Raw genomic sequence first — 60,948 nt, 5'->3', positions numbered from 1 at the left:
TGAAAAAACAGTGTGTGGTTTGTCATGTGGATTTCAGACGAAAATCTGCTTCAAAATCCACATGAATAAACTGTAGTCACAAATCCAACTTGAAGCCGCAGAACAAACGCATTTCCATTGATACACCAGGGTGTGATCACACGGGGATTGCATGCGGATATATAAACATCGAAACCCGCTACAAAAGCGGAATATATAAGCCAAAAATCTCTACAAAGCAAGACTGGAAACCGCCAGAAGAAACGCAACAGACGTAAGAATTGCGGCTATAAAGCGAACAGTACAGTGCGGCCAATGTGCATGAGGTTATTACTACCACAGCACACAAAGCCCACACCTGCTGCACACCGGTGGTCGCCAACCTGTCACACTAGCTGTGCTAAACTACTACTCCTAGCACACCTGCACAGAGGCTGGGCGTTATATTACTTCACTACAGCACGCATGCGCGCCTCTAGCTGCTGACCAGGAGGTCCCTGGGAGAACCTTCTATCCAGCGTCGCTACTCGATGGTTCTCCCCACTGCAGGAAGTAGAGATGTGCGACCCCGGAAAGAAATGGAAAGCTGGGAAAGTAGCAGAAGAGAGGCCTGGATGCTCGGTGCGGCGGGAACGGCACAAGTTTCACTACTGAGGGTGAGAACTGGGCGGAGACTAATGTGGAGGGGTCAGAAGCAGGTCCTCCCCCTGCACTCACTGTGCTAGTCTGGGCACTACAGAGCACGCTAGGGGGGAGTTATCAGAAGGAGGTCCTCCTGTCCTGGAGTCTGAGACTCTGCGGAGTTGTCAGCAGCAGGTCCTCCTCCCCTGTACTCAGGATTATAGATAGTCTGAACAGTGCAGAGAACTCTAGTTCTGATGACTCCATGCCAGACTCCTCTGTGCTGGTGGAGACTGAGAGGAGTTGTCAGTTGTCAGAAGGAAATCCCCTACAGTCAGTATTATAGTCTGGACCTATATTGTAGTGTATGGAGGTTGTCATAAGCAGGTCCTCCTCCTCCTCTCACTATTCTAGCCCGTACACTACAGAGCAGGCTAGGGTGGAGTGATAAGGAGATCCTCCTCCTCTCACTATTCTAGCCCGTACACTACAGAGCAGGCTAGGGTGGAGTGATTATAAGGAGATCCTCCTCCTCCTCCTCCTCCTCCTCCTCCTCCTCCTCCTCCTCCTCCTCCTCCTCCTCTCACTATTCCAGCCCGTACACTACAGAGCAGGCTAGGGTGGAGTGATTATAAGGAGATCCTCCTCCTCTCACTATTCCAGCCCATACACTACAGAGCAGGCTAGGGTGGAGTGATTATAAGGAGATCCTCCTCCTCTCACTATTCCAGCCCATACACTACAGAGCAGGCTAGGGTGGAGTGATTATAAGGAGATCCTCCTCCTCTCACTATTCCAGCCCATACACTACAGAGCAGGCTAGGGTGGAGTGATTATAAGGAGATCCTCCTCCTCTCACTATTCCAGCCCATACACTACAGAGCAGGCTAGGGTGGAGTGATTATAAGGAGATCCTCCTCCTCCTCTCACTATTCCAACCCGTACACTACAGAGCAGGCTAGGGTGGAGCGATTATAAGGAGATCCTCCTCCTCTCACTATTCCAACCCGTACACTACAGAGCAGGCTAGGGTGGAGTGATTATAAGGAGATCCTCCTCCTCTCACTATTCCAACCCGTACACTACAGAGCAGGCTAGGGTGGAGTGATTATAAGGAGATCCTCCTCCTCTCACTATTCCAGCCCATACACTACAGAGCAGGCTAGGGTGGAGTGATTATAAGGAGATCCTCCTCCTCTCACTATTCCAGCCCATACACTACAGAGCAGGCTAGGGTGGAGTGATAAGGAGATCCTCCTCCTCCTCTCACTATTCCAGCCCATACACTACAGAGCAGGCTAGGGTGGAGTGATAAGGAGATCCTCCTCCTCCTCTCACTATTCCAGCCCGTACACTACAGAGCAGGCTAGGGTGGAGTGATTATAAGGAGATCCTCCTCCTCTCATTATTCCAGCCCGTACACTACAGAGCAGGCTAGGGTGGAGCGATTAGAATGACTTGTGCCTGATTTTGAGTTGATTTATGAAATTAATGCTATAAAAATGTTGCTAATAAAAATATAAATTTATAATAAACATTTATAAAAATGAAATCTATTTGAAGTGTTCCAAGTTTTAATCCCGGCCAGTGTTGTAGACTACTGGTGTCAAAGGGAGGACCCCCTAACAACTCCTGTCTAGTGGGCAGTGCAGAGCAGACTAGAATGGATGGGGGGGGGGGGGGTAGAGTGTGATATTGGTATTTATAGAATTATTACAAAAAAATTAAACATTGATGTGTTAGAAGCTTGTCACCAGGTTTTTGCTCTCCTCCATCTGAGAGCAGCATGATGTAGGGGCAGAGACCATGATTCCAGTAATGTTACTTACTGGGCTGCTTCTTTTAGTTTTTATTTAAAGGGAATCTGTCACCCCCTGGGACATTTCAGACCGCTAATATGGGCATACAGGTGATAGAAATGTGAATATATACTTACCTGAATGGCCCATATTAGCGGTCTGGTTGCTGTGTAATAGCTTTTTTATTAAATTATTACTGCTAAGCTTCACGTCACCGGGGCACCAAGAAATGCCCGCCTACTAGCCCTATTTCCATACTCACCCCACCTCCCCTGCACAGGGTCCTGTGACGTGCAGTTCCCGGCCTGTGCTGTTTCCTCTGTACGGACGGTGCTCTTCTCCCTGCCGTCAGTGTAGTGTAGTGTTGTGGAGCTATAAACATTTAGAAATAATATTTGAGGCGTTGAAAGCTTAAATGGAGCCCGTCTTTGGTTCATGCAGTCTGATCTGTGGACAGCACGGTGTAGATTTAGGAGAAGCTAAGCGGAATAATACATAGCTTTGTTGGAAAAGATTCAGTGAACCTTGCATTTTAAACATTGAAATCTGTGGTGTTCATACGCATACGTGTCCAGTGGGCGGCCCTACTATTGATTGACAGTGATCTCTGTGTATACAGTTGTACAGAGAAGACCGTCAATCAGGTGTTTTACAGCTGTACATTTCAGAATATCAGTGTGCCCGAGCTAAAAATAATAAACCCACCTGTTTCTCACCCTCCCCAGGTCCAGTGCTGTCTCCTCTCTGCGTCACTGCTCCAGTGATTGTTTACAGAGTGCAGTGTTCTTGTCATGATCACAGAACACATGACCGCTGCGGTTGTTGGGCTCAAGGGCCGCGTCAAGGTAAATGGCTCGAGCCGCTAAGCCTAGTGATTAGCTGCAGTAGTAGTTGTGATGTCACCACTGCAGCCTATAAACTATAACTGGAGTAATGATGGAGACACAGTCCTGGGGGAATTGAGTAACAGCTGATTTTATTCACTTTAGCATGGGTACACTGGTAAAGTGGAAAAAGAAAAAAAATAGGTGGAAACGCCTTTTTGAAGTGGTCTAATTTTGTAAGAGACTTTACAATGAGCCGGCAATTTCTAGCTGAACAAGGTTAGTGTACTGGTCACTTCTCCTAAGGCGCTCTTGTACAAGTACGCACTAAAAGCATCTATAAGGCTTCACCTGTCTCAGGCCAAGAGTGTCCATTTGGACTCAGTCTTGCTGGTATGCGTCAGAATATCTTGCAGAAAAAAAAGTTATGGAAAAGTGTAGTAGCGTATATCAGCTTCTTACTGTGAAAGGAGAGGTCTTTAGTGGCAGTGAGTGACAACAGCACCACCCCCTGATGACTGTTCATTCAAGGGTAGTAATAAAAGTTGTGGGTCGGCACAGGTGTCACTCACCCTGCTTCTATTGCCGCACCCTGATGACTGAACTATTTTTATTCAATTACTCTTAACATTGTATCAGTTAAAAACAAATGGATCTCTGAAATAAAGTCTGTCTTCTGTGTGTCATCTGTTTTATGCGGATCCTCATAGATTTTAATGGCAGAGTCTGATCCACTAAAGGGATGAGCATAGACATTCTCTGAGTCTCATGGACCAGAGACAGTCATTTTTAAAATGAATGCATGCATGGCTCAATGAAAGTCTATGTGTCAGTGTGCTGTCTGCGAAAACAATGGACAGCACTAGAACATGTCACACGGATGTGTTAATGTAGCATTAAAGTGGTATTCCAGGTTTGTAACATTGATAATCAAACCTTAGGATAAGGCCTCTTGCAGTTGTTCGTGAAATTCAGACCGAACATGGACTGTTAGTGGGTCTCTTGACCAAAACACCACAGCCTTATAGGTCTATATTAGGCTGTCAAGGTCTGGAGAGCCTTTGCCAGGCCGTGCATTGCAGTTCGTTCTTGGACCGAGTTTCATAGACGTCTGCATAAGCTCTGAACCTTTTTCAGATTGGCCTGCTCCAGTGGTGTCGCCATGGCCCCTTGAACTGTACTGCTTTGTACAGTGTGTAGTGACCATGTGGGGTTATTACAGCTCCGCTCGGCACTGTGTGTAGTGGCCCTGCAGCGATATTACAGTTCAGCACAATGTTCCCCAGCTCCTGTAGATTGGTGGTGAAGATCCTCCGCACGGATAGTAAAAGCTCCTGCTTGGCTTCAGATGCAGGCAAAGCTGATCTATGTGATTCGGATGTAGAACTGTCCGTAGTCATGTATGTGTAGTGACCGCATTAGCTCCTTTTCATGCCCACTGGCACCCTGGGGCATCCGGCTATGAGGCACTCGGGTAAGGTTGTATTGCAGTTATGACTATGATTACTGGAGGTGTGCGCAGGGTAATACATTTGTCACATTTTCATCTTGAGACTTATGAAGGACTAACCGTTATGGTTATAGTAGTAACTAGCTATTACGTCCGTTCTACGCCCGGGTGGCGAGCATTTTTATTGGTATATGGTCCCCCATCCTGTTATGTGCTTACCTCACACCCAATCCTGATATGCATGGAACCCCTCACCCCCAATCCTGGTACGCATGGCACCTCTCACCACCAATCCTGGTATGCATGGTATCCCCCTCATCCCTCATTCCTGGTATGCATGGTATCCCCCCTCATTCCTGGTATCCATGGTATCCCCCTCATCCCCAATTCCTGGTATGCATGGTATCCCCCTCATCCCCCATTCCTGGTATGCATGGTATCCCCCTCATCCCCCATTCCTGGTATGCATGGTATCCCCCTCATCCCCCAATCCTGGTATGCATGGTATCCCCCATTCCTGGTATGCATGGTATCCCCCTCATCCCCCATTCCTGGTATGCATGGTATCCCCCTAATCCCCCCATTCCTGGTATGCATGGTATCCCACCTCATACCCCAATCCCGGTATGCATGGTACCCCCCATTTCTGGTATGCATGGTATCCCCCTCATCCCCCATTCCTGGTATGCATGCTATCCCCTCTCATCCCCCATTCCTGGTATGCATGGTACCTCTCATCCCCCAATCCTGGTATGCATGGTACTCCTCTGCACACATACAAAAAAAAATAAAAACTTATACTCCCCTTTCTTCCCTGTGCTCCAGCGCTGCTGTGTCCTGTTCTGCCGGAGGCCGGGGGAGGAATACGGCGCCGGAATACGGCGCGTTGTCCAGCTCCATTTTGCTGAAGACACACTGCAAATGTGTCTTCAGTAAAATGGCGCCGGATAGCGCTATGCGCATGCGCCGATTCCGACGCCTTCACTCCGCCCCCGATCTCCGGCCAGAAGAGAGGCGCCGCGGCAACTCTCTTCCCGGTCAGGTAACTATATAAGTATGTCGCCGGAGATCGCGGTATGAACGCATACCGTGATCTCCGGTGCCATACACTCCTCTTACCTGTAACGGCTCCATGCGTTCTTCTGTCTGGAGCCAGACTGCGCGTTGCGCATGCGCAGTCCATAGAGGCTTCAGACAGAGGGACGCTTGGCCGGTTATATTATAGATACCTTAATTGACTAACCAGAAAAATAATTGAAAGTAATGTTCTCTAGTTAGCCTGTTGGTATCATTGTGGCAATAATTTTGTATTTTTTTGAGAGTAAAGTATTTAAAGGAGACTTTCTCTCTATGCAATTGCACATTGTGACGTGAGTGGGGCAGGTGACATCATGTCTACCTATACCGCCGAAAGTGGCATGATATCGCCTGCTCTACTCGTGTCACAGTGCAGAGATGTGCCGAGGGACAAATCCTCTGGCAGCACTTGAGTCAGATTCATCATTTACAGGTGTCTTGTGGTGTTTGATGTTTTTGCGTCCGCTTCTTCAAATTGGTGCACATGGTTCATGAATTTGGCACAAAATAAAAAAAAAAATTGCTCTTCATTTTTGTATTTTCTGTCATGTAAATATGGGGTTAATCTGCAGTGTAATAGCGTTCCCACACAGTGCGGCGGCCGCATATTGATGAGCGGGTTGTCAGTCAGTGCCGGTATGTGGTTACAGCCGCCACTCCCTGTGCAGTGAGCGGTGACTGAAGCCGTGTTGGCCGCACCCCTATGAGTGAGAGCGAGGCAGCCGGGGAAATAAAGTTCATTTCTTCCCGGCAATGGGACTCTGTGTGGCAGCTGCAGTTTGTCAGAACGCTATTAACCTGCAGATTAACCCCATATCTGCAGGTTAATAACATTTTTTACATGACAGGTTCACTTTAATCTATTTTGTGACTATTGGTAAAAGCTGCACATTTTCATAAAGGTCTCAAAAATTGCATTAAAATAACTGTTGTACATACAATCGCTCTGGGGGGTTGGGAGAGGGGAAATGTGCCAAGTTTTGTGACTTTTTTAAAAAGTCGCATTTGGTGAATGCATCTGGAAATTCTAAACACCACAAGGGCAAACATAAGTTCTTAGCTTCACTGTGACTTTTTGTAGCACTACTGATTTGATTTTAACTATTAAATGGCAAATGTAGTCCACCCAATTACCGTATTTTTCAGATTATAAGACGCACGTAGGTTTTAGAGGAGGAAAATAGAATAAAAATTTAAGCAAAAAAATGTGGTCATGATGCACTGTTAAGGGGGAGGGGGTCTGCTGTCTGCTACTGACAATGTTATAGGGGTAATGACCCTCATCCTGGTATGCATGGCACCCTTCAGCCCTCAATCCTGGTATGCATGGCACCCTTCGGCCCTCAATCCTGGTATGCATGGCACCCTTCGGCCCTCAATCCTGGTATGCATGGCACCCCTCGGCCCTCAATCCTGGTATGCATGGCACCCCTCGGCCCTCAATGCATAATACATACCACGATTCATGATGCACAGATACCGCAGAGAAATATATAGTACAATGCAAAGATTTCACTTCTTACATTACATGAGTGATATCTATTGTAAATTCCACAATAGCTCAGAAACCAGCGAATCGCTCCACACAGAATACTGGCCCCCATATAAGGCCCCCATACGGAATACTGGCCCCCATACGGAATACTGGCCCCCATATAAGGCCCCATACGGAATACTGGCCCCCATATAAGGCCCCATAAGGAATACTGGCCCCCATATAAGGCCCCATAAGGAATACTGGCCCCCATATAAGGCCCCATAAGGAATACTGGCCCCCATATAAGGCCCCATAAGGAATACTGGCCCCCATATAAGGCCCCATACGGAATACTGGCCCCCATATAAGGCTCCATACGGAATACTTGGCCCCCATATAAGGCTCCATAGGGAATACTGGCCTCCTTATAAGGCTCCATAGGGAATACTGGCCCCCATATAAGGCTCCATACAGAATACTGGTCCCCTTATAAAGCTCCATACAGGATACTGGCCCACATATAACGTTCTATACAGGATACTGGTCCCCTTATAAAGCTCCATACAGGATACTGGCCCCCATATAACGCTCCATACAGGATACTGGCCCCCATATAACGCTCCATATAGGATATTGGTCCCCTTATAACGCTCCATACAAGCTACTGGCCCCCATATAATGCTGCATGCAGGCTGTTACCCCCCACATAATGCCCCATACAGGCTGCCCCCCCCCCTTATAATGCTCCATGCAGGCTGTTCCCCCCACATAATGCACTATGCAGGCTGTCCCCCCCCCCCCCCTTATAATGCCCCATGCAGGCTGTTCTCCACCTTTATAATGCCCCATGCAGGCTGTTCTCCACCTTATAATGCCCCATGCAGGATGCCACCCCCCTCTCTTTATAATGCCCCATGCAGGATGTCACCCCTCTCTCTTTATAATGCCCCATGCAGGATCTCACCCCTCTCTCTTTATAATGCCCTATGCAGGATGTCACCCCTCTCTCTTTATAATGCCCCATGCAGGATGTCACCCCTCTCTCTTTATAATGCCCCATGCAGGATGTCACCCCCCTCTCTTTATAATGCCCCATGCAGGATGTCACCCCCCCTCTCTTTATAATGCCCCATGCAGGATGTCACCCCCCCTCTCTTTATAATGCCCCATGCAGGATGTCACCCCCCCCTCTTTATAATGCCCCATGCAGGATGTCACCCCCCCTCTCTTTATAATGCCCCATGCAGGATGTCACCCCCCCTCTCTTTATAATGCCCCATGCAGGATGTCACCCCCCCCCCTCTCTTTATAATGCCCCATGCAGGATGTCCCCCCCCCCCCCTCTCTTTATAATGCCCCATGCATGATGTCACCCCCCCCCTCTCTTTATAATGCCCCATGCAGGATGTCACCCCCCCCCTCTCTTTATAATGCCCCATGCAGGATGTCATCCTCCCCTCTCTTTATAATGCCCCATGCAGGATGTCACCCCCCCTCTCTTTATAATGCCCCATGCAGGATGTCACCCCCCTCTATTTATAATGCCCCATGCAGGATGTACCCCCCCTCTTTATAAGGCCCCATGCAGGATGTCACCCCCTCTCTCTATAATGCCCCATGCAGGATGTCACCCCCCATATTATGCCCCATGCCTGCATACATTAAAGAAAAAAAAATCAAATACTCACCTCCCTCCTCCTCACCTGCTGCTCGGGTCCGGACTCCAGCGTTGCCGGCTTCGTCCCGCTCTGCGCTTCCTGTGACGGCTCAGGGGAGCGCGCGGTGGAAAGACGTCACCGCGCCCTCTGACCTGAGACGTCACAGGGAGCGCAGAGCAGGAAGACAGCGGATCTGCGGAGGCACGGGGAGAGGTAAGTATCCGGCTGCTGGGGCCCTGAGCAAGCGGTGGAGAAGGGTGGGCGCTGGCACCGCTCTCCTCCGCCCACAGCCCAGCGGGGTGCGCGACCGCCAGTGGGCCCCCCTGCCTGCTCAGGGCCCCGGCACTTGCCCGGGTGCTGACACCGGCCCTGCATAGTATACATGTATATTCAGACTATAAGACGCACCCCCCGCTTTCCTCCCAAATTTTGGAGGAAAAAAGTGTGTCTTATAGTCCAAAAAATACGGTACATACAACTCAATGTATTGCTTTAGAATGCCGCTGTAGCTAAATAGTTAAAATTAATCCGTGACACTACAAAAAGTTGCAGTGTAGCCTAGGCCTAACAAACCAAAAGGGCAAACAAATAACACCGGCTTTAAAAAAGACACAAAATAACAATTATGCACAAATGAGAAACAGGTGAAAAACACACAACTGGATAAAAAAAGCCGCAAATTCAGTAATGAATCAGGCTTGTAGTTTTTTGGCTAACATAGTACCAGAAAACTTTTTTGTGGTGGCTTCCAAAATGCAGCTGAACGGCCACCTCTGATTGTAGGGGCAGCAGGCATAGAGAGGGGATGGGTAAGGCGCAGCCATTTCTCATGAAAATAATGAAGCCGCATATATTTATATCTCGCTGGCAGTGGTTCTATTTTAAGGCTCAAGTTCTTTAATTGTATGGTATTTTTATGCTCCTGTATTTCTAGTGTTTCTTTCTGGCAGTTTCTAACTTTATGCTCAAAATAAAAAATAAAACCAAAATAAATTATACCAATAGTGTGTTGTTTGTTTATTTTCCAGAAAAAAAAAATGAAATAGTCTTTTCTTACATGGCTGTCGGCCAAGAAACACAGCTGTTTAATGTCTTGGTTCCTGTGTCAGGAGATGTGCAATGAGACACTTGATCCAACAGGAGTAGTAACTGCGCATACAATGGTGGTTGCTCCGGATGTAGAGAGCGGTGGGAGGAGAGGCACCTTCTGGGCATGTGTATTGAAGTAGAGGCCAGCAGGGTTATTTTATTGAGGCGTGCTTGATGATAAATGCTTTCTTTTGTAGGACTATTCTTCCAGCTGTGATCTTCCCGATTCATTTTTTGTACGAGTTATCAAGGGATTATGAGTGACTTTTAGGCATGACATTCTATAGCAATCCAAATCCTGAACACATCTTTGGGGTTCTCGTACACATTGAAGGGAATCTGTCAGTAGGATCATCCCTCCAAAGCCCTCTATATGGGCATGCAGATCATAGGAAGCTGAATAAAATTATACCTTAATATTTGTGATCCAATGTCTTATTCCAGAGAAATCCACATTTTCCGTATATATAAATAACCTTGTCCAGGCTCTGCCTAGTATGTTGTCGGAAGATAACTCTGCCCCCAGAGAGTATTATACATGAAGGGAGAGTTACCAGTGTGAGACAAGTAACTAACACCTAACAGGAGAAATGAAATTTGTCTTCATGCAAGCATATTTTTTGCTTCTCTCTGATCTATTGTAACAATATTACACCATCTGCCTGTGAGATTGAAGCTGAGAGGAATCTGCAGATGTGTCAGGTATAATCACACACAGCTCTGCAGTGAGATCAGGAGAGAAGAGAGCGGCCATTACACATCACACTGGTAACTCCCCCTTCATGTATAATAATCTCTATAGGAGGAGTTATCTTCCAGGCAGCGTCCTCCCCAGAGCCTGGAAGAGGTCATTTATATAAAGTGATAAAAGATGATTTCTCAGCAACAAGACATCCGATATCAGACATACAGGGAGGACTTTTTTCGGCAGTCTATAACCTGTACTCCCATATTAATAGTTTTGATAGGTCAAATATGGTGACAGATTCCCTTTTAAAGGTATTCTCCAGTTGTATGAAAGCTTGTCTATAATAATTATAAACCGTGATTTGAAGGGTTAGTCCCATTTCATAAAACAGGAAAAGACAGGTAAACCTTATTAAAATAAGCAAGTTTACAATTGACTTTCTTTTTTTATTGCTCCGTCCCCTTGCCATCTGATGTATTCAGTTTTATTGTTTACAGCTTGTTGCCAGGGAGATCTTAGATCGGTGGCCGAACGTGCTCTGTCTACATTCAGTTTGGCCAGGATCTCAGGAGCATTAGCTCCTCACTCCAGCTTCCTCTCCATTGCCCGTTTCTTTCTACAATGATGTTGCAGTAGACCAGAAAGAGGTCTTCATACATTTCTCTGTACAACTTGCTTCCCAAGTCTTCGCCAGCTCCCACTGCCACCACCTTCCAACTCTGTCAGTGAGTCTGCAGAGCTCTTGTAAGGCTATGTTCACATGTCCAGTAATTATTTCCATTTTAGGATAATAAAAACGGAAATAAATTGATTACAGGATTCATTCAATTAAATGGGGACGGAAATGTTCTAAAATATCTTGACTGTGTTGTCATGATCCCAATGTATCTGATGCTACAGAAGCAGACGAGGCTATCTCATTTAGCAACATTGAAGCACACACCAGAGAATCTGGTACTGGGTTAATAGTGGCCAAGTTTTGCGTTTACTTTATTCCTGCTGCTCCACTGAGTATTGTAAGTCTATGTTTTTCACACTAGGCATTTTTTCATTGTTTTTTTTTCTGCAGCAAAACCTGATCTCTTGGCAGGAAAGAAGCTGTGTCAAAAATGCAGGTTTTGGTGCGTTTTTCAGCACAGAAGCATGAACACATGTCACCAATGCAAGACATATGTGAAACCATATTAACGAGAATTACAAATGTAACAATGGGGGGAGGGGAATTATTCAGGAATAGTTTACCTAAGACACTGGCAGTCCATTGAGTTTGTAGGAAACTATTTATATTCACACTATGGTCTGCCATTGAGTTGCTCAGAGATTCTTCAATTTCACACTTCACACCTCCGTGGGCCACAGGTATTGTTCAATCTCACACCAAGGTGATGAGCAAATGTTTACACTTCTACACATAACTAATTTAATTAAATTGTCTTAATCCAAACTACCATCTCAGGTGACAGACGAGATTGTAAAATCACAGAAATAAATGAGTTTCATATAGTGCTTTTTTTTTTACAAAAAATGCAGCAAAACCTGATAGCTATGTTCACACTATGCGTTTTCAGCATTTTTTCACCACCCATTACTTTCAGTGTGTGAAAAACCCAGAAAAAAAACGCTGAAAGAAGTGACATGCTCTATTGTGCAAAAAAACATGCAAAGCACAAAATACTGATGACACAAAAACCAAGGTGAGTGCATGAGATGTCTGAAATCTCAGACTTTGCTGGTACTGTAAAACGCAGCTGAAAATTTGCATATAAAAACGCTGAAAAAACCCCCCACTAAAAACTCCTAGTGTGAACATTGCCTAATTAAAAAAAAATTGCATACAGTGCCAGAGTCCTTTTTATTTAGTGCTACTATTTATGGCTGTTACCAAGGGGGGGGGGGGGTTGTTATTCACAGGATCAAAATGCAGCCCAGCCTAAAGCCAGGCCCCACCAAGTTCCTTTGAACTACACCCCGTTGGTGATCAATCTTCTAGAATGATGCACCTGTCCTGTTCTAGTGACCAGGACAGATGTGTGATACCTGCTGCTCTTGCATGCATCTTGCCAGGTGTGTGAGATTGTAACATTGCACCTCTCCCTTCTGATGCAAAAGTGAGTGGCTCTAGAAAACCACTTTAAATATTACATTGTTGATATCCTCCCATAAGAAATCTCCATGTCTGCAGGTAACTTGTGTGCTTGAGTAGTAAACGAACAGTGATCACGTGGTCACTCGCCCTAAGCCATAGGTAGTCAGGTGAACATTTATGTGACCCAGAAGGTGTTTCAGTTTCTCAAGGGATCACCGATCTATCAGGCCAGCACCGCAACTGTCCATAAAAAGGAGCCTCATTTATATTCAGTTAAAAACGTATGCTGAAAATTGGTTTCAAGCAATTCACCCTTATTAGTTACAATGAACATTATATGTTAAAGGGAACCTGTCGTTAGATTCATGCTGTCCCAATCACTGGCGGTATAAATCAGAGCCTGGTTGTGCGATTGCAGCCACGTATGTTTTGACTCTGTTATGCCGCGTACAATAAACATTTGAAAAGCCGTCCTGTGGGCTATAGGGAGAGATTAGACTAGTCCAGAACTATCCTCTGCCAAATTCTACCCACCCCTCTGCTGTTAATTAGAAATTTCTGGCTATTTACATATGGGAGAAACCAGCGAGGCCCGCACAAGACTAGTCAAATCTCGCACTATTGTCCCCGGACGGCTTTTCCTACAGTGTTTTAACTGAAACTCCTCAGCATTACAGAAAGGATTGTATATGGCTACAGTTCTGTTGGCTGGCTCTGATTCGTGCTGTGCTTCAGACGGCATGAAATTAAAGGGAATTTGTCAGCAGGTTTTTGCCATTTAATCTAATAGTAGCATAATATGGGGCAAGTGAACCTGATTCCAGTGATGTGTCACTTAGTTTACTGGGTGCAATAGTTGTGATACAACCAGAGTTTTTCGGTGCAGCATGAAGCAGAGCTGAGAAAGCTAACCCCGCCCTCACCAGGCTCTGTATGTACATAGTCTATTGACAGTGAGTTGCTTATCACAGGAGGGGTGTGGTCAGACAGGACTAGTGCTCTGCTGTGGTCCAGCAGTGATAATCCCAAGGTGTTAAAACCTTTTATTGTAAGTACACAGCACACCAACAGAAAGTGACAAAATGTTGAAATTTGGGTTTCTGCTGCTATCGCCTGCAGTCTTCAGATTACATAACAGAAACCTGCTGGCGGATTCCCTTTAATAACAGGTCCCCTATAAGATACACAGGCAATAGAAATTAAACAGATTATAAAGTATTTATATACAAAAGAATAGAATATATAAAGCTAACGTAACTATGGTATAGAGGGGTATTGTTCTCAAGTTGTCTCTTGTGCAAATCACAACTGTGTGGTCTACTTAGTTTCCTTCCTTGTGTCTGGTAGGGTGGGCTCTTGTCCTCTAGTGACAGTTCTGGTGAGTAGTAGAACTGTATCGTTAGTAGAACTATAAAGCTCAGCACAAGATCTGCTGTAGCATATTCAACTATCAATGGTTTGTTCTGAGTTTACACTGTCACTGTATTTACATGTAGAGATAATAGGGCATTTGCAATCAAGCATATAGTTCCGGACAGCAAGAGCAGGGAGATTGGCAGACTTGCTGTAAAAACTGCAGGGCTGGTGATCTATAACTGCATCTCTTCAGAAGATTAGAGTAAGGCAGGAGGGAGGTGAGCACTCTTTGCAAGTGTCAGTAGTTAAAACTCCATGGAAACGAGCTGTACACTGTAAAAGATAAAGGCTTTCATTGTAGTAGATAAAAAAAAAAAAAACAAGTCCATTGCAAACTTGCTCATTTATTTGCTGTTTAACTAGCAATTTAAGAATTTGAGAATACCGCTTTAATTCTTGTCTGAGATTCCGACCAATTCAGCTGTCAAGTTGCAAGTTTTAAAGATCCAGAATCGCATTTTACCAAATTTCACCCACATACTGCAGAAAAAAATTTGCAGAGTAAATTGGTCAATGATTTGAACTTGAAATCTGCAGCATGTCAATTTATGCTGCGGATGTCTCCTCAGATTTCACTCTTTGCAATGCATAGGGTGAAATATGTGGCAAATCCACAACCTTTCACATGACGGCAGTATTTTTTTTTATTTAGAGGGAGTTTAACCTTAGTTTTTGGCAAACGCAAGTTGTTATGACAGGGCTACTCCTTGCACTAGATGCGCTTCCATCTGTTGTGGCAGAGGAGCTCACACCTTCCTCCTCCTGAACAGAGAGGAGCGTATACAGCTCCTGCTTTCACCAGTCTTAGTTGTCAATCACCTGGAACTGGGCTGGGAATAATCGTTTGGAGGCCGCACCAGACTAATCCGTTCTCTCTCTGTAGACCCCGGACGGATTTTCAAAACTGTTTTTTCTGAAATGCTTCCAAGTGTCATAAAACATATCTGGTTCCCTTTAGCTGATATATAGAGATATGTTAAAACGTTTGAAGCAGGGATACTCTGGGGGAGATTTGTCAATTACTGGATTTAATACTGTACTGCTAAACATCTATAATTTACTGTCTGTTGTAGTTATTTTACCCATTGTCATAGCTTTGCTCTACCACAGGGCTATTTATTTTATGTTACTTATATAACGCCATTAATTTCACAACGCTTTACAGACATCATTGCTGTCTCCACATTATAAATTCCCTATCAGTATGTCTTTGGAGAGTGGGAGAAAACCAGAGGAAACCCACACAGACAGCTAGAGACTCCTTGCAGGTGTTTTTGGTGGAATTTGAACCCAGGACTCCAGCACTGCAAAGCAACAGTGCTACCCGCTGAGCCACCGTGCTGCTCAGGCTAGAGCTCTTCCTTACTTTTGATTACTGACAACGCCAATGTAAAAAGCAGGCTTAGGGATACCCAATAGTAAAGATTTCCAGAAACAAAATGTAGATGTTTAGGGACTGGAGTACATTGCTCTCATAAATTACTCCACTTTTTTTTAAATAAATGATGAACTTGTCGACCAGACCCAATCTCGGCTAAACTCAGCCCACTTTCAAATAGTTGCGGAGCTGGCAAGGACTTGAGTAAAAACTCGAGTTGGAAAAAAAATTGCGCAATTTACATGTTGCATAAAAATGTAGTGAAATTTCAAGCAGCTTTACTGAGTTGTGTGTGGCTGTCAGTCTTACAATCATTCTACCCCTCAATATAAACAGTGCCAAAACTGGTCCTTGTATAGCTTCTTCCAAATGACAGTTGAGAGTAAAATCCCTTGGATGACTCCAGCGCAATAACCTTGATCACAGTTACCACTAAATGTTCTGATATACAGGCTCCTATTATAGTGTTTCAAAATTCTAGTAATGTTTCTTTAATTCATATGTTTAAGGACTCTGTGAAATGAGCAAATTAAAAATACAGACATCTGAGCTACGTCACGTCAATGTTTTTACACACGGACTGATGGTCTACGTGTAAAAAAAATTGCAACGTGAACTACTGTGATCTGTATTCTGGATCAGACTCCTCCTTTATAATTCAATGGATGTGCACAAAGAGCAACACATATGGGCTATGTCCTTCCTTTTTCTCGGATCCATTATAATTATTAACATAGGAAAGTGAGTAGCTGACCTTTTTATTATGTCAGTTTGAAAAAGATATGATTTTGTACACACTTGTCAGAACCCGACCTAAGGCAGTTATCTAATTTTTAACAAAATAATATGTTTTAATCCTGAATTTTCTCTGTAGCTGCTCCTCCAGTCAGCCTGCCCAGCATGAATATAATACTTTACCTGCAGATTACCACGAGATCTGCAAGTAAATGGCCTCTTTGGTGGTGAAAGGTTCCCTTTAGGCAACAGGGTTGGCATCACACGTGTGTGTCGCGCATTAAGCTTTATTAGACAAATCTGCTTTCGTTCATATTTTGTCTTTTTGAAAACTAACTTGAGTATCACAACCTTTCTTTTCTGTGTTTCAGATCACCTTCAGAAATGATAGTGACTAATGTGTCTGATGTGCCTGGCATTCATGTCTGCTAGGAACTAAAAAAGTATAAGTGGAGAAACAACCATTAAAAGGTTGGTGCTCAATGAGGAAGATGTGTTGTCCTACTAAATACACTCTTCAACATTGAAATTGCAACACCAAAAAGGAAACGTTATGGAACTATAGAAATCACAGGATGGAAAGACATGTTAATGAAATACAAATAAGGATAAAAAGAAATGAAAAGTTTCAAAATAAATTGCAAAGGGAGCTGCCAGCAGTGGATCTTGATGATTTGCCCAAGAGCATTCAGCGTGACAGATCATTCCTCAGATAACCATACTGATAACAGCAAAGGGGTGTGAGAGTATTTCAGCGGTGCTCCTACTCGATACTGGATAAATCGAGATGTTTTGAAAATGTTTCTATGTTTTCATCACTTGCATATCGTTAGCAAGTCTGTCCATCCTGTGATTTACATATGCCCATGACTTTTCCTTATCGGCATTGCATTTTCAGTGTTGAGTGTATGTTTACAGGATGGTATTATTGGAAGTATAACTACAGTATAACGCAGAATGAGCCGCTAGGGGTTTTGTTTCAAAGTCTTAATGAAAAGTTATTTCCGTCACACAGATAGTTTTCCCTGCAGAGGCATCCCTTATGTGAAGGGAAACTAAGGCTGCGTTCCCACTATGCGTTTTTCAAGCATTTTTGCCGCGGAATTTCCGCAGCAAAAACGCTTGAAAAACGCTTGGTAATACGTGCCCCATGGTCCCCAATGATAATCCGCATGTGTTATGCACTGCACATGCTGCGGAAATTTCCGCTGCGGATTATCATTGCGAAAAAATACGCAGCATGTCCATTAATTTTGCGGACATGCAGCGTAATTGCCGCCATTGACTTGCATTGAATAGCTTAATATCCGCATGACTGCATGTGCACATGCGGATATTAAGCGATTCAATGTGCGGATGGTACCCGGGTCTGGAAAAGAGAAGACTCTCCACCAGACCTGGGTACCATAGTACCTGTAAAAAAAAAAAAGAATTTAAAATAAAAAATAAAGATTATACTTACCTTCCGATGGCCCCCGGTCTCCTCAGCGATTCGTCCGGTGTGTTGGGCGGCTCGCGATGGTCTAAAAGGACCTTCCATGATGTAATTTAGTCATGTGACAGGTCTCGCGACCGCTGACGTCGGTGGCAGTGTGACCTGTCACATGACTAAATGACGTCATGTAAGGTCCTTTCACACCACCACGAGCCGTACAAGAGACCGGACGCAGCAGAGAAAAGACCGGCGGACATCGGAAGGTAAGTATCTTTATTTTTTACCATTCTTCTTTTTTTTTTTTTTTAACTATTACTTGGTCACACTATATAAATCCATTCCGGTTGCATGGATTTATATAGTGTGACCAAGTTGTCAAGCACTTTTCCAAGTGATGCTAAAATCCTTTGGAAAAGCGCTTGATAACCCGCATGCAAAAACGCTTGACAAACGCTTCCACCTTGCAGGAAAAACGCAGGTAAAACCCACATGTGTTTTTCCTGCCAGGGAGAAGCGGAAAAAATCTGAAGCATTTCTTCATAGTGGGCACATAACCTAAGGGGACACTGTAGTAAACTTGCCGAAGATCTTGGTTTCAAGCCTCATGTACATCGTTGGTATAATCATTAAATCCAAATTGATATCATTATCATCTTCATCTACACAAAATAGTTATTGAAGCTAAGGCTATGAAAAGCCTTTGAGGTGTCCTTGCACAACTATTGTTATAATAGATAATTACTTTTTGGTAAATGTATCCTCTTAGTTTATTCCATACGAGCAATACATTTTGTGTGAGAATTGTATATGGTTTACTTGGTGCTTTAATCTTTCATTATTATACAGATGTATGATAGGAGACGGCGATCGGAAGAGGATGCATCTGCTTCATTACAAGGTACTACGTTTGTGAATCTCTTGATCACATACCATTGGCTGTTTTACAGATAAGTACTGTATGAGTTCATTGTAAAGCTCGATATTTCAGGAGAAAAATAATTGTTTAATGCTTCACTATAGGTGACCTGAGCTCTTGCTCTATTATTTGGCATATCCTAATTTCCAGACCTTGCCAATTCAAATAGTATAATGACACTCATATTATTTTTCCATTTTTATCTCTTATTTAAATGCTTAAAATATATTCTGTTCCCAATATATTGCCTTCACTTCAATTGAAATCTCAGTGGAGTAGCATTAAAGAGCAGTAGAACCTCAAAGCGAGTCAGTCACCAGGTTTTTGCTTTGTAATCTGAAGACAGTACAATCTAGGGGCAAAGACCCTGATTCCAGCGATGTATCACCTACTGGGCTGCTTGGTGCAGTTTTGATAAAAAGTTTTATCTGCTGTAGGTCTACCAGTTCTGTGAGTGCTGTGCTCTTTATAACGCTGCCTATGGCAGCTTTCTGCCTATGCACAGCTGTAATCAGTGGTGGGGGTGGAATTATACAGAGCTCATGAATATGGAGGACTACAAGGAAGCAGGTTTACCAGTTCTCTACTGATAATCTACTGCTGATAAAACAGTGATTTTTATCAAAACTACAGCAAGCAGCCAAGTAAGTGACAAATTGCTGGAATCTGCTCCTACATTATGCTGATCTCAGATTGGGTGCCAAAAACCTGGTTATGGATTTCCTTTTAAGAGTCCATACACACAATGAGTTTCTTTTTTTCCCTATTAAGAAAAAAAACTCATGAAAATTTGCAAGAGCACATTGATTATCACAGATTTTGTTGCTTTTTTTGTAGCAGAGTTGTGGGTTTGGATTGCTCTTTTTTGGAGTTGGAAGGGGGGTGATCCCTTTTGCTCTTATGCCCTCATAGTCCTTTCCTGTGGAAGACCACACCTATGTTTTTGGTATACAAACACTAAAAACGCAAAAAGAAAAACCATTGAAGTGGAAAATGAGTTCCCTTTTGAAGCCTAGAGGAACTTGGCCTGTATGTTTGGAGTTCAAAAATCCCATTAACTTTGCTGGTATTCTAGGGTGTGTTTTGTGAAAAACACACAGAAAAAAATAATCAAAAATGCATCATGTGCGTTGACCCTAGGGGTATGTATGCAGAAGACAGGTTTGTGGCAGGCATTATGGCAACTGATCATGCTTTCTATTTATCTGAATGGTGTGGTTTCTGTTGTAAATACATGGATCTCTGATGAATAGGGCAGTCCACACCACTGCTGTGGGTGAACATACCCTGAATGTGTTTCTGTACTGTTGCGGTCTTTATTACACAAACTTTTAGAGGTGTTTTTTTTTTTTTTTTAATAGCTTCAATGGTTTTGAAGCGACTTCCAATACAGTCTGACAGAGTTGCACGATCAGGAATCTTCTATCCTCAGTGGTCACAAACAGCATCTTTCCATTTTGATGTCTAAATACTTAATTGAGGCAAGCCTTTTGCCAGGTAAATAGGAGGTTTGTTTCAGCGAGTCCCAAACCTGCAGGAAAGGTGCACTTAGTACGTCTTCATTTGTATTGTAGATTGGGAGATGTTGGTTCTATGTGTAGAAACGGGGGAAAAAAGACCTAATCAGGAGCAACCGTTTTTCCAATTCTTTTTTAGCACTGTGTATCTCCCACGCACCTTACAATGCTCTGTACGTGGTTCTTTTGCAGATGTCGATAGAAAAGGAGAAGCAGATTATATTAAGGTGGAGAGCAGCAGCAGGTAAGGGCCTAATCACTTGATTAGCTTTGCACATGCATATTTCACCTACAGTTATACCATCTATAATACAATTATTTATATTTTCATACCTTTTCAATCTATGTACCTCAATAATGCATAGTTTTCAGCACAATATGTGGTCACTCATACAATTCTGTCATTTCACCATTGATGCTTAATCGGTGATCTTGTATGAATCCTCCGCTGCAGTCTGCATTTAGGCTGCTTTTTAAACTGTTCAGAACAATACATTGAGTATCTTAAAAATCCCTACAGATTTTTTCCAGTTAAGCTATACATTTTTATAATCCCTGTATGCTGGTATTACTGAGCATGTTAAAAAAATCAGCTACTTCCATAGTTATGGAGCGGAGTTATTTAAAAAAAAAAAAAAAAAAAAAAAGTTTCAGGAACAAACGGCTTCAAAAACTCTCCAAATCCACTACATGAAGCACATAGCCTTAGTATAATTTTGACATGACATACAGGTGTAGTGTTAGGGGGTAGGGGCAAACTGAGCAATTATTCAGGGCCTCCATCCTAATAATGTCCCCCAGTGTTTACAAGCAGAAACCTCACTAAGGGTATGTGCACACGATGCAGAAATGAAGCAGAAAATTTCTGCATCATTTCTGCATCTCCCTGGCAGAAAAAACGCATGCAGATTGTGCATGCGTTTTTCCTGCGGAATACATGCGGATCCACATGCGGTTCACATGCGTTTCCGCATGCGGAATGTCAAGCGCTTTCCAGGCGATTTTAGCATCACCTGGAAAGTGCTTAGGTCACACTATATAAATCCATGCAACCGGCATGGATTTATATAGTGTGACCCGAGAGAGTGGTAAAAATAAAAAATAAATGTATACTTTAGCCTCTGATGGCCCGCGCTGTCCTGCTCAATCCGTTCTCCCTCGCTGGCAACTTTGAATTGAAAGACCTGCCGAAGTCAGCGTCACGTGACCCGTCACATGACTCTGACGTCAGCGCAGGTCCTTCAACTCACTGCAAAGTGCCGGGAACCAAGCAGGAGCGGTGCGCGGGCCGACCGAAGGTAAGTAGACATTTATTTTTTATTTTATTCTTTTTTTCCAGCTATTTTAATGGTACCTGGGTGTGGATGAGACTCTCCTCTCCTCCACACCCGTGTACCATCCGCACATTAGAACGCGCCAATAGCGCAAGTACAGATGCAGTCTTGCGGAATTGGCGCGTTCTAATGCAAGTCAATGGCGGCGAAAACGCCGCGTTTACGCAAAATTAATTGACATGCTGCGGATTTTTGAGCGCAGCGTTTACGCTGCGGAAAAATCCGCATCATGGGCACAGCACATGCGGATTTCAATTGGGGAACATTGCTGCCCTTCTACCATGCGTTTTTAATGCGTTTTAACTGCAAAAACGCAGCGGAAACGCATTAAAAACACATCGTGTGAACTCAGCCTAATTGTAGCAGTCCTGCATTATTGGTGCAGTTTCTGAAGTTAACACTGCAAGAGTCTAGAAGAACTGAACAGCAGGAGGGTGTACGTATGCACGCACGCACGCTCTGTGTATGCGTGTGTGTGTGTGTGTATATACATACAGTACAGACCAAAAGTTTGGACACATCTTCTCATTTAAAGAATTTTCTGCGTTTTCATGACTATGAAAATTGTACATTCACACTGAAGGCATCAAAACTATGAATAGCACATGTGGAATTATATACTTAACAAAAAAGTGTGAAACAACTGAAAATATGTCTTATATTCTAGGTTCTTCAAAGTAGCCCCCTTTTGCTTTGATGACTGCTTTGCACACTCTTGGCATTCTCTTGATGAGCTTCAAGAGGTAGTCACCGGAAACGGTTTTCACTTCACAGGTGTGCCCTGTCAGGTTTAATAAGTGGGATTTCTTGCCTTTATAAGTGGGGTTGGGACCATCAGTTGTGTTGTGCAGAAGTCTGGTGGATACACAGCTGATAGTCCTACTGAATAGACTGTTAAAATTTGTATTATGGCAAGAGAAAAGCAGCTAAGTAAAGAAAAACGAGTGGCCATCATTACTTTAAGAAATGAAGGTCAGTCAGTCCGAAAAATTGGGCAAACTTTGAAAGTGTCCCCAAGTGCAGTTGTAAAAACCATCAAGCGCTACAAAGAAACTGGCTCACATGAGGATGCCCCAGGAAAGGAAGACCAAGAGTCACCTCTGCTTCTGAGGATAAGTTTATCCGAGTCACCAGCTTCAGAAATCTCAGGTTAACAGCAGCTCAGATTAGAGACCAGGTCAATGCAACACAGAGTTCTAGCAGCAGACACATCTCTTCAACAACTGTTAAGAGGAGACTTTGTGCAGCCGGCCTTCATGGTAAAATAGCTGCTAGGAAACCACTGCTAAGGACAGGCAACAAGCAGAAGAGACTTGTTTGGGCTAAAGAACACAAGGAATGGACATTAGACCAGTGGAAATCTGTGCTTTGGTCTGATGAGTCCAAATTTGAGATCTTTGGTTCCAACCACTGTGTCTATGCAGCACAGAAAAGGTGAACGGATGGACTCTACATACCTGGTTCCCACCGTGAAGCATGGAGGAGGAGGTGTGATGGTGTGGGGGTGCTTTGCTGGTGACACTGTTGGGTATTTATTCAAAATTGAAGGCATACTGAACCAGCATGGCTACCACAGCATCTTTCAACGGCATGCTATTCCATCCGGTTTGCGTTTAGTTGGACCATCATTTATTTTTCAACAGGACGATGACCCCAAACACACCTCCAGGTTTTGTAAGGGCTATTTGACCAAGAAGGAGAGTGATGGGGTGCTATGCCAGATGACCTGGCCTCCACAGTCACCAGACCTGAACCCAATCGAGATGGTTTGGGGTGAGCTGGACCGCAGAGTGAAGGTAAAAGGGCCAACAAGTGCTAAGCATCTCTGGGAACTCCTTCAAGATTGTTGGAAGACCATTTCCGGTGACTACCTCTTGAAGCTCATCAAGAGAATTCCAAGAGTGTGCAAAGCGGTCATCAAAGCAAAAGGTGGCTACTTTGAAGAGCCTAGAATATAAGACATATTTTCAGTTGTTTCACACTTTTTTTGTTAAGTATACAATTCCACATGTGTTAATTCATAGTTTTGATTCCTTCAGTGTGAATGTACAATTTTCATAGTCATGAAGATACAGAAAAATCTTTAAATGAGAAGGTGTGTCCAAACTTTTGATCTGTACTGTATGTATATACACACACACACACACGCACGCATACACAGAGCGTGCGTGCATACGTACACCCTCCTGCTGTTCAGTTCTTCTAGACTCTTGCAGTGTTACAGAATGGTACAGAATGATCTACTAGTGATTGTTGTGTCCCCATCATTCTTCGTCAGACTGCGTAAAGAGGCCGGTAAACAATTGCTGAACGATGTGAATATAGTCAAGTTTCTGAAATCTTCTTGTGTGAATGTTTTGTGTGATGGTGCAATAGGTAAGCATTTGGGGCTGCACTGTTTTACTTTTTCTCTGGGTCCCACTTTATCTAAAATCAGTCCTGATGACGTCGAGACAATATTGACTAGTGGGGGTTCTTGTGCTGTGTGCCCCTCTCAGCCCTAGAGTGGAGGTGGAGAATCACTCAGCTGAGTGCTGTTCTCCAGAGCTGAAGATGGACTCACCAGAAGGTCTATGAACACATCTTCAGTCTCTTTCATTTCACGACCAGTAAAAGCGGAAATCTGGTGTCGTCCGCCTGTTTTACATTTTTTTGCACTTTTATAAATCTTCCTTATCGTATTATCAGTATTTTGGCTGCTATATACAAACTATAAAAGCTAATAATATATGAAGAAAATAATATATTGTTGTAAAATAAAATGAGCCTGACGATGTTGATCAGTGGTGTTTAATTTTGATATGCCTTCAGGATGAACTATCCTCCTTTATATTGGATAATGTTTTCTTACCAGTGGACTATCTTCACAAGTTTGTTTCCAAATGTTTTATTGGATCCTCTTTCATCCTGCTATTTTTAATAATCACTGATCTCACATATTCATCATCTACATCATGGATTCTTATTGATGACGTATTATGCCGAGAAACAGAGAGGAGATTATATAGACCTGTCAAGTGACGTTAATTGCTTTTGCCTGGAAAATAACATTATTTCAAATTTTGGATGTATTGAAATTGAAGTAACCAGTGACCTAAAGAAGAAAGTTCTGATTATATTAAACCTGTCAGAACTTGAGTGATGTATACAGAGAGTATGAACACTTTACTGTTGGTGTTAATTGACGTACAGAAGTTTGTAAACCGAATCAAGAAGTGTTCAATTTTTCTGGGTTAAGTTAATTTTGTGATTATTTTGTTACTGAAAGGCATTGGACTCAATGAATTGGATTGTTCCCTCATTGTTGCTAAGTATGGTAATTATATCTAATCATAATTGCAGAATGTAGGATTATAGTTTGTTCCTTACGATGTTGATACAAGTTAGACTCTGTCACATCATGTTAGCATACAGGGGAAAACATGCATCATAAGGTCCCATTGTAAAGAGGAAAAAAACAAGTGTATGCCTGTCAGTATAATTTTAGGACTAGTTGCTTTAGTTAATTAAACATGCATTAAAATAAGTGTGCCAATGCATTCACCACTGGTGTAGCCTGCAGGATAATCTTGATACATATTGAGTTATTGAGGCTTAATCAATGTTTTCGGCCTATGTGCAAGACACCTGTCCCGGTGTATACACTGATTGACTGGCTCCTTTAAAACGTTCCACCAGTTTCACAAGGAAATTTTGATAGTACTGGCGTCTGCAGTGTAATAATATATCTCAATTTCTGCTGGTGACCCACAGTACAGTCCACCCGAAGTCTGTGGGCTACACTTAACTATGCAGCGTCATGCCTGTCACTATTGGGCCACGGCCCCGCTATCAGTATTTGGTCAGTATTCGGTCAGTATTTTTTCTCAGGAGTGGGAGCCAAAACAAGGAGTGGGTGATAAATGCAGAATTGTTGACTTGTTTCTATTATACCTTTTCTCTGATTATGAGGAACAATCAGAGAATAGGTATAATAGAAACAAGTCACCAATTCTGCATTTATCACCCACTCCTGGCTTTGGCTCCTACTCCTGAGGAAAAATACTGACCAAATACTGATAGTGGGAATACTGATAGTGGAGCCGTGGCCTTAGCCACCGTCTTCAGTGCAGGAGCGAACGTTGTAAATTCCTAAGGCTCTTGCCTTCCTCTCTGAAGACGGTAGCCTGGCAGCAGGAAAAGCTTAGTGTAGTTTGCAGTACAGACTTTGGGCGTCCGTACTCCGGGTTAGTGAGTGATTTAGAAAAATTATTATACAGCAGAGTTCTGCACGATAATCCTTTTCTTGTGAAAGTGTTAGTGCGCCTTAAAAGGGGTTGTCAACTACTTACAAGTGTTATAAATATAGGTTCATTGAGGTGATAAAATTAAAAAACACACTCACCTCTCTGTGCTGCTGCTGCGTTCCCCACCTGTCACCTGACTTCTTCTTTAAGTGGAGGGCTTTAGGGAATAGTCTCAAGCGCAGTGGCGCGCTTGCAGCTGATGAAAGCAGAGGAGAGAGGCAATGTGCGGGCTGGATACTGGGCTGTGACGTGCGGTGAAACTCTGCCCACAGCCAAGTCAATCAGGGGGGTGCGTGCGACTGTGTAATGCCTTGGGGAATCCAGGAAATTCGGAAGTTGACGTGACCTCAGCGGATGTTAGTGGCGGCTGCAGCTGGGGTCACATGATGCAGACTGAGCAGTCAGCGATAGTGCCGTTCACAGGCACATATGGAAGCAGAAGGTATTTGCAAAAATACTTCCTTACAAGGTTTAAATCGATGGGCGAATTATATATTGTAGTGGAAGACCTCTTTAGCAAGTTGAAGATGAAATGATCTCTAAAAGGCCTAAAGTTAAAAATGACACATTTATTTAGTATTTTAGGCAAAAAATATAAATATTTTCATCTTTTACATTTTAAAAATTACAAAAAGGAAAATGGGCCTATATAAAAGTTTTGGTGCCCTGCATGGTTAGCTCCTGGTAGTACCCTCTTTTGAAAGTATCACAGCTTGTAAACGCTTTTTGTAGGCAGTCTTTCAATTCTTGTTTGAGGGATTTTCATCTATTCTTCCTTGGAAAATTCTTCCAGTTCAGTGAGATTCCTGGCTCATCTTGCATGCACTGCTATTTTGAGGTCTAGCCACAGATTTTCAATGATGTTCAGATCAGGGGACTGTGAGGTCCATTGTAAAACCTTCAGCTTGCACCGTTTGAGGTAGTCTATTGTGGATTTTGACGTGTGTTTAGGATCATTATCTATTTGTAGAAGCTATCCTCTTTTCAACTTTTAGCTTTTTTACAGATGGTGGTATGTTTGCATCAAGAATTTGTTGAAATTTCATTGAATCCATTCTTCCCTCTACCCATGAAATGTTCCCCGTGCCATTTACTGCAACACAACCCCAAAGCATGATTGATCCACCCCCATGCTTAATGGTTGGCAAGATGTTATTTACCTGAAATTCTGTGCCCGTTTTTTCTCCACACACATACCTTTTGATCATTGTGGCCAAAGAGTTCTATTTTAACCTCATCGGTCCACAGGACTTGTTTCCAAAATGCATCTGGCTTGTTTAGATGTTCTTTTGCATACTTCTGATGCTTAATTTTATGGTGAGGACATGAGAGGTTTGATGAGGTTTTCTTCTTTTCCATAAAGACCATATTTGTGCAGGTGTCTCTGAACAGTAGAACAATGTATCACAACTGCAGAGTCTGCTAAATCTTTCTGAAGGTCTTTTGTAGTCAAGCGGGGGTTCTGATTTGCCTCTCTGGCAATTCTACGAGCAGCTCTCACTGAAATTTTGCTTGGTCTTCCACACCTTATCTTGACCTCCACTGTTCCTGTTAACTGACATTTCTTAATTACATTTCGAACTGAGGAAAGGGCAACCTGAAAACTCTTTGGTATCTTCTTATAGACTCTCCTGCTTTGTTGGCCTCCACCATTTTCATATTCAGAGTGCTAGGCCGCTGCTTAGAAGAACGCATGGCTGCTGTTTTTTGGCACAAAATTATCTGAGCACACCAAAATTTTTCATTGGCCTATTTTCCTTTTTGTAACTTTTAAATATAAAAAAAATGACAATATAATTTTTTTTTTTTGCCTGAAATACAAAGAAAATGTGTCATTTTTAACTTTTGGCCTTTTATAGATCATTTCATCTTCAACTTGCAACTGTAATTTTTCCCAAACTTTTACATGCCACTGTATACCCATATTGCTCAGTTTGAACCTTGTAAATAGCTCCATAAAACAAACAAACCATTCCCTTAATAGCACCAACAGATATTACAAATCAAGTAATAATGTAGTAAATAGTAATGTAAAACCTAGTGTATTTCTTTTGTTGTATGTTACTTATACGTTTTTGTTTTTTAAGTGAAAATGCTCAAATTGCGGAGCAGCCAGGAAACGGTATACCCCCAGGGCAATACAGACAAGGATACTGCAGTTGTTGCCAAGTACATTACATTAACCTAGAAAAGGTAAGCGGATCCGTTTATAATAGAGGTGCTCTGTAAGGAATGAAGCTGTATTTTCACGTATTGTTAGTGTGCAGCATGTAGGAGGCCATGACGTCTGCTATTGTTACATTATTTCTATTGGATGTTATGAGAAGTCAATGTTTTAGCCAGTAATTGGATTATGTGCATTTTATGCAACTTCTGATTTAAGATTTTCCTTTTAATCGTATGGATTCCTGGTAGTTTAACTTCTCCTTATGGCTGTACATTATGACAGATCGGTAACTTAACAATATAGTGCAAAACTAAATATGTGCATAGTCTGTCCGCTAAGGGGACTGAAAACAAATAATACAAAAAATTAGTTTAAAAAAAAATTCAAATCATTCTCCCATCATATTCAATATATTAAAATTCTAATAAAAAATATTTATGATTGCAGTGTCATTATCCATTATATGGTAACTTAAGCAAGCCATAATATGTTGATGGAAAAAATTGTAGTCTCCCTTGGAAGGAAAGGAAAAAAATGAAAAGTGGCCAAAGGGTGACAGGATTAAGGCTATGTGCCCATGATGCAGAAATGCTCAGGCTTTTTTCCTGAGCGTTTCTGCATCTCCTTGGCAGAAAAAACGCATGTGGATTGTACATGCGTTTTTCCTGCCAGGGACATGTGGATGTGAAGCGTTCTTCACATGCATTTCCACATGCGGGCTGACAATCGCTTTCCAAGCGATTTTAGCATCACTTGGAAAGTGCTGGTCAACTTGGTCACACTATATAAATCCATGCAAACAGCATGGATTTATATATTGTGACCTTAAAGAATGTTTAAAAATAAAAAAATAAATCTATACTTACCTTCTGATGGCTCCCGCAGTCTTGCTTCGCTTCATCCTGGCGTACCGGCAGCACGCGGTACGCTGAAGGACCTGCCGTCACATGACTATGACGTCAGCGCAGGTCCTTCAGTCCACCGCGATCTGCCGGCAAGGGAGGACAAGCGCAGCGGAGGCCATCAGAAGGTAATTATCATATTTATTTTTTATTTTATTATTTTTTTTACAGGTACTATGGTACCCGGGTCCGGAGGAGAGTCTCCTGTCCTCCACACCCGAGTACCATCCGCACATTGAGACGCTTGGATTCCGCATGTACATATACAGTGATGCGGAATCCAAGCGATTCAATGCAAGTCAATGGCGGCGAAAACGCAGAGCTTGGGGAACATGGCAGGCCTTCTACCATGCGTTTTTTAAGCGTTTCTGCATAGTTTTTGCCGCTGCGGAAACGCTTAAAAACCGCATCGTGGGCACACAGCCTAATACAGGTTATCTCAGTACCTTACACAACACTTTGTGCACCTACATCTAAGGTCTTTCAGAGAATATTAAGGCAGGTAATACTGATGGACATTGCTTCTGAGTAAAGCTGTTGCCCTTCAGGCACAAACTCTGCTTATTTTACAGATTATTATTAGTGATGAGCGAGCATGCTCGCCACTTCTTGGTACTCTCCCGAGCATCTCCGTACTCGAGATGCTCTGAGCTCGCCGAGTACTTGCGCGATGCTCGGGCGGTAGCTCGGGTCCCCGTCCTTCATGTTTGGCGCTATTTAGAGCACCAATCATGCAGGGATTGTCTGCCACTCACTGTAATGTCACAGCCATGGTGGTTGTGGCATTACAGTGATTGCCCAAATCCATGGGAACAGTGCTCACAGTGAAACATGAAAAGCCGGCAATTCATTAGCGGCATCCACCGGTACCCGACAATTTAGAACAGAAAGAATAGAGCATCACACATAGATTAGATAGATAGAAACATGTCAGTCACATATATAATAAGTACAGTGACAGTGTTGGTTACTGTACTTGTCATTTAGTGTTAAAATAAAGGATTTATTAAAAAAAAAATTGGCGTGGGGTTCCCCGTAATTTTAGTCTCTAGCGGAGGTTAAGCAGACGGCTGGGGCAGATGTTTGAAGCCTGGGAAGGGGGTAATATCCATGGAGCTTCCCAGGCTACTAATATCAGCCCCCAGCTGAATACCTAGCCTTTACTAGCTAAGTAAAATGGGGGACCCAAAAAAAAATAATGTGGGGTCCCCCCTATTTTAATAGTTAGCAAAGGCTAGGCAGACAGCTGGGGGCTGATATTAATAGCCCCGGAAGGGTGGCATGAATATTGGGCCCCCTACCAGGCTAGAAACACCAGCCGTCAGCCGCCCCAGAAATGGCGCATCCATAGGATGCACCAATTCTGGCACTTAGCCTCGCTCTTCCCACTGCCCTGTAGCGGCGGCAGTGGGGTAATAGGGTTGGGGTTGATGTCAGCTTATAATGGCAGCTGACATCAAGCCCACGTTAGTAATGAGGAGGCGTCTATAAGACACCCCCATTACTAACCCCATAGTGAAAGTTAAAAAAAACACAAACACCCAGAATAAAGTCCTTTCATTGAAATAAACACACAATACTTTAATGTTCTAAATTAAACTCTACTTACCGTCACGCCCATTCCAGCTGAAGCCAACGATCTCCTGCAATAAAAGTAAAATAATAAAGCAACCTCATCCTTACCTTTCCATGGTTCCCAGGACGGCTTCAGCTCTGCTACATTGACATGACAGGCTTGATCACAGCAGAACGCTGCCATCCAGCTTGCCATGCCGCAGACACTGAGAAGCTCCTCAGTGAAGCTCCTCAGTGTCTGGCTGTGACGGCATCCAGATGAGCCGAGTTCATGTCCAATGAACTCAGCTCACCTCATGCTCGTCACTGACAGCATGGGAGAATTCTCCTGCTCAAGCGGTGCCGGCAAATGACGTCACCGCTTGAGCAGGAGAATTATCCCACGCTGGGATGGCATTGAGATGGCAGGCTGGATGGTAGCAGATCGCTGCCATCCAGCATGCCATCCTTCAGAGACACTGCGGAGCGCAGGCAATGTCTCTGAAGGATGACAAGCTGGATGGCAGCATTCTGCTACCATCCAGCCTGCCATCTCAATGCCATCCCAGCGTGGGATAATTCTCCTGCTCAAGCGGTGACGTCATTTGCCGACACCACTTGAGCAGGAGAATTCTCCCACGCTGTCAGTGACGTGCATGAGGTGAGCTGAGTTCATTGGACATGAACTCGGCTCATCTGGATGCCGTCACAGCCAGACACTGAGGAGCTTCACTGAGGAGCTTCACTGAGGAGCTTCTCAGTGTCTGCGGCATGGCAAGCTGGATGGCAGCGTTTTGTTACGATCCAGCCTGTCATGTCAATGTAGATGAGCTGAAGCCGTCCTGGGAACCATGGAAAGGTAAGGATGAGGTTGGTTTATTATTTTACTTTTATTGCAGGAGATCGTTGGCTTTAGATGGAATGGGCGATACGGTAAGTAGAGTTTAATTTAGAACATTAAAGGAATGTGTCTTTATTTCAATTAAAGGACTTTATTCTGGGTGTTTGTGTTTTTTTTTGAACTTTGACTATGGGGTTAGTAATGGGGGTGTCTTATAGACGCCTCTCCATTACTAACCTGGGCTTGATGTCAGCTGGCATGATAAGCTGACATCAACTCCAGCCCTATTACCCCACTGCCACTGCTACAGGGCAGTGGGAAGAGCGAGGCTAAGTGCCAGAATTGGCGCATCCTATGGATGCGCCATTTCTGGGGCGGCTGACGGCTGGTGTTTCTAGCCTGGGAGGGGGCCAATATTCATGGCACCCTTCCTGGGCTATTAATATCAGCCCCCAGCTGTCTGCCTAGCCTTTGCTAGCTATTAAAATAGGGGGGACCCCACATCATTTTTTTTGGGTCCCCCATTTTAATAGCTAGTAAAGGCTAGGTATTCAGCTGGGGACTGATATTAGTAGCCTGGGAAGCTCCGTGGGTATTACCCCCTTCCCAGGCTTCAAACATCTGCCCCAGCCGTCTACTTAACCTCCGCTAGAGACTAAAATTACGGGGAACCGCACGCCAATTTTTTTTTTTTAATAAATCCTTTATTTTAACACTAAATGACAAGTACAGTAACCAACACTGTCACTGTACTTATTATATATGTGACTGACATGTTTCTATCTATCTATCTAATCTATGTTTGATGCTCTATTCTTTCTGTTCTAAATTGTCGAGTACCGGTGTATGCCGCTGATGAATTGCCGGCCGGCTTTTTTAAAGAGACGGGTGCATGAAAATCGGAGGGCACTAGTGTGTTCCAAGTGCCCTGCTATGTTTTTCATGCACCCTCCTATATACCCTGCCTGCCTGTCTGCCTATATATTCTGCCTGCCTGATGTTTAGTTGAGCACTGTTCCCATCGATTTGGACAATTTTTGACCTTCTGCAGACCGCCAGAAAAATGCTCGAGTTTCCCATAGATTTACAATGGGCTCGTTGCTCTGGTCGAGCACCCGAGTATTCCAATGTGCTCGACCCGAGCTTCGAGCACCCGAGTATTTTAGTGCTCGCCCATCACTAGTTATTATCTAATTTAAAAAAACACTTACAATAAGACTATAGTATGCTCAGATGTTGATTTCAGCTCTGCAGATGTTAGCTGACAATTCAAGAATGGAAGGCTAGATTTTTTTTTTTAAATATGCATTTGTAGAATGAACATTTGGAGAAGTGTAACATACTGTAATTTTGCCTTTCCAACTGAATTGAAAGTGCACTGATATCTTCTTAACAAGGTGTTTCCAATCATTATTTTAATGTTTTCCTAGCATCTCGCAAGTGACAATCACAGACACTTGTCCACATGCAACAGGAACCGTTTAGGAACCAGCATGTTGATGGAGCGTTTCCTGCAGGACGTACACCAATATCACCCCCAGAATTATCTTGATATAAGGTAAAACTTGGACATCACATATTATTTTTGTGACAACGTATGATCCAGTCGCATGTTTATGGAAAGTGATGTCAGTAATTATTTCCTAATATTCCTGTATCTTGTTATACTTTCTTTTCATGCATAAATATAGTATTAATCATCTTCTGCAAAATTAAAATGTAAAGAAGGAAACAGATTGGTAGAAGCTAATCAAGTAAAAATGACTGTAGGTGGCATGTGCAGGAGACCACAATATGAATACACAGGGTACAAATGCCCAAAAAATGGGAATTACATAATACAGATAAAGGTCTAAATGAAGGTGGATTTAGAAATTTTACTCCAACACTTGTAAAAAAAGGGATAGAGAGGAGACGGTCATAGAACCTGAGAGAGTATTTGTTTATTTGAAAAAGTGGTAGTCCCTGAGAAAAATATATATTTTTATTTGCCCATCCACTGACCCTATGCTGCCAGAGGGTTCTCAGCCGCCTGCATCTCTCAGCAGCCGCCCTGCATCTCTCAGCAGCCGCCCTGCATCTCTCAGCAGCCGCCCTGCATCTCTCAGCAGCCGCCCTGCATCTCTCAGCAGCCGCCCTGCATCTCTCAGCAGCCGCCCTGCATCTCTCAGCAGCCGCCCTGCATCTCTCAGCAGCCGCCCTGCATCTCTTAAAGGAAACCTATCATGTAAAAAACACTATTAACCGGCAGATATGGTATTAATCTGCTGGTTAATAGTGTTCTAAAGCCATTCGGCTGCCTCACTGAAAGAATGCTATTAACCTGCAGATTAACCCCTTATCTGAAGGTTAATAGCGTTTTTGATATGACCGTTTCCCTTTAATGAATTAGGCGTGTCTTATAAGTGCACCTCTACCAGAGATGTACTCCAGTTTCCAAAAGTTTAAAGAGAACCTGTCTGCCGGATTTACAACTATAAAGTAAAAGTATGGCCATAATGCCACTATTAGGCTACGGCCCCACTATCAGTATTTGGTCAGTATTCGGTCAGTATTTTTTCTCAGGAGTGGGAGCCAAAACCAGGAGTGGGTGATGACTGCAGAATTGGTGACTTGTTTCTATTATACCTTTTCTCTGATTGTTCCTCACTTGCTTTTGGCTCCCACTCCTGAGAACAAATACTGACCAAATACTGCTAGTGGGGCCGTAGCCTTACACTGATTAAATTGATACCTTTGTTGATGGAATCCGATGAGTTTTTTAAGTTTTTTAATCCTGGTTTGAAGTTTTCTCCTGATGACGTTTCCTTTGCATCGGGCGGGCCTGGGGGGGTTGGGCCTTATGCTCCGGCCCCTCCGCCTGCCTGCTTTGACTCCACAGGTAACTGATTATTCGGTGACCTGCCTCCGTTTTGAAATTTCTCGGCTCAGACCTCAATCTGCACATGCTCCCAACTCCGGCTCCATTTTATTAAAGAGCTGAATACCAGACGGGGAATCTCGCACTGCGCACACAGTGCCCACTCGATGATGGCTGCACGAAATTTCAAAACTGAGGCAGGTCACTGAATAATCAGTGACCTGTAGGAACACAGGAGGCAGGCAGAGGGGCCGGGGCAGAAGAAGAGAAGATGACCCAACCCCCCCCAGGCCTGCCACGAAGCACAGAAGATGTCATCAGAGAACCATTTATCGGATTCCTTCAACAAAGGTATCGATTTAATCAGTATAATAGGGCCATTATGGCCATACCTTGGCGATCGATCGCGGTGCGATGCGAATGCTTTGTGCTGATGGTCTTCATGGTGACCCCAGGGTCTTCAGGGAAGGTGGCCTGTCAGCGCCTGTTCAGAGAGCAGGCCCTGAGACGCCTCCTCCGTGCTTGTCAGATGCTAATCTGATGCTCTGCAGTGCCGAAGCATTGCAGGGTATAAGATCAGTGATCTGTCACTTTTGAAGTTGATGTCCCATCCTGGGATAATGTAAAAGAGTAAAAAAAAAAGTTAATAAAAATTATAAAAATCTATACGAAAAAAAAAGAAAAAATATTAATCCAATAAATACATTTATCTGTGTTAAAAAAAAAAAGAAAAGTACACGTATTTGGTATCGCCGCGCCCGGAACGACCCGACCTATAAAACTGTCCCACTAGTTAACCCCTTCAGTGAACACCGTAAAAATAATAAATGAAAAACAAGGCAAAAAAACAATGCTTTATCAGGAACGAGACAAGGCTGTCCATTGTCCCCCCTCCTGTTCAATTTAGCTCTGGAACCCTTAGTCCGCATATTATCAGATCCATACACCTCTTCGGGCATCCAGTTCACAAGGAGGTCAATACAGGCAGCCTTTTTTGCTGATGACGTCATTTTATTTATGTCTGATCCCATTCAGCATTTGCCTAAAGTTCTCGAACTACTTAAGAACTTCGGCACTTACTCCAGGTTTAAAATAAATGTCAAAAAATGCGAAATACTCCCTCTTACCCATAGAGGAATAAAATTATTCCCGAGTGGATCTTTTGGTGGCATAATGTTAGCCCCCTCATATATTACATACTTGGGTATCAAGATAGGTAAACAAACCTTAACATTACTTTTAAATCACTCAGACGTTACTATACTTAATAGAGCTTTTAGGCTGCGTTCACACATTGCGTATTTGTTGCATTTTTTTTACGCGCGCTTATTTTCCTGCAGTTTTTACGTGCGTTTTTTTACGCAGGTGAAAAAAGCACCTCCATTCACACACTGCGTTTTTTTGCTGCATTTTTTTACGCATGCGTTTTTTCTGCAGTGTACACTCATACTGTATTATGGCCACCGGTCACTGATTAAAAGAAAAATAGATCCAGTACTCACCTCTCCAGGTTCCAGCCGATGCTCCGGTCTCATCAGCGTGCAGTGTGAAATGCCGGACATCTCATAGCAGCGAGTGCCCTGTAATGACGTCATACGTCGAGTAAAATAATGGGAATGGAAACGTCTTCTGACGCTACCTCCTCCATCATCATTGCTCGCACTGGGCCCCCTCCGGCTGTCAGTGTGAGCAATGATGATGGAGGAGGAAGCACACACACACATATGCATATACACATATACACACACATTACACATGGACTTACCCTCTCTGCTGATGATTCCACATGATGCATTTCTCTGATGCAGCCTCCCATTTCCCAGGGCCCGACTGCAGAGTGTTCTTGCAAATTGCAGGGCTGAAGGCAGGAGGGGGAGAGCGGAGCAGGGGAGGCAGGGAGAGAGAGCACAGGGGAGGCAGAGAGAAGGGGCCATGCTGGGAGCAGCCGCTCTGCTGGAGCTACAGGCCGGAGCTGGTGGGCGGAGCCTCATCTCCTGTACCTACAGACACTGAGGCATCATCCCACCGCTTACAGCATCTGCCGGTGAACCGATCAGCTGACTGTCAGCTGACCGGCTCGTACATCAGCTGATCGGTCGGTATACTGATTAACTGACTAGACCGATCAGCTGATTTACAAGCCAGTCAGCTGATCGGTTCACCGGCAGATGCTGGAAGCGGCAGGACTGGACCGGACGCCTCTCCCATCCATCGGATAGGTGAGTATCCATAGTTTCTCCTGCACCTCCGTAAAAAAGCGCTGGAATTATGCAGTGTCTGAACACCGCTGCGTAATTCCATCGCTTATAATGGGCATAATATGTGAGAAATCGCAGGCCGCGGTGCGTAAAGAATTTACATGTCAATTCTTTATGCATCTGCGCTTTCGCGCTGCGTAAAATCACACAGTGTCTGAACGGCAAAGTGAATTTCACAGACACAAGGCACATTGCGTATTTTGAAAAAGCGCGCGCAAAAAAGCTCGCAAAAATACGCAATGTGTGAACGCAGCCTCAGTCAGTTCATCTGGTATTAGTATGAATAAGCTCATAGCCTCCAAGGAAGAGGAAGGCATCAACTTTCTATGCATTAGAAATTACAACCTAGCTTGCCTTTTTCGATATATAATAGATTGGCTTCATAAAAGGCATACATATTCGGACTACTCGCTAGATTCAGACTATGCATCCCCTACAACCTAACAGCTCTCCTCCACTCACGATTTACCTTGCTACCCTTAGTAATCAAGTAATCCGTGATCTTTAGAGATACTATCTCTACATGGAAAGCAGTCAGGAAAAAATATGGCCTTTCATTCAGAATCTCAAAACACCTTCCGTTATGGCACAACCCAGAATTCCCCCAAGGTAGTGAAAATAAATTCTTTATAAAATGGCAACAAGCATGTGTTGTGAACATATCTCACCTTCTTCACCCAATTGAACAGAGATGGCTAACGTGTGCAGAAAATTTGGGAAAATATGAACTACCCCCACAGCACTATTTCCAATATGAACAGATCAAACTCTCCGTCATGGCTAACTTAAGAGATGTTACCTTTGAAACTTCCCAAAACGAGCTGGATAATATCCTGTTATCTCCAATGGGTACCCCCTCAATATCTACACTATACTCATTAATGAAACCTAACCTTGTGGATATATACCCAGATACCTTTTTAAGTACTGGAAACAACAATTTGATGATGTAGATATCCCCGAGAAGATTAGAAAGGGTTGGAGTTTATTCAAGAAACATATTATAAATGAATCGTGGAGAGAAACGGAGTTCAAAATCATGCATGGTGCGACTTTAATCTACCAAAAAAAGTCCACTTTCTAATAGACTAATTGCGAATCACCAAATGCTAACATCCACACTCTGACCTCCTACACGGCCTTTGATCCTATCCTGCATCGGTTTCCTATTGGGACCAGGTAGCTGACATGATTAACACCACATGGGGACCAGGATATGTTTTTTCTCATTGTCTAGCCCTGCTGCATTTTTGAACTAACATAAACAACCCTAACAAATTAATAGGGAGTCCCCCCAAGTTACTACATACCTGGCTTATATTGGCGAAAAAACAGCTCTTAAAATATTGGCTAGATCCCAATATCCCCCCATTACGGAACTAATAGCACAAATGAAGCATTACATGGAGGTAGAACAACAAGATGCCCTATGTAATAAAGAGAAGCTAGCAGGCAAATACCTTCTAAAATGCAAACCGTTTATTATAAATTGCTGTCCAATAGAGGACAAAAGGAAAATGGTAGAACCCTTTACATCTACAGCATGGTATATACTAGAAGATCTCAAAAATAACTTAGGTCCACTTCGTTTAACTTAAAATGAAAAAGAGAATGGTGAGGAGAACAATCAATGGGCCAGGACTTCTGGCATAGATATAAATGCATTAATTATCCATGATGGCTTCAATGAGATACAAGACATACTGTCAACTAATTAATTTTGATGTTCGTTATATCTGTTATACCAATTAAATCTACGGGACTCTTACCTCTCTCTGTACCAGATTTGATGTATAAGGAAAACACAGAGAGAAATAGATGACATAGGAGCCTCCAAGTATAAAGAAATTACAACAAATTTATTTTAAATATATGATCAGGTACACAGCAGGGGTAAGTACAGAAAATCTGTGAGGCTAAAAAGAGAGAAATCCTCCCCACATAGCGACCTCCAAAATAGATCCTACATTCCACATATATAGGTATTAATTTCAAAGGTATATATAGGGACAAAAGGAACATCACCATGGAGAAAAGGTAATGGATGACATCTCCATATATATTCATGCAGCCAATATAGCAATATCAGTTGTATTGATTCAATACCATTTATGGGTTCATTTAGAACATGTGATGTCCACTATAGTACCCTCATTACTTAGATGGTATAACTAAATAGTGCGCACCATCCATACAGACTCCTGCATCTCTGACTGCCCAGCGACTGTCACGTGACGCTTGCTCGAGATCCCTGGTATGTATACAGTGGTTGTGCTGGGGACTATCCATGGGCTTAAGGTAGCAAGTGACTGGAGCAACTATTTAGTTATACCATCTAAGTAATGAGGGTACTATAGTGGACATCACATGTTCTAAATGAACCCATAAATGGTATTGAATCAATACAACTGATATTGCTATATTGGCTGCATGAATATATATGGAGATGTCATCCATTACCTTTTCTCCATGGTGATGTTCCTTTTGTCCCTATATATACCTTTGAAATTAATACCTATATATGTGGAATGTAGGATCTATTTTGGAGGTCGCTCCGTGGGGAGGATTTCTCTCTTTTTAGCCTCACAGATTTTCTGTACTTACCCCTGCTGTGTACCTGATCATATATTTAAAATAAATTTGTTGTAATTTCTTTATACTTGGAGGCTCCTATGTCGTCTATTTCTCTCTGTGTTTTCTGTGTCTATTTGACGATGGAGTATATTGAGTCCACAATATGGTAGTATTGAATATTACATGATATGTAATGGTGATTTAAAAGATATACTTGATTTATGAGGTACATACTACGCGCTTCCATGAATTGTGTTTATCAGATTTGATGTATGTTGTGTATTTGTGTCATGGAAAATCAAATAAAAATGATGTTAAAAAAAGACAAAAAACAATGCTTTATCATCATACCGCCGAACAAAAAGGGGAATAAAATGCGATCAAAAAGACAAATGTAAATACAAATGGTATCGCTGAAAACATAATCTTGTCCTGCAAAAAACAAGCCGGCATACAGCTCCATCAGCGGAAAAGTAAAAGTTACAGCTCTCAGAATAAAGCGATGCAAAAATAATTATTTTTTCTATAAAATAGTTTTTATTGTGTAAAAGCACCAAAACTTAAAAAATTGCTATAAATATGGTATTGCTGTAATCGTACTGACTCGAAGAATAAAGCTGTCTTATCAATTTTACCATACTCCGAACAGCGTAAAAAAAATCGCCAAAAAACAATTCCTGAATGGTTGGTTTTTGTTCATTCTGCCTCGCGAAAATCAGAATAGAAAGCGATCAAAAAATGTAATTTGCCCGAAAATGGTACCCATAAAAACGTCAACTTGTCCCGCAAAAAACAAACCCTCACATAACTCTGTTGGCTCTCAAAATATGGCAATGCAAAAACTTGTTTTTACAGTAAAAAGCGTCTTTTACTGTGTGACAGCAGCCAAACATAAAAACCCGATATAAATCTGCTATCGCTGTAATCGCACCAACCCAAAGAATAAAGTTGTCTAATCATTTATACCGCACGAGGAACGGCGTAAAAAATAAAACCAATTTTTCACCTGCTGCTGATTTGTTCATTCTGCCTTCCAAAGATCACAGTAAGGCTCGACACATATTTATCCTGCGATCTACTCTGAGCACTTACACCGGGGTTTCCGTGTAAGTCTTTTAAATAAATAATTCAGACGGACCCCGCGGTGGAAGCTTCCCTATAATGAGGCAGATGGAGGCACTGTGGACTCCGTCTGGCCTGTGATTTGGCGGTGTCCGTCTTTTTAGGCGTGTATAAAAAGCGCCGTCGGCCACAGTTTTGTGCACTTTTGAAAAGGACGCCACTGAACAGAGGCCAAACGGAGTCCAGAGTAACTCTGCTGCCTCATTATAGTGAATGGGTCCCTCGGGGGTTTCATCTGAATCACATCACTTGGAGATTTAGATGGAAACCCCAATATAAGTCCTCAGCATAGAACGACGTTGGATAAATGTGATCCAAAATGTTATGTAAAATGTTCCCAATAAAAACTTAAACTCCATTCACAAAAAAGCAAGTCTCCACTCAGGTCCTTCATCTGTCAATGGAAATATAGGGGCTTCCACGTTACTGGTAGCAGAAAGGCTCTGGAAAAGCGAAATGGCTCCTCGCCCTGCAAAAGAAATGCAGCGAATTCTGCACTTCAAAATCCAAATGCGCTCCACAGTGAGCCTAAACCGCAGTTAGCGTCCACATGTTTGGCATTTCTGTAGCTATGAGAGCCCATCTAATTTATGGGTGCATGTCTCCAGAAGCACGAGCTGGTCACTACAACGTACTGGTCACTACAACGGCAGTTTGCAATTTTCACTCCGCATCATCCCTTCTGCTTGTTTCTGGAAAAGACCCATGGAGGCGAAATCGTTACTACACCAGTAGAAAAATTCACAAAGGGGTATAATTTCCAAAATAGGGTCACTTGAGGGAGGATTCTGCTCTTCTAGCACTTAGGGGTTCTGAATATGGAGTCCGCAAACTATTTCTGCACTCCAGGAGGCAAAAAACGCTCCGTCCCTCCCGAGTTTCGCCGTATAGCTAAGCCATACTGCACAGCCACATACGGGGTATTGCTGCATTCAGCAGAAATTATGGGACAAATTTTGGTGCCATTTTTACCCATTTCCCAGTGTGAAAATGTAAAATCTGGGGCTAAAACAAAATTTTGGTGGTGAAATTTCAAATTTCATTACTTTTTCTTCACTGCCCAATGGTATAAAATGCTGTGACACACCTGTGGTGTCAATATGATCACTGCACCTCTAGGTGAATTCATTGAGAGGTGTCATTTGTAAATTGGGGTTACTTATGGGGGGTTCGACTGCTCTGGCACCTCTGGGGCTCTACCAATGTGACATTGAACCCTTAAACCAGTCCAGCAAAATCTGAACTACAATATGGAGCTTCTTCCCTTTTGAGCTTTGCACTATGCCTCAAAAGTAGTTTTCAGCTACATATGGGGTATCTGCTTACTCAGGAGAAATTGTGCAGCAAATTTTGGGGTCCATTTTCTCCTGTTACCCTTGTGACAATGCAAAATTTGGGGTAAAAAACATTTTTGTGGGAAAAATGTGTTTTTTTTATTTTATTAATTTCACGGCTCAACGTTATAAACTTCTGTGAAGCACCTGGGGGTTCAAGGTGTTCACCACACATCTAGATAACTTCCCTGAGGGGTCTAGTTTCCAAAATGGTGTCACTTGTGCCTAAATAGTGGAAATCGCCCACATCCGGGGTTCTCCAAACACGACATGGAGTCCGCTAATTATTCCAGCAAATTTTGCATTCAAAAAGTCAAATGGCGCTCCTTGCCTTCCAAGCCTTGTCGTGCACCTAAACAGTGGTTTTCCTCCACATATTGGGTATCGGTGTGCTCAGGAGACATTGCACAACAAATTTTGGGGTCCATTTTTTCCTGTTACACTTGTGAAAATAAAAAAAAATTTAATCTAAAGTAACATTTTTGTGGGAAAAAAAAAGTTTGTTTTTTCCTTCCACATTCCATTCATTCCTGTGAAGCATCTGAAGTGTTAATAAACGTCTTGAATGTGGTTTTGAGCACATTGAGGGTTGCAGTTTTTAGAATGGTGTCACTTTTTTGTGTATTTTCTGTCATATAGACCCCTCAAATACATATTTCACCCGCTGTGTGTATGTGTGTGTGTGTGTATGTATGTTTATAATATAATCTTATATATTAAATTCATGTAGCAAAGCCAGGTAGCTTTTACTAGAATCAGGAAGTGGATTCCCTGGGTGTCAGTCTGCTGGATGATGCAGAGTGTAGTGTGCTGGGAAACAGAGCAGTGTGTGGATTCTGTGTGGAGCTGCAGAGTACTGTACTGGATTGCAGCACGGGTGAGATGCCGTTGTCTGTGTCTGGGTGGAGAGCTGAAGGGACCTCTTGGTGCTAGTCTCTCTTACAGGACTTGAGAGACAGCTAGACAGTTTTTGCTGAACGGGTGAGCCCGCATGTGCCTGTATATGGACTGTTTATTTTGTCCTTTTATGCGAGAGAACGGCTGTCAGTTTTAATCGCCCAATACATTTCAGGGGTTCAATTAGAATTGGTATTAAACAGTCCTCCACATCATGCTGTTCCCATTTTGACATCCTGAGACCAAGACGACACCTAACAATTGATCACCAGTACCTCGCCATTGAGAGGATTCAAGCAGGATGTTCTCAGACAGAAGTAGCCACTGAGCTTAGTGTCACAGAGTGTTATCAGCAGGTTGCGACAGAGATACAGAGACTGGAAGTGTCACAGAATGGCAGAGAAGTGGGCATCCTTTGGCCACATCCCACACTGATGACCACTTCATTGTGAACAATGCCCTTCGGATCCAGATGATGAATGTCACACAACTCCAGGCATATTCAAGGGAGGTGAGAGGCATCCAAGTGTCATGTCATACCATTCAAAACCATTTACAACAGCGTGGTCTGCGTGCAAAACAACCTGAGCACACCACCTGGCACAGGCGTCATCAATTTGCATGGGCCAGGGAGCATCTACACAGGACAAGGGACCAGTGGACCTCAGTGCGTTTCACTGATGCAAGTCGATTCACGCTGAGCAGAGATGATGGCTGCCAACAATGTTGGAGAGGTAAAGGAGAACACTATCCATCAGCCAATGTTGTCATCAGACGAGCCTTTGGTGGTGGTGTAACAGTGGGGGCAGGTGTGTCTAGTCAATACAGAACTGTCCTACTCTTTGTGACTGGTACAGTGACGAGCCCCTACTACTTGAATAACATCATTAATTCAGGTATTGTGCCTCTGCACGAACAACACAGGCCTAATTTTACCTTCATGGACGACAATGCTCCAGCTCATCGAGGTCACATCATTAGGGAATGGCTGTTGGAGACTGGGGTATCTCAAATGAAGTGGCCTGCACTTTATTCAGACCTGAATCTCATAGAAAACCTATGGGATCAGTTAACTTGCCGTGTAGAGGCTTGTAACTCTGTACCCCAGAACCTCAATGACCTGAGGGCCGCCCTTCAAGAAGAGTGGGATGCCATGCCTCCGCAGACAATAGCTCGACTTGTGAACAGCATGAGATGTCATTGTCAAGCTGTAATTGGTGCTCATGGTTACTTATGACCATATTTCAGTTTTTCTTTTTTAATAAATTTGCAAAAATGTCTACGTTTCTGTTTTCTTCAGTCAAGATGGGGTGCAGAGTGTACTTTAATGAGAAAAAATGAACTTTTTAGAATTTACCAAATGGCTGCAATGAAACAGAGTGAAAAATTTAAAGGGGTCTGAATACTCTCCGTACCCACTGTGTGTGTGTATGTATATATATGTATGTATATATATATATATATATATATATATATATATATATATATATATATATATATATATATATATATATATATATATATATATATATATATATATATATATATATATATATACAGACGTAGTAACCGGAAATGGTCTTCCAACAATCTTGAAGGAGTTTCCAGAGATGCTTAGCACTTGCTGGCCCTATTGCCTTCACTCTGCGGTCCAGCTCACCCCAAACCATCTCGATTGGGTTCAGGTCTCGTGACTGTGGAGGCCAGGTCATCTGGCGTAGAATCCCATCACTCTCCTTCTTGGTCAAATAGCCCTTACACAGCCTGGAGGTGTGTTTGGGGTCATTGTCCTGTTGAAAAATAAATGATAGTCCAAGTAAACGCAAACCGGATGGAATAGCATGCCGCTGCAAGATGCTGTGGTAGCCATGCTGGTTCAGTATGCCTTCAGTTTTGAATAAATCCCCAACAGCGTCACCAGCAAAGCACCCCCACACCATTACACCTCCTCCTCCATGCTTCACGGTGGGAACCTGGCATGTAGAGTCCATCCGTTCACCTTTTCTGAGTCGCACAAAGACACGGTGGTTGGAACCAAAGATCTCAAATTTGGACTCATCAGACCAAAGCACAGATTTCTACTGGTCTAATGTCCATTCCTTGTGTTCTTTAGCCCAAACAAGTCTCTTGTTGCCTGTCCTTAGCAGTGGTTTCTTAGCTGCTATTTTACCATGAAAAATGCACAAAGTCTCCTCTTAACAGTTGTTGAAGAGATGTGTCTGCTGCTAGAACTCTGTGTGGAATTGACCTGGTCTCTAATCTGAGCTGCTGCTAACCTACGATTTCTGAGGCTGGTGACTTGGATAAACTTATCCTCAGAAGCAGAGGTGACTCTTGGTCTTCCTTTCCTGGGGTGGTCCTCATGTGAGCCAGTTTCTTTGTAGTGCTTGATGGTTTTTGCAACTGCACTTGGGGACACTTTCAAAGTTTGCCCAATTTTTCAGACTGACTGACCTTCATTTCTTAAAGTAATGATAGCCACTCGTTTTTCTTTACATGGCTGCTTTTTTCTTGCCATAATACATGTACATATTCTAACAGTCTATTCAGTAGGACTATCAGCTGTGTATCCACCTGACTTCTGCACAACACAACTGATGCTCCCAATCCCATTTATAAGGCAAGAAATCCCACTTATTAAACCTGACAGGGCACGCCTGTGAAGTGAAAACCATTTCCGGTGACTACCTCTTGAAGCTCATCAAGAGAATGCCAAGAGTGTGCAAAGCAACCATCAAAGCAAAAGGTGGCTACTTTGAAGAACCTAGAATATAAGACATATTTTCAGTTGTTTCACACTTTTTTGTTAAGTATATAATTCCACATGTGTTAATTCATAGTTTTGATGCCTTCAGTGTGAATGTACAATTTTCAAAGTCATGAAAATACAGAAAAATCTTTAAATGAGAAGGTGTGTCCAAACTTTTGGTCTGTACTGTATGCATGTGTGTGTGTATATATATATATATATATATAATATAAAAAAAATCAGGTTTTTTTTTGTTGCTTGATAAATTGGTCTATTCTGCATGGATTTTGCCTTCCTCTAGGCCAAACTCAAACACACAGAGGGCCAAAATGAAAAACTTGGACAAAGTCGCGAGCCAACCAGTATACAGTAATGGGCCCCCCACAATCTTGTTGACTCTGGTGTCGCGGGCCAGATTTAGCCCTCAGGCCAGTGTTTGTCATGTGTGTTCTAGGCCACTGGGTGATGTTATAAATAAATAAAGGTTGAATTTGATGTATTTCTTTCTTTTTAAGTCCACTGACTTAGTGTTTGATCATGACTGCACATAATTGTATAGTATGTATATTATTTCTCAGTGTTTTCACCCCAATGTACTTTTTTCTTTGTTTTTCAGACCAACCTATGATGATATACCTGAAGCAAATAAGCTTTCTTCTACTAATGCAAACCAACTGTGTAATTTACCACTCCAAACACAAACAAATGAGCCGCCTCCTCCTTCTATGGTGCTAAGTCGGTGCTTGGACTTGAACAATCTTTCTGCGGCCAGTTCAGAGTGCAACTACAGGAAAATGGCATTTACACAGTCTCATGATAGAAATACTGCACAGGGACAGAGTGTTCAGACTGGTTGCCAGGAATTGGAAGGTAAAGCAGCAAATATTGCAACCTACTCCTCTCCATTTAAGACATTACCCTTGAATTCATCTAGCCAGCAGTTTGGGAAAAACAATAATTTTGTAACACCTCATTATGTATTATCTGTAGAATCAAGTCAAAATTTAGAGACAAAATATAGAAGGGAAAAATGGCATCCTGGGGTTAATGTAACCACATGTTCTTCAACTGGTTTACGAAATACACAATTTCATCCCCAAGGCAGCTGTTATAACGTGACCTCAGGAACAGTATCTGGAATAAAAAACGCTTTACAATCTCAGGAGGGGAAAGACAATATTCTCAGGGATTGTCTGAAGGACAAAAAGCAAAGCGATGCTACTGGTGATCATAATGGATTTAAAATGCTAAAATATGCAGACATTAATTTATTAAGAAGTAATAAAACAACTGTGGATGACATAATTGATGAAGTCATATGGAAATACTGCCATGAATCCTCAGCTATGATGCTGCAAGAAAAAGATAAAGAAAGTGTTTTCTCTTTAAACGTTCAATCAATTACTGGATACACAAAGGCCTCAAGTCTAAGTTTTGATTGGAATGTACCCCTTCAGGTTGAAGACGATCATTCAAAGAGGATGCATTTAGATTTTCTGGAGTCCAATGTAAATGTTGATGAAGACTATGAATCAAAGCTTAAATGTGTTCTGAGAACAAGCCCATCTAAAGAAATAAATCTAAAGCCTGACCCTGAAGAACAAATCCTTCCTGCTCTGCCTCATGTGCCTCCTTGTTTTGTTGGTAAAACCTGGTCACAAGTAATGTATGAAGACGACTTAAAAGTAGAAGCTCTCGTTAAGCAGTTTAGAAAAGGCAAGTTCCACTGCTACTTTGAGGATGGATCTTTATTAAATGGTAGCAGCAAGAAACATCATCATAAAATGAAAATAAAAGAGAAATGTGAAGCAAAGATTGAAGACCAAAAAGAAACTGAAACCTTTAATATGCTACCGCTATTGCATCATCATTCTGATATTGTTAGTGTTAAATCTGAAAAACTTTTGCACTCCAAGCTTCCTAAACCCTGTAGAAGAACGTGGAGACAAGCTTCAAGATGCCAGGTGGTTAAAGTCAGCCATGGTACTCAAACAAGTTTGGTCAATTTCCCCGTGGTAAAAAAGAAAGTCTTGAAAAATGAACAACAAGTAGCTTTTGATTTTGTGGAAGAAAAGACACCAGATATGAAAACTCGGATGTGTGCTTTAAAACTTCCAGAATCGTATACCAAAATATTAACTCCTTTACAACCGAAAACTATGGTGTATGTTCTTTCTCACCCAGACTTAAAAGCAAGTACTAGTAAAGCCGCTTCCATCTGTAGTAGAGGTCGTAATCAATACTCTACTGATAGTAGGGACTCTGTCTTTTATAAATACAAGCAATCCACTCCAAAATATTATGACCCTCTAACTAACCGCATACTTAAAACCCCTCCACGAAACTCAATGCGAGGTATTAAGGCACCGTGTGTACGAAAGCTGTTCCGTACACTAACTAGTGATGTGAATGTTGATAACCTAGAATTTGAGCAAAAGGAGTCCACAAATTCTAAAAAGTCTTTAAGTAGTTGTTCTGCTGGATCTGTACATTTTGAATCTAGTACGGGAAAAGATCTAAATCCAAGTGTTAAGGGATGTGAGTTATCGATGAGCACAGAATTCATTGGCTCAGCGAAAACTTTGCACCCCGATAGACCATATGCAAATTTTTCACTTTCACCCTTTAAAAGCAGTTTCTCCCGAACCAAGGAGGACATCCAGCAAAGTTCCATGATTACAAAATCTATTACGAAAGCATTAAAGCCAAAGAAAATTATACGAAGAGATTCTTCTAAACCTTCAACAAGGATAACCAGGGCAAGAATGGAATCTAGAATTGTCACAAAATCCAAGGATAATCCCCAGAGAATGGTTAAAAAAGTAACCCAAGGAAAAGCAACACGCAATAAGCAACCAAGTAGAAAATCTTCTGAAGTTGCAAAATCAACCACGGGAAGAGTTCAGACTTTTCAACTCAGTAAGAAAGTTAGAGGCCAAAGAAGTCAGCAGTTTACGAGTAGAAATGGGAAAGCACCTGCAAAATCACAATTTGTTTCTGAAAAACCTGCAAAAAGAAAGCCGAACATTTCTAAAAAGAATACTCAAACAAACTACCAAGACAAAATTGTTAAAAGAACTCGTAGCAGGGTCTCTGAGGGTCCCATCTATAGCACTATCCATCAACTGAGGAGTAGGCTTAAAGCTTCAACTACAGATTCTAGTGCAAGGACTAACCGAACGACAAGGAAAAAAGTCAGATGAAAATACTGTTGTACTGTTTGACTGCTAAAACACTGTCTGATGGAAAACGGGTTTTCTAATAAAATGTTTTTTATTTTTTTAAAGAATTTGAAAATTCGATTAAGCTTATTTCAAAAATTATTTTACACATTTTCATTTTTTTATAGATACTTATTGTAAAATACTAGAGTTGTTTATTTTATAAAGATATGTCAACTAAAATATTATAACTGTTTGTGTGTCATTAAATTGAATTGTATATTTGATATTAGATCAACATGAAGAAAAATGTACAATTTATGAATATAAGGAAAAATTTTTTTAAAAAAAGTTCCTTAATTTCCTCAGTACTAATCAATTGGCTGCCGACTGTTTACAGCAGGGATCAGATTAAAGGCTGTTGAAACTTAAAGTAGCACCCTCAGCAATATATTTTTTCTCTCATCCTTTTTTAAATACAGTTGAAACCAGAAGTTTACATACACTATATAAAAAGACACATATGCATGTTTTTCTCAATATCTGACATGAAATCAGAATACACCTTTCCCATTTTAGGTCAATTAGGATTACCATAATTTTTAATATTTGCCAAATTCCAGAATAAAGAGAGAATCTTTTAAGGCATTTTTATTACTTCCTGCTAATTCAAAAGTTTACATACTCTAAGATTAGTATGCCCTTAAACAATTCTGGACTGCCCATATGATGTCATGTGTTTGGAAGCTTCTGATAGGGTTTTGGCAACATCTGGATTAATTAGAGCTACACCTGTGGACATATTTAAATGCACTCCTGAAACACACTGCTTCTTTGTGTAGCATCATGGGAAAGCCTAAAGAAATCATCCAAGATATCAGGAAGAGAATTGTGAACTTGCACAAGTCTGGCTCATCCTTGGGTACAATTTCAAGATACCTGAAGGTGCCTCGTTCATCTGTACAAACAATTATACGCAAGTGCAAACAAGATGGGAATGTCCAACCATCATACCACTCAGGAAGGAGACAGGTTCTACGTCCCAGAGATGAATGTGCTTTGCTCCGATATGGACATATCAACCCAAGGACAAAAGCAAAAGACCTTGTGAAGATGATGGCAGAATCTGGTAAGATTGTGTCAATATCCACAGTGAAACAGGTACTGTATCAACATGGGCTGAAAGGCCACTCTGCCAGGAAGAAGCCAATACTCCAAAAGAAACATAAAAAAAGCCAGATTAATGTTTGAAAATGCACTCAGAAACAAAGACCTTAATTTTTTTGAGACATGTCAAAAAATGAATTGAACTTTTTGGGTATAATGACTATTGTTATGTTTGGAGGAAGAAGGGAGAAGCTTGTAAACCTAAAAACACCATGACAACTGTGAAACATGGGGGTGGCAGCATCATGTTGTGTTTTTTTTTTTTGCTGCAGGAGGGACTGGTGCACTTCACAAAATAGATGGCATCATGAGAAAAGAAGATTATGTGGAAATACTGAAGCAACATCTCAAGACATCAGCCAGGAAGTTAAAGCTTGGGTGGAAATGGGTCTTCCAAATGGACAATGACCCGAAACTTACTGCCAAAATGGTAACAAAGTGGCTTAAGGATAAACAAGTCAATGTTTTGGTGTGGCCATCACCAAGCCCTGATCTCAATCCTATTGAAAATTTATGGGCAAAGCTGAAAAGGCAGGTGCGAGCAAGGCAACCTGCAAACCTGGATTTACACCAGTTTTGTCAGGGGGAATGGACCCAAATTCCGACCAACTATTGTGAGAAGCTTGTGGAAGGATATCCCAAACGTTTGACCCAAGTCATAAGGTTTAAGGACAATGGTACCAAATACTAATGAAATGTATGTAAACTTTTGACTTTGCAGTAAGTAATAAAAATGCCTTAAAACATTCTCTCTCATTATTCTGGCATTTGGCAAATATTAAACATTATGGTAATCCTAATTGATCTAAAACGGGAAAGGTTTATTATGATTTCATGTCAGACATTGAGAAAAACATGTATGTGTCTTTTCATATAGTGTATGTAAACTTCTGGTTTCAATTGTATGTATGTGATGTAGTGTAAGTATGTTAAAATACTTACCGATCGCTCTCTTACCCAGGCTCCAGTGCTGCTTCAAACTCCACTCCAGCAGTTTTTTTTGTTGTTTTTTTATTTCACCTCTGGAGTGGTGCTACTAATCAAGGTTCCCTTTCCCTAGTTTTTTACTTAGCCGCCATCTTCTTCTTTTATAGGTGCCGCTGTGGTCCCGCGGCGCCATCTTGTGACCTCTACTTCTGACCGACAGGAGGTAACTGTTACAAGCTCTCAATGTAAGTTCATGAGAGCCTTATTCTGTCTCTCATAGACTTACATTGAGTTGTGACTTCTGGATTGCTCCAGCAGGTCACAAACTGCTGGAGACTGATCAGAGTGGCACCAATAACAGAAGACGACAGGTAAGTATGAGACTAAGTGCAGTGAACTTAGATTAGAAGCACCACAATAGCGCTTTAATAAAAAAAAAAAGCTGGAGTGGTGCTTTTAGTCCTCTTCTGGACCATATGACCACTCTTCAGCTTTGCCTGCTCACACATAAACTACTACATTGCTGCTTTCTTAATGTAAATCTGAGACTCAGAGGGCCTATAGATGTATATTGAGAAAGTGCCTTTCGGTCCGTACATAAACCCCTATGTGAGCTGGCTAATCTGATTAGAGGTCACATGAGCCAGAAATGGGGAAGACTGCACTCTGCAAATATTTTTCATACTTATACCACGTTATAGAGTACTTGGTCAAAAGTTTGGACACACTTGTTCATGTAATGTAACGATTTTCCTCGTTCTAATTGAAATGTGTACATTTTAGATTCGGACTGAAGGCAGCAAAACCACAAAGGTACACATGGAAATAAGAAGTAAAGAAATACATGTGAAACAAACCAGATTGAGTTAAAACTTAGATTCCTTAAAGCACCTCCCTTTTACTCTGATGACCGCTTTACACACCCATGGCATGCTCTCAAGCTGCTTCATCAGGTATTCACCTGGAATGGCTTCCAATGAACAGGTACACCTTGTCAAGAGTTCATTTTTAGAATCACTGGCCTTCTGAAAGTGTTTGTCATCAGGTTTTGCAGAGGCAGTGTTGGTACACAAAGACATCAAGTATCAGAGACATTTCAACATCAGACACATCTCAACATCAAATGTCCAGGGGAGGCTGCAATTTATGGTCAAATTTCTGCAAAGAAGCTACAACTGAGGAACGCAAACAAGATGAAGAGACTTGTTTTTGCCACGTAACACACAGACTGGACATTTGATTAGTGGAAATTTATACTGTGGTCTAAGTCAAAATTTGAGACTTTTGTTACCAATCTTTGTGAAACACAGAGAAGGTGAGCAAATGATTTCCAGATGTACGGAGCCCATTGTAAAACATGGAGGAGAGTTGTGTTTTTTTTTTTTTTCTGGTGTTGATTTATTCTAATATCAGGGCACATTCACCCAGCATGGCTACCACAGCATTCTGCAGCAACATGCCTTCCAATCTGGTTTGCACTTAGTGGGGCCATCATTTGTGTTGCAACACGACAGTGACCCAAAACTCTTCCAGGTTTTGTAAGAGTTATATGACCAAGAAGGAAAGGGAAGGAGTTCTGTGTCAGAAGACATGGTCTTCACAGACACCCAACCTCAACCCAAGTGAGATTGTTTTGGATGTTTTGGATGAGGTGGACAGCAGAGTGATGGCAAAGCAGCCAACAATGTTCAGCACTGCTGTGGACGCGCCTTCAAGAGTGTTGGAAAGCCATTCCAAGTGACTACCTGATGAAGCTTCTTGAGAGAATACTAGGGTGTAAAGCAGTGATCAGTAAAAGAGAGGTACTTTAAGGAAACAAAAGTTTAACACACAGTCTGGATTGTATCACATGCCTCCTTTTGCATCTGTTTTCTTCAGTCTGAATGTACAAGACTAGCCATCGCTTTTGACTGGTACTATGCTTGTGTGTATATGTATGTGTGTATATATACAGTACAGACCAAAAGTTTGGACACACCCCATTTAAAGATTTTTCTGTATTTTCATGACATTTTCATGTACATTCACACTGAAGGCATCAAAACTATGAATTAACACATGTGGAATTATATACTTAACAAAAAAGTGTGAAACAACTGAAAATATGTCTTATATTCTAGGTTCTTCAAAGTAGCCACCTTTTGCTTTGATGACTGCTTTGCACACTCTTGGCATTCTCTTGATGAGCTTCAAGTGGTAGTCACTGGAAATGGTTTTCACTTCACAGGTGTGCCCTGTCAGGTTTAATAAGTGGGATTTCTTGCCTTATAAATGGGGTTGGGACCATCAGTTGTGTTGTGCAGAAGTCAGGTGGATACACAGCTGATAGTCTTACTGAATAGACTGTTTAGGATTTGTATTATGGCAAGAAAAAAGCAGCTAAGTAAAGAAAAATGATTGGCCATCATTACTTTAAGAAATGAAGGTCAGTCAGTCCGAAAAATTGGGCAAACTTTGAAAGTGTCCCCAAGTGCAGTTGCAAAAACCATCAAGCGCTACAAAGAAACTGGCTCACATGAGGACTGCCCCAGGAAAGGAAGACCAAGAGTCACCTCTGCTTCTGAGGATAAGTTTATCCGAGTCACCAGCCTCAGAAATCGCAGGTTAACAGCAGCTCAGATTAGAGACCAGGTCAATGCCACACAGAGTTCTAGCAGCAGACACATCTCTTCAACAACTGTTAAGAGGAAACTTTGTGCAGCAGGCCTTCATGGTAAAATAGCTGCTAGAAAACCACTTCTGGACTCTACATGCCTGGTTCCCACTGTGAAGCATGGAGGAGGAGGTGTGATGGTGTGGAGGTGCTTTGCTTGTGACACTGTTGGGGATTTATTCAAAATTGAAGGCATACTGAACCAGCATGGCTACCACAGCATCTTGCAGCGGCATGCTATTCCATCCGGTTTGCATTTACTTGGACCATCATTTATTTTTCAACAGGACAATGACCCCAAACACACCTCCAGGCTGTGTAAGGGCTATTTGACCAATAAGGAGAGTGATGGGGTGCTACGCCAGATGACCTGGCCTCCATAGTCACCAAATCTGAACCCAATCGAGATGGTTTGGGGTGAGCTGGACCGCAGAGTGAAGGCAAAAGGGCCAACAAGTGCTAAGCATCTCTGGGAGCTCCTTCAAGATTGTTGGAAGACCATTTCCTGTGATTACCATTTGAAGCTCATCAAGAGAATGCCAAGAGTGTGCAAAGCAGTCATCAAAGCAAAAGGTGGCTACTTTGAAGAACCTAGAATATAAGACATATTTTCAGTTATTTTTCACTTTTTTGTTAAGTATATAATTCCACATGTGTTAATTCATAGTTTTGATGCCTTCAGTGTGAATGTACAATTTTCATTGTCATGAAAATACAGGAAAATCTTTAAATGAGAAGGTGTGTCCAAACTTTTGGTCTGTACTGTGTATGTATATGTATATGTATGCATGTATATATATATATATATATATATATATATATATTACAGTGCCTACAAGTAGTATTCAACCCCCTGCAGATTTAGCTGGTTGACACATGCGGAATTAACTTGGCATTGTGACATTTGTACTGTAGATCAGCCTGGAAGTGGGAAATGCACTGCAGCAAATTTTTTTTTTTTTTAAAACGTAAAAAGTTAATTCAGAGTGTCATTTATTATTCAACCCCTCAAACCACAAGAATTCTGTTTGGTCCCCCTAAAGTATTAAGAAGTAGTTCAGGCACCAAGAATAATGAGCTTCACATGTGTGGATTAAAGATCTCTTTTGCCAGCCTTTTCTGACTATTTAAGACCCTCCCCAAACTTGTGAACAGCACTCAGACATGGTCAACATGGGAAAGACAAAGGAGCATTCCAAGTCCATCAGAGACGAGATCGTGGAGGGTCACAAGGTTGGCAAGGGGTGCAAAACCCTTTCCAAGGAGTTGGGCCTACCTGTCTCCACTGTTGGGAGCATCATCCGTAAGTGGAAGGCTTATGGAACTACTGTTAGCCTTCCACGGCCAGGACAGCCTTTGAAAGTGTCCTCCCGTGCCGAGGCCAGGCTTGTCCGAAGAGTCAAGGCTAACCCAAGGACAACAAGGAAGGAGCTCCGGGAAGATCTCATGGCAGTGGGGACATTGGTTTCAGTCAATACCATAAGTAACGTACTCCACCGCAATGGTCTCCGTTCCAGACGAGCCCGTAAGGTACCTTTACTTTCAAAGCGTCATGTCAAGGCTCGTCTACAGTTTGCTCATGATCACTTGGAGGACTCTGAGACAGACTGGTTCAAGGTTCCATGGTCTGATGAGACCAAGATCGAGATCTTTGGTGCCAACCACACACGTGACGTTTGGAGACTGGATGGCACTGCATACGACCCCAAGAATTCCATCCCTACAGTCAAGCATGGTGGTGGCAGCATCATGCTGTGGGGCTGTTTCTCTGCCAAGGGGCCTGGCCATCTGGTCCGCATCCATGGGAAGATGGATAGCACGGCCTACCTGGAGATTTTGGCCAAGAACCTCCGCTCCTCCATCAAGGATCTTAACATGGGTCGTAATTTCATCTTCCAACAAGACAACGACCCAAAGCACACAGCCAAGAAAACCAAGGCCTGGTTCAAGAGGGAAAAAGTCAAGGTGTTGGAGTGGCCTAGTCAGTCTCCTGACCTTAACCCAATTGAAAACTTGTGGAAGGAGCTCAAGAATAAAGTCCACATGAGACACCCAAAGAACCTAGATAACTTGGAGAAGATCTGCATGGAGGAGTGGGCCAAGATAACTCCACAGACCTGTGCCGGCCTGATCAGGTCTTATAAAAGACGATTATTAGCTGTAATTACAAACAAGGGTTATTCCACAAAATATGAAACATAGGGGTTGTATAATAATTGACCCACACTTTTATGTTTAAAATTTAATAAAATGCATCTGCGCAACATAACTTTTTGGTTTGTAAGATTTATGCTTCTGTTCATAAAACCTACTCTCGTTTGCAGTTTGAAGGCTCTAACTTATTTGCATCTTATCAAACCAGCTAAATCTGCAGGGGGTTGAATACTACTTGTAGGCACTGTATGTATGTATGTAAAATTGCATATTTTGCATCAACTAATTTGGATGAAAGTTATATTAAGCTTACTTTCATTTTATTGGTTAAAATAATGCTCTATGAAAATCAGTCTTTTCAAAATTTTGGAAAATGTTCTTCTGTTCAGTGGGATATTGATTAAAATCTTAGTTTTCAGAGGGGCTGTACTCATTCATGCTGAGCATTGTGTGTGTGTGTATAATATATATACTGTATATATAGAGAGCGAGAGAGAATGAATTCATTGAGGAAAATAAATAGCTGGCGGTGCTTCTTTAGGTCTTCCAAAAAAATTAGATAAAGGTTAGCTCAAACTGGGTTGATTGACCATCTAATGTGTGTGGGATCCTCCTGACTCTCCCCAGACAATGTCAGGGAAGAGAAGTACACCTCCTGTTGAATCTCCACTGCCAGTGTGTAAGGGCAAATGGAGAGAGCTGTAGGCTGCTATCTAATGTGTACATCTGGCTGCAGACAGTTACTTGCCTCTTGTAGCACCTGGAGACCTGCTTATCCAAATCTTGAATGAATGGTAAATCCTGTGGACCTGTTTTATGAAGCATATTTGGTTATGTGGACTAAAACTGCAGCTCATGGTTCAGCGCATTCAGAAGCATACGTAGGAATTGGCTGCATATGACTTAAAGGGTTCTCTGTTTTCAGAAAGTTCCCTGATCCCAGATGCAGCGCTGAGTCTCTGCCGCTGCTCTCTGTGTCTGTTATTGTCTGCAGTGTTGACCGCTCTGAAATCACTAACTTAGCTGAGCTCAATGATTGTCTGCAGTCAGCAGTGCTGCGGAAAACGCACACGAACGCCGAGTGCAGCGGCAGAGACTCCTCATCGGACCCGGGGAGAGCAAGTAAAGCATCATTATTATTTATTTTTTGTGTGGTTTTTTTTTTTATGTAAATAAACTGCTCCTGGGGACAGTGTTTTCTGAAAACATGACATCCAGCTTGGATTAATCTCATATTAATCTGATGAAAAGATATTTAAACTACTAAATATATATTTAATTTACCACAAATACTATCTATTTGATCAGAACCAAGAATTTATATATTTTTGTATAATTCCTGTTTTTTTTTTTGCTCAGAACACTTTATCCGCTAAAACCAGGGGATATAGTTCTCACACATCATAATATATATTAGACAGCAAGATGTATTAATACTTAAACAGTTGAAAAACTGTTAGTACATTTTCAAAACTGATCTGCCATGATTAACACTATTATTACATTCTAAATGACCTGTAATAACGGAGTCTGGAACCCGTGACAAATTGGTAAATTGTATTTAAATAAAACACAATAAATAAAATAGATTTTTACAAGTAATATATAAGCTGAATTTATGCCTTGACATGAGGTTTTTCAGAAAGCATCACTAAGTGTCATATGGAGATGTAGCACCGCTATTAAATCCTAGTGAAGAAAAAGTTTCCAGCACTAATTCTCCAGGAGTAACTCTGTCCAGAGAATGGTGTGCCCCTAATTCCTGAAAAATGCAACTTTTCTTTCCTTCACAGATAAAGAGATCATATTTAAAAATCTCAATTTTGATGCATGAAAAGTAATAATATGGTCACTATCTTGTAAAGCACTTATAGTTATAATTTGTTAAAAAGTTGTTTTGTGTTCACAGATTTTTTTTTTGTATAGTTTGTAATTTATGTTTGAAATGTATTGCTACGTAATACCACTGGGTGGCAGTGTTCTTTTCTGTTCTTTTCTTTCCCTTGGTCATAATTATGGAGCTAAATAGCTCATTGAATACATTACCTATCATCTACATTATCCCTTTTATCTATAACAATATGACAAGAAATTATTTATGATCATAGTATATTTTTAGTTCATTCTAGTTGTATTTGACATTAACCAATTCAGAGGTATTGTTACTGAAAATCCTATGCAAATGTTTTGTATTTGAAAAAAAAGGACAAGTTTTGCGCTATTTTTTTTAATGAATAGGAAAATAAAAAAAAAGTGGAGATTTTCTCCCACTAATGAAGACAAATTTTATCAATTTTGGACCTTTTATTTTTGTCATATGTATAATTGCAAAAGGACTGTCACTTTTTACTAAGTATGTTCTTTTTCCATTTATTGTCTGATGACCGGCCATTTTTGTGCGAGTGTTTCTCAAAGTTGGGAGTCAATACTCTGCCTGTAGCCATCAAGCAGCGAGGAAATTGGTGTTTTGGGCTTTATTCCTTCTTTTCTTATAACTCCATTTGCTAGAGTGCATTGGGGCATTCTGGCTATCACAAAGCTTGCTTTTCTCCAGTGATGTGAATAGGGCAGAGGTGGAATACATCACAGCCAATGATAGATGGAAAACTGTTTTTGGAAGTAAGCAGTAATTGTTGATAGTTTTCATCCCTCTTATCCCATTCTATTAATAATGTAATGAAAACGGTTGAATGGTATGAATTTTTATATATGTATCCCATTGGTAAAGCCAAAGTAACCTTCCCTCCCCCTTTAAAACACAGAAAAATGCACATGTTAAGGAACTTGAACCCTCCCCCGTGTTTTCTACAAGATTTTAATTCAGGAAAAGCCTACTCAAAGAGAGAACACCCAAAAAAGTAAAAATAAATGTATTTGATTACACATGGTTAATAATAATATTGAATGCATGTGATAAAAATAAAAAGGAAGAAGAAGCTATATACCATAGTCTATTATGTCACAACCAGGAAACCGAGCTTGGCAGATTGTGTATTGCCAATCAGACGCAAAATGACAAGTAAACCAAATATATTCAAGAATGCAATAATAGTCACCAGCACGAGTTTACATAAATCAAAAATAAAAGGTTTATTATACATCAAGGTATAATACACTTTACCAATACAGCATGGTTGATTGACTAGAAAGTCTAACCTGTCATCACAGCATTTGAACCCCTCATGTCCTAGTAGTTTAATAGTCATCATGCTCTGGTATAACATCAAGAAAAAAACAATATTGCCTAGCGACATAATAGAGCCGTCACACAATCAGGACAAAATAAATGTTGATGTGCGTTTCGCTTGTACACCAGCTTTGTCAGGAGGTTTCAGGAACATGCAGAAAATTCTGCAGTTAGCCAAGTAATGTGGGTTGTTTTGAATTTTATCTATTTATAAGTTTACTTTTAAGATGCACACAACATTTAGAAGTGTCATATTATAAATTATGTAACCAAAATGATTCTTAAAGTAGTTACACAAATTTACAATAATATTGTATTGATGAAGGCTTTTACCTAACAACTACTTCAGATATTTATTACACAGAAAGTGGTTTCCACCTATTTACACTTTTTTACATTTCTTTATTAACTTTGGAAAAGGTGGTGATTCAATTATTTTATATTTTGAAAACTTTTTTTTCAGTTTTTTTTTACTTTTCATAAGTCTTACTAGAGAACTTGAACCTGCATTCATCTGATCACTTGTACTATGTATAGAAATACACAGTATTGCTATATGTAGTAAAAATGAAAGTCATCTATGACGCCTAGCCACAGGCTGGACATCACAGGAGAGATCACATGGCCGGCCCATGGCTTTCATAGCATCCCATCGGCTCCATGTGATCTTGCCCGGGCCAGATGGCGCTTCAATGCTGCTGTCAGTGAGTGATTGACAGCGACATATAAAAGGTTTACACCAGAATGTTGATCACTGCTGTTAGAGGCACATGTTAGCTATATAATTTAGCCAGCATCTGCCCTGTGGGGAGCAGGCTTTGCCTCTGAGCCCGCTTGAAAGTCTTTGACACACACTATGAAATAATTGTAGGTCATGAAGCATTAAGAGGTTAAGATTTGCCTTTACTGTAACTAAGGGGTCTAGGCAAATTGCTAAAAAACCAACCCCATAGCATTATCCCTCGTACACCAACATTCACAGTTGGCACAATGCAGTTAGACAGGTAAACTTCACCTAGTATTTGTCAAATCGAGGCGCTGCGGTTAAACTACCAGATCGAGAAGCGTGATCACTAGTGTTGAGCGATACCTTCCGATATCGGTAAATGTCGGATCGGATTGGATCGGACTTATACCCCAAAAATATCGGATATCGCCGATTCCGATACCGGAAACCAATGCAAGTCAATGGGACACAAATATCTGAATGAAAATAAACCCTTTCTTTCCTTGTAGGTTAATTCTACATGAAGGAAAACAACTAAGGATAATGTAGAATGTATTACATGAAAAGCCGGCAATTCAGCAGCGGCATACACCGGTACCCGAAAATTTAGAACAGAAAGAATAGAGCATCACACATAGATTAGATGCATAGAAACATGTCAGTCACATGTATAAGAAGTACAGTGATAGTGTTGATTACTGTACTTGTTACTTAGTGTTAAAATAAAGGATTCATAAAAAAAAAATTGGCGAGGGGTTCCCCGTAGTTTTAGTCTCTAGCGGAGGTTAAGCAGACGGCTGGGGCAGATGTTTGAAGCCTGGGAAGGGGGTAATACCCATGGAGCTTCCCAGGCTACTAATATCAGCCCCCAGCTGAATACCTAGCCTTTACTAGCTGTTAAAATGGGGGACCCCCAAAAAAATGATGTGGGGTCCCCCCTATTTTAATAGCTAGCAAAGGCTAGGCAGACAGCTGGGGGCTGATATTAATAGCCCAGGAAGGGTGCCATGATTATTGGCCCCCTCCCAGGCTAGAAACACCAGCCGTCAGCCGCCCCAGAAATGGCGCATCCATAGGATGAATTCTCCCATGCTGTCAGTGACGTGCATGAGGTGAGCTGAGTTCATTGGACATGATCTCGGCTTATCTGGATGCCGTCACAGCCAGACACTAAGGAGCGCAAGCATGCATGCGCTTCTCAGTGTCTGCGGCATGGCAAGCTGGATGGCAGCTTTCGGCTGCGATCCAGCCTGTCATGTCAATGTAGAAGAGCTAGAGCCGTCCTGGGAACCATGGAAAGGTAAGGATGATGTTGGTTTATTATTTTATTTTTATTGCAGGAGATCGTTGGCTTCAGCTGGAATGGGCGTGATGGTAAGTATGGTTTAATTTAGAACAATAAAGAATTGTGTGTTTATTTCAATTAAAGGACTTTATTCTGGATGTTGTGTTTTTTTTTTTTTAACTTTGACTATGGGGTTAGTAATGGGGGTGTCTTAATAACGCCTCTCCATTACTAACCTGGGCTTGATGTCAGCTGGCATTATAAGCTGACATCAACCCCAGCCCTATTACCCCACTGCCACCGCTACAGGGCAGTGGGAAGAGCGAGGCTAAGTGCCAGAATTGGCGCATCCTATGGATGCGCCATTTCTGGGGCGGCTGACGGCTGGTGTTTCTAGCCTGGGAGGGGGCCAATATTCATGGCACCCTTCCTGGGCTATTAATATCAGCCCCCAGCTGTCTGCCTAGCCTTTGATAGCTATTAAAATAGGGGGGACCCCACATCATTGTTTTTGGGGATCCCCCATTTTAATAGCTAGTAAAGGCTAGGTATTCAGCTGGGGGCTGATATTAGTAGCCTGGGAAGCTCCGTGGGTATTACCCCCTTCCCAGGCTTCAAACACTGCCCCAGCCATCTGCTTAACCTCTGCTAGAGACTAAAATTA

At 42.0% G+C, this 60,948-nt stretch overlaps 1 protein-coding gene across 2 annotated transcripts; it reads left to right on the top strand.

The window, feature by feature from the left end:
* The first annotated feature begins 442 nt into the window (after positions 1–442).
* Positions 443–49,615, top strand: ZDBF2 (zinc finger DBF-type containing 2). 2 transcript variants are annotated; one of them, XM_073646386.1, is made up of 8 exons: positions 443–635; positions 16,649–16,748; positions 18,559–18,610; positions 19,990–20,125; positions 20,338–20,389; positions 27,853–27,958; positions 32,660–32,787; positions 45,640–49,615. In XM_073646386.1, the coding sequence occupies exons 4-8, from the start codon at positions 20,089–20,091 to the stop codon at positions 48,224–48,226; spliced, it is 2,910 nt and encodes a 969-aa protein (XP_073502487.1). In that variant the 5' UTR covers positions 443–635; positions 16,649–16,748; positions 18,559–18,610; positions 19,990–20,088; the 3' UTR covers positions 48,227–49,615. The 2 variants fall into 2 exon arrangements, with proteins under 2 accessions (XP_073502487.1, XP_073502486.1); XM_073646385.1 differs by lacking the exon at positions 19,990–20,125 and having other exon boundaries at positions 445–635.
* The last annotated feature ends 11,333 nt before the right edge of the window (positions 49,616–60,948 follow it).

The sequence above is a fragment of the Phyllobates terribilis genome, unplaced genomic scaffold (assembly GCF_046119375.1).
Source record: "Phyllobates terribilis strain yellow unplaced genomic scaffold, ASM4611937v1 Scaffold_9__5_contigs__length_417890890, whole genome shotgun sequence".
Classification (NCBI taxonomy): Eukaryota; Metazoa; Chordata; class Amphibia; order Anura; family Dendrobatidae; genus Phyllobates; species Phyllobates terribilis.
This window is presented reverse-complemented; position numbering and strand designations above follow the sequence as displayed.

Bases quoted from the DNA above. Each gene is read 5' to 3' on its own strand.
- ZDBF2 (XM_073646385.1), top strand. From the start codon at position 18,559: ATGTATGATAGGAGACGGCGATCGGAAGAGGATGCATCTGCTTCATTA. The intron at 18,611-20,337 runs GTACTACGTTTG...GTTCTTTTGCAG, and splicing joins TGCATCTGCTTCATTACAAG to ATGTCGATAGAAAAGGAGAA. The intron at 27,959-32,659 runs GTAAGCGGATCC...ATGTTTTCCTAG, and splicing joins ATTACATTAACCTAGAAAAG to CATCTCGCAAGTGACAATCA.